Source organism: Coregonus lavaretus, assembly GCF_964263955.1.
Source record: "Coregonus lavaretus genome assembly, chromosome: 13".
NCBI classification, from domain to species: Eukaryota; Metazoa; Chordata; class Actinopteri; order Salmoniformes; family Salmonidae; genus Coregonus; species Coregonus lavaretus.
The window spans coordinates 9823315-9892946 of NC_140000.1; the positions used below are offsets into that span (position 1 = coordinate 9823315).

Sequence of the window (69632 nt, forward strand, 5' to 3'; positions counted from 1 at the left end):
CTGAAGTCGGTTACGATGCTGAACTGCAGTCAGGTCAAGACCCTGGTGAGGACTACAAGCACGCAGATGAGCTTCCCTGAGACGGTTCCTGACAGTTTGTGCAGAAATTCTTAGGTTGTGCAAACCCAGTTTCATCAGCTGTCTGGTCTCAGACCATCCCGCAGGTGAAGAAGCCAGATGTGAAGGTCCAGGGTTGGCGTGGTTACACGTGGTTGTGAGGCCGGTTGGACTTACTGATTCTCTAAAACCACTTTGGAGCTGGTTTATGGTAGAGAAATTAACATTAAATTATCTGGCAACAGCTCTGGTTGACATTCCTGCAGTCAGCATGCCAATTGCGTGCTCCCTCAAAACTTGAGTCACCTGTGGCATTGTGTTGTGTGACAAAACTGCACATTTTAGTGGCCTTTTATTGTCCCCAGCATGAGGTGCACCTGTGTAATGATCATGCTGTTTAATCAGCTTCTTGATATGCCACACCTGTCAGGTGGATGGATTATCTTGGCAAAGTAAAAATGCTCACTAACAGGGATGTAAATACATTTGTGCACAAAATTTGAGATAAATAATATTTTTGTGCATGTGGAATATTTCTGGGATATTTTATTTCAGCTCATGAAAAATGGGATCAACACTTTACATGGTGCGTTTATATTTTTGTTCAGTATATAATCGAAAAAGGTTGATTATTATCTCTGATTGTCAATGCCCCAGGGAAATAACATTAACATTATTAATTGGGACAATGCATACAACTGAAAATGACTCAAATCTGTAATATTAATTATATTCACATAGGTCTACACGAAACGGAATGAGTAAAAGTTTATTTTCAGTTAGTATATAAAAGAGACAGAATATTTCCAACCTACTTCCAGAGTTTGAAAACTGTGCTCCCTCTGCAAAGATTTGCATTTTGCCTTCGTATATCACATGCGCCGGAAACGCATGTGTGTTTCTTCCGGGAATCAACGTGTGCTAGAAAAAAAGTCACATGTGCGTAAATTTAATCTGTAAACTGGAATCAAGGATCGAATAAATACATTATACTTAAACTATTGCAAAGGTGAGTTTTGGAGAGTTGTCGTAAAGAGAAATGTCGTGATTGTTTGTGCCATACACTAGTGAATGAACAAGTCATGGTGACGGACTTGCACAGTGTATGTGGAAGCAAGTTCCAGCTAACTAGTTAGGTAACATCCTTTACAGCACATAGCAACCTCATGATATTAACGTTGTTTTGTCTCTAGAATGCAACTTGTCTGTTTTTAACTGAGAAGTCAATGTGTCGTTACCTAACGTTAGCTAATTACCGGCATATCATCATACTTGAGTGTAGGCGGATACCATTGATGGATAACGTTAGCATGCGTGGAAGTTTGTACTACTAATAATAATATGCCATTTAGCAGACGCTTTTATCCAAAGCGACTTACAGTCATGTGTGCATACATTTTTACGTATGGGTGGTCCCGGGGATCGAACCCACTACCCTGGCGTTACAAGCGCCATGCTCTACCAATTGAGCTACAGAGGACCACTAACGCTTAACAGTTGTCAACTAATTAGCTAGATAGCTACCTAACATGCTTATGAAGAGAATGCCCACTTGGCATATGAAAAGGATGTTCCACGTATTATAATAACTACATATAACACCGTGATGTTAGTGACATGTCACATTTTTAATATTTCACATTCCTTTTTATTTTTGTCCACATCAGAGTGCAGGTCAGAGTTAAGAGGTGATATATTCTCAGGAACCTGTTTTCAATAAACTTTTCAAGTTAAGCGGATTTGTCGTTATTTATAATTTTGTTATTTGCAACATTCTTGGAACAGATTCTGAAAAACATGTTCCTGAGAATATAGCTAGCAACCATCTTTCAGTTGCCATCAGTGCATAGTTAGTGACTACCTTCATCCCATTCTGATCCTATGCCTTAGTGTGTAAATCCAACATGATAATTTTACATTTAAATTTTTAGTCATTTAGCAGACGCTCTTATCCAGAGCGACTTACAGTTAGTGACAAACTCAGAACCCTGGCGTTGCAAGCGCCATGCTCTACCAACTGATCATAACTTATATGTTCTCTCCAGACTACCTGTGTAGGTGTTAGTCATGGGCAGGAAGTTGGATCCCACCACTTATGTGAAGAAGGGGCCGGGGCGGAAGTCCAGGAAGCAGAAAGGAGCAGAGACTGAGCTGGCCAAGTTCTTAACGGATGGTGAGGGGGAGGCTATTGTAACATACAGCTTCTGAAGAGCTGAAGTCTCAGTATAACCTCACTTGCTGGGAGTACAGTGGTACTAAAGCAAGGATACATGACTGGGAATGAGACATGAATATTTAAAGGTTGATGCTCACTAACTAACTATGCTTGTCATTTGCAGAGGATACTGCACCTAAACGACTGTCAAGCAGGTCCAGGAAAAGGTATGTTTGTAATCTTTTGGATGTTATGTCGTCAACTCATTTTTAAACCACTGTGTAATGTAGTGTTACACACTTTTGCTGAAGATGATGGTGATAATGATGATGACGTTTTTTAGAGCTGGGAAGCGAGCTCAGGTGACCAAAAAGCCCAAGGAAACCATTGAGAAGGAGGAGCCAAAAAAAGGTAAGTTACTGTTCATTCATTAGCATTGGGGGGTAAGTCATCTAAGTCCATGTGGATCCAGAGTCAGACAGCCCCATCCATTCACTGTGTTCTCAATACTATATCCATGAATGTCTATGGTGACTTAATTGGTTTGTTTCCCCTGTTCTCAAGGATTCACAGATGAAAACAGTGAATGGCTGAAGCCAGCAAAGAGGAAGCGTGAGGTCGGCCAATCAGATGACGAGGATGACAGTGACAGCCAATGGGAGCAGGAAGAGGACGAGGGACAAGAGGGAGGGGAGAAGAATAAAGGGAAAAAACTGCTAATTGAGGGAGATGATGATGATGATGATGAAGACCTGGTTGATGACTACGGTGCATTGGAGGACAACAGTGAAGGAGAGGGGGAAGGAGACAGTGATGGAGAGGAGGTATGTGAAATTATTGACGAAGTTATGCGTCCAGGACATGTTCTAAATAGCAAAACAATGTTCTTCCTTCAAAGTTCTTATTGTTCTTTAGCAAGGTGCTGAGTCTTAGTCTGTTGAATCATCTGTTCCTTACTCCTCTTTTCATCTCTCATTCAGCTGCTCCCCATTGAGCGAGCTGCCAGGAAGCAGAAGAAGCTGCAGGAAGCCATGGGCCAGGAGAGTGATGACGATGATGATGATGATGATGATGATAAGGGGAAGAGTGGAGATGAAGACATGGATGAAGATGACACGGTACAGGCTAATATAGATGAGATGGACAAATTCATACTACCTGGAGCAGAGGAGATAGCAAAAGAGGGTGAGTTTGAGGTTAGAGGGTGAGGTTAGATTTGTACTTTTTAGTTTTGACAGTTATGCTTTTTGTTATGCCAGTTTACACATTTCTATGTGTTCTTTATCGGTGCCTGTGGACTCCATCTGTACTAAGTGTCTTTCTCTCTCCTGTGGATGCAGGCGTTTTGCTTGTAGACCTGCAGACCATCCACCAGAGAATAAAGGACAACGTGGACGTTCTGTCTCACTTTGCCACCAAGAGGGAGGAGGGGAAAGAGAGAACAGAGTACCTCTCTCTCCTGAAAAAGGATCTTTCCACTTACTACAGCTACAACAATTTCCTCATAGACAAACTGCTGGATATCTTTCCAGTGTCAGAGGTATGTGTCATTGCTTTGTTCTCCCGAATGTTATAGTAACGCAAAATGAACAGGAAGTCTATGGAAGGTTACGTTTTGTCATCATGCTGAACTAAGGCTTCCCTCTTTTTATGTGCTTTGTAGCTGATTGATTTCCTGGAGGCCAATGAAATTCAGCGACCTGTCACCATTCGGACCAATACACTGAAGACAAGGAGGAGGGACTTGGCTCAGGTAACAAACCTCACTCTTTCAACTTGGCTCAAATAAAGGTGCCCCAACTCCACCCCTACCACCTAGGCATTTGTATAGCTCTGAAAGGATTAAGACTAGGGGTCCATTTGGAATTGACCAAAGGATAATTGGATGCTAGTAGTAATGCCTGTTCCTCTGCCAGACTGAGTGACGTGTATGTTCTTTGTCCCAGGCCCTGATCAACAGAGGGGTGAATCTGGATCCTCTGGGGAAGTGGTCTAAAGTGGGCCTGGTCATCTTCGACTCCTCAGTACCCATAGGTCAGTACTAGCACATTCTAACCTTTTATATGTGTATGAAAGATTAGAATGTTAATTTTGTAATTACAACTGTTATCCTGCTTTCTGTGTGTTATGAGTAAGTATACATGAATTGATGAGTGTGTCTTCCTGTCTGTGTCTGCCCTGTGTTAAACCTAGTATTTTTCCCTTCCCAGGTGCGACCCCGGAGTACCTGGCTGGTCACTACATGCTGCAGGGAGCCTCTAGTTTCCTGCCTGTCATGGCTCTCTCTCCCCAGGAGGGGGAGACGGTGCTCGACATGAGCTCAGCTCCAGGGGGAAAGACCACCTATATGGGTGAGGATGTTAAAAATAGAGTTGAATGGCAATGAGCACAATACTGTTTACTGCTGTTGGTCTCTACAATTAGCCTAATAATCAAGGGCAGCCTTTCTTAGGTTATGGTTTGCGACATGGGAGTTAGAATAGAAGAAAACACAAGGTGCCATTTTGAAATGTGGTTGTGCATCAGTGGTTTTTCTCTTGCTATGTCAGTCAATAACCACGTTTCCATCCACAGTTTTTATGCGCGTAAAGTCATAATGTATAAAAATATATATACAGTGGGGAGAACAAGTATTTGATACACTGCCGATTTTGCAGGTTTTCCTACTTACAAAGCATGTAGAGGTCTGTAATTTTTATCATAGGTACACTTCAACTGTGAGAGACGGTATCTAAAACAAAAATCCAGAAAATCACATTGTATGATTTTTAAGTAATTAATTTGCATTTTATTGCATGACATAAGTATTTGATCACCTACCAACCAGTAAGAATTCCAGCTCTCACAGACCTGTTAGTTTTTCTTTAAGAAGCCCTCCTGTTCTCTACTCATTACCTGTATTAACTGCACCTGTTTGAACTCGTTACCTGTATAAATGACACCTGTCCACACACTCAATCAAACAGACTCCAACCTCTCCACAATGGCCAAGACCAGAGAGCTGTGTAAGGACATCAGGGATAAAATTGTAGACCTGCACAAGGCTGGGATGGGCTACAGGACAATAGGCAAGCAGCTTGGTGAGAAGGCAACAACTGTTGGCGCAATTATTAGAAAATGGAAGAAGTTCAAGATGACGGTCAATCACCCTCGGTCTGGGGCTCCATGCAAGATCTCACCTCGTGGGGCATCAATGATCATGAGGAAGGTGAGGGATCAGCCCAGAACTACACGGCAGGACCTGGTCAATGACCTGAAGAGAGCTGGAACCACAGTCTCAAAGAAAACCATTAGTAACACACTACGCCGTCATGGATTAAAATCCTGCAGCGCACGCAAGGTCCCCCTGCTCAAGCCAGCGCATGTCCAGGCCCGTCTGAAGTTTGCCAATGACCATCTGGATGATCCAGAGGAGGAATGGGAGAAGGTCTGATGAGTGGGAGAAGGTTGTACTCATCATGTGGTCTGATGAGACAAAAATAGAGCTTTTTGGTCTAAACTCCACTCGTCGTGTTTGGAGGACGAAGAAGTATGAGTACAACCCCAAGAACACCATCCCAACCGTGAAGCATGGAGGTGGAAACATCATTCTTTGGGGATGCTTTTCTGCAAAGGGGACAGGACGACTGCACCGTATTGAGGGGAAGATGGATGGGGCCATGTATCGCGAGATCTTGGCCAACAACCTCCTTCCCTCAGTAAGAGCATTGAAGATGGGTCGTGACTGGGTCTTCCAGCATGACAACGACCCGAAACACACAGCCAGGGCAACTAAGGAGTGGCTCCGTAAGAAGCATCTCAAGGTCCTGGAGTGGCCTAGCCAGTCTCCAGACCTGAACCCAATAGAAAATCTTTTGAGGGAGCTGAAAGTCTGTATTGCCCAGCGACAGCCCTGAAACCTGAAGGATCTGGAGAAGGTCTGTATGGAGGAGTGGGCCAAAATCCCTTCTGCAGTGTGTGCAAACCTGGTCAAGACCTACAGGAAACGTATGAGCTCTGTAATTGCAAAGAAAGGTTTCTGTACCAAATATTAAGTTCTGCTTTTCTGATGTATCAAATACTTATGTCATGCAATAAAATGCAAATTAATTACTTAAATATCATACAATGTGATTTTCTACATGCTTCGTAAGTAGGAAAACCTGCAAAATCGGCAGTGTATCAAATACTTGTTCTCCCCATTGTATATTATTATAAATGGCGACATATCATTTGTTCGTTCGACATGGGGAGAAATGGCAGTGGAAACTCGACTCGGGAAACCATGCAATTTATTAGGCTATAGATTAAATAAATTATGATGAACTTCACAGGGTGGTGAAGGTGCACGGGATGAGCTTGATGATGCTCCTTTCCAATAAATATTGAGGGTCTTGTTCTGGTGACATGATGATCGATGCATGACAGCCGTTTCAAAAATAAAAATATTCTTGCTCACCCATAAAAAAATAATCATGTAGACTAGCCTACCCACACTGTATCTGCGAGCGCACGTGCCAAGACCAGAGTCGGCACATTTGCTATGTAACGCAACAGTTTTTGTGACAACTATCGGTAGAGTTGCAAATGCGATGGAAACGCATTGAACTTTAGATGTTTATTCAGTACATGAAAACTTAAGCGAAAAAGTACATTTTGTCTGCACTATGTCATCACGCACTGATTTCTATTCGCAACAAGTCAGTTTGGTGAAAACACACCACTGGTGGGAAAATGTGCATCTTTTCTTTCTGCAGATTTTAGAATATTCGTATGAAAATCTGTTGACAATTGGATGGAAACCTAGCAACTGACAGTTACTTAATTAGTGATGTCAGCGAACACTTTTTAGATTGGTAAATTAGTCTAGCCAGCTATCTAATCATGGCCGAATACCGACCGGGCACACAGGGCACGTGCCCAAGGGCCCTGAACTCCAAGGGGCACCCCATTGATTTTGTTAGTCACTCTCATTCAGATATCATATTAAAATGGCATAAGTCATGGCAAAGTGTGTAGAATTGCAGGAAATTAACTTTAAAACTAAAATGTTTTTGCCTGTGAGGTGGGGGAGCCACCCAACCATATCTCGTTTAGGGCCCCCAAAAGGGGGCATGTTTTCATGAGCTTGGGTCCCAGGAAAACACTGAATTTCTCATTTGGGTCCCATCCTGAAAAAGTTTAAGAACCCCTGATCTAGGGCTTAACAGGCAAGACTTAACTTTTATTGGATTACTTATTTATTGTGTATATGTGTGTCCCACAGCCCAGTTGATGAGGAACACAGGGGTGATTGTGGCCAATGATGCCAGTGCTGACAGACTGAAGAGTGTGGTGGGCAACATCCACCGTCTGGGAGTCACCAACTCAGTGATTTGTAACTACGATGGCAGGCAGTTCCCTAAGGTAATAAGAGAGTTTCTTGCTCTACATGCAGTTTGTACATTGTATGTTACACCCATTGATGGTATGTTAACCTGTTAGTTACTATGTTTGCAGGTCATGGGTGGGTTTGACAGAGTGCTGCTTGATGCTCCCTGCTCAGGCACAGGAGTAATCGCCAAAGACCCTGCTGTTAAGACCAGTAAGGTGAGAAAAAACCTATTATACACTACACAGGCCCTTAGATTTACAGTAGACACTGGCCTTTAATGACAACTTCCTGTTCATGTCTTCCTAATTTTACTTTCTACGTCCTGTCTCTCAGGACGAGTCTGACATCCAGCGGTCGGCCCACCTGCAGAAGGAGCTCATCCTGGCGGCCATCGACTCTGTCAACGCTGAGTCTCCCTCTGGAGGCTATCTGGTCTACTGCACATGCTCTATCATGGTGGGTACACCTGAGTGTCACACTGATGACAAATAAACAACATCTAAATTGGTGCTTTACTTAAAGTGAATTGCAATTATTTATTTTATCGCAGCTTTTTCTTGTTTTTTCGGTCCATTACAAAATGTCTGTGACGGTTAAATTCATTTGGACTAGAATAGATGAAGTTACCTTACTGACTTTATCACCAGGTGGAGGAGAACGAGTGGGTAGTGGACTATGCTCTCAAGAAAAGAAACGTCAAACTCGTCCAGACTGGACTGGACTTTGGCAAAGAAGGCTTCACCAGGTAAAGGGGTTATAAGAACACCACATTATTCACATTCATCCAGATATTTACCTGTACCCCCCTAACCGTTTTCTTGTGCAATAAGAAAAAATATATATATTTCCTCCCATTTAGATTCAAAGAGAGACGATTCCATCCCTCTCTGAAACTCTCACGCCGGTTCTACCCTCATTCCCACAACATGGACGGTTTCTTTGTGGCCAAGCTGAAAAAGTTCTCCAACACAGTCCCAACCACAGCAGTTGACAAAGGTAAAGTAGATGTCATCTTGGATCTAATAAACCACAGTGCTTTGTCCAGTGTCATGGAAACACCGCTCGTGTTTATATAAAAATAACATCCTGTTATTGTCACTATTCCAGACGGAGAAGAGGAAACCGAGCCATCTGAGGCAGTGGAGGTTACAGCTGATTCCTCTGATGAGGACGGACCATCTAAAGCAGGGTCTAAGAACAAGTCCAAGAAGCAGAAGCCAGTCCCTGGCAAGCCAGCTGTGTCACAGAAGGCAATAGCCAACGGGAAACCAGCCAAAAGCATCGTCAAGAAAACAACAAACCCAAGCACCCTGAAAAAAAGTCAAAAACCAACCGGGCCGAAGAAAGCAAAGATCGCAAAGATGGATGGTGAGACTGTGAAAGTGGACGGAGAGCTCAAGAAGTCCAACACAGTCAAAACAGAAGGGGAGACGACCAAAGAGTCAAAGGAAGGGAGCAGGTTTGAGAAAAAGGGCGATAAACAGAGGAAATCCCCCATGCAGAGCAAGAAGAGAATTGGGAAGAACAAATTCAATAAGTTGAAGAAGCTGCTGAAAAAAGAAGAGGTTGGACAATGAACATGTATAAAATGTTTATGAAAATGAAGACTGTAATTATTTTTGCAGTTGTCACTAGTCAGAGAGGTCTAATTGTCATGACAGATCAGTCATTTTCACAAGAGTTGAGCTGAGAATGTTAGGATAGATATTGCCTCCTTCTGGACTGAAAATCACTGCAGCAGGCCCTCCATCGAGGGCCCTGATCCCCAGCCCCCTTTGGAGTAGGTAGATGTTGTCCCTAACCACACAGATACTAGATCAGATATTTTTCATGGCCCTCATGGATGATTGGTTCTAGGGTAGGAGTATGGTCATCTGATCCTAGATCTGTGGTTGAGGGCAAAGTTCTACTTCTCTTGTTAAACATCACATTTTCACATTTTAATCCTTCCTTGCAATGTTATCTGTTTGGTTTAATTTCATCTTGTATGTCCTTTGATCAAGTTGATGGTATGTATTGTAAAGACCATTCCTTGAGACAATAAAATGTCTGATTGTTTGTCATACTCCCATCTTGTTTATTTTTATATTACTGCAGTATTGTTGACCGTGTATGACATCAATTATGTTATTAGATAGTTTTCATAAACAGTACATTTAATTAATTATATTCAGTCTCTGACACAGTGCAAATACAATATCCTGCATTACGATTGATATTAAAATATCGTTTATTTGATTTCGGATCAAACCGAAGAACAACTCGTCCTCCTCGCCGGAAGTTGTGTTGTTTACATTTTCCAAGATGGCGGCGGGAATGTATTTGGAACACTATTTGGACAGTTAGTTCATTTTATATTATTTAAACGATTTAGAGATAAGAATCTGCAAATGTTTTCGATAGTTTAGCTGCCTATTTGAATTTATCTGCATGTTTAGTCAATGCATTGCAAGAAGGAATGCTTTATTTGGATAATTAGGCCGCTAGCTACCTAGCTAATCAACACCAACGGTCGTTTCGCCTGTTAGGCATTACCCTAGCTAGAGTATCATCACAAATTGAAGATACATTTGTTATACCAAGAGTTGGTATTATTAGTGAATATTAATCAGTCAAAAAAGTTGTTCATGATTGTTCATTTCTCATCACAGGCATAGAGAACCTGCCATTTGAACTGCAGAGGAACTTCAATTTGATGAGGGACTTGGATCAACGTACAGAGGGTGAGAAATAACACTAACTACAACTGGTACCGACCAATTCACTAACGTTACTCTGCAGAGTATGTGTGAACCACGTTTACAATGCATAATAAAGTAGCAGCCATCCCACCCACCCACAAATTGTGCATTTGAATTGCCAATGATGAATGTATGCAAATGAAATCTGTCTCGCCTCCATAACAACCAGATTACCAGGGCTAAAGAACATTCATGCCCACGGTCCTCAACAATTTACCATTCAATGATCTGCTAATTTTCCAACACTATCAGATCATCTAGAACAAAAGCTGCACTACAATTATGTGAGGCATCTTTACATATCAGTACTTTGTTGAGCTTTTGTTGGGCACAGCCATGGGATTTCTTAAATCCATTCATACTTGTAAAAGCCCTAGATACACATACTTCATTTAAAAAGAAATGGTATGTGGAAGCAAGTGACACAGTAACACACATCACATAAGGCTGATATTCTCAGATCAGTGGCATCAATAAAAATGCTTATCCAAACTTCTCACCCAACCCATCTCTTTCTCTCAGATCTAAAGGGGCAGATAGACTCCCTGGCAAAGGATTACACATCCAATGCCAGGACCCTCTCGTCTGAACAGAAGCTTACTATTCTGAGGCAGATCCAGCAGTCGTACAGCAAAAGCAAGGAGTTTGGGGATGACAAAGTGCAACTGGCCATGCAGACTTATGAGATGGTCAGTAGTAGTACTTTGGAGCACTGTGCTTCCTTTGTATTGGAGCCTGTGTGGGTCAGTCAAATGAATCCTAAAGTGCAGTGGTTGTTCCCTAGGTGGACAAGCACATCCGGAGACTGGACACAGACCTGGCCCGCTTTGAGGCCGACCTGAAGGAGAAGCAGATAGAGAGCACAGACTATGATTCCACCTCCAGTAAGGGAAAGAAAAGTATGTATTTGAAGTGGGTGTGTGCACATACGTGTCTGTTTCTCATGAGTGTTTGCTTAGCATCTTGGCACACTTCAAAATATCAAATCATTACTAGAAAAAATTATACAGATGCAGTGAGCTCCAAAAGTATACAGATGCAGTGAGCTCCAAAAGTATACAGATGCAGTGAGCTCCAAAAGTATACAGATGCAGTGAGCTCCAAAAGTATACAGATGCAGTGAGCTCCAAAAGTATACAGATGCAGTGAGCTCCAAAATTATACAGATGCAGTGAGCTCCAAAAGTATTGGGATAGTGACAATATTTGTTGTTGTTTTGGCTCTGTACTCCAGCACTTTTGATTTTTAATTATACAATGACTATGAGGTTAAAGTGCAGCCCCCCCCCCCCCCCCCCCACACACACACACACATATTTTAGGGGACCAAAAGTCATTATCATTAAAGTAGTCAAAAGTGTACTATTTGGTCCCATATTCTTAGCACGCAATGATTACATCAAGCTTGTGACTACACAAACTTGTTCGATGCATTTGCTGTTTGTTTTGGTTGTGTTTCAGATTAGTTTGTGCCCAATAGAAATGAATGGTAATTAATGTTTCTAAACACTAACACTCTACATTAATGTGGATGCTACCATGATTACCGATAGTCCTGAATGAATCGTGAATAATGATGAGTGAGAAAGTTAGATGCATAAATATAATATCCCCCCCCAAAAAAAAGCCCCTGTTATTGTAATGGTGAGAGGTTAGCATGTCTTGGGGGTATGATATTTGTGTGTCTTAACTTTCTCACTCATCGTTATTCACAATTCATTCAGGACTATCCGCTATGTTTTGATATTTCAGGCGAGTCCAGGGGGCTGAAAGAGAAGAAGGTAGCTAAAACGCGTTCTAAAGTGAAGAGCTCAGATGAAGATGGCAGTCCGAAGATTGCGCAGAAGAAAGTCAAACTTCTCCAACCGTACGTTTATTATTGTGCACTCTATCACTTCCTTGCTTGAAGACAATCTCCTTCATTGGCCTTCATTTTGTGTGTGTGTACTCACCCACCCCTCTCTCTCATTGTCAGGGGGGAGTTCACTGCTCCAGCTGCTAACTTTGGGAACGTGCATCCCTCTGACGTGCTGGACATGCCAGTGGACCCCAACGAGCCCACCTACTGCCTGTGTCACCAGGTGTCCTATGGAGAGATGATTGGCTGTGACAACACAGATGTGAGTTTCCCCAGAAACCTCCCCTGAGTTTCCCCCAGTGTGTGCACTGACCTGACCTATATTGTTTTGTGTTGATCCTGGTTCTTGAAAACTACAGTGTGTGCGGACTTCATCAAACCCCTGTGTTGATTGTATTTGCAGTGTTCCATCGAGTGGTTCCACTTTGCCTGCGTGGGCCTGACGACCAAACCAAGAGGGAAATGGTGAGGGAATCAGTTAACCTACACAGACTAACCATACAATACTACACTCACTGGCCAGTTTATTAGGTACACCCGTCTAGTACAGGGTCGGACCCCTCTGTCTCCAGAATAGCCTGAATTCTTTGGGGCATGGCTTCTACAAGTCGGAAACGTTCCATGCTGACGCCATGGCATCACGCAGTTGCTGCATATTGGACAGCGGTATGCTGTTGACACCAGGCAGGATGGGTTCATGGACTTATGCTGCTTATACTAAATCCTGACACTGCCATCAGCATGACGCAACAGAAACCGGTATTCGTCGGACCAGGTGATGTTTTTCCACTGTCCAGTGTTGGTGATAGCGTGCCCACTGAAGCCGCTTCTTCTTGTTTTTAGCTGATGGGAGTGGAACCCTGTGTGGTCGTCTGCTGCAATAGCCCATTTGTGACAAGGATCGACAAGTTGTGCATTCCAAGATGCCGTTCTGCACAGCACTGTTGTACTGCACCGTTATTTGTCTGTTTGCGGGCCCGCCTGTTAGCTTGCACAATTCTTGCCATTCTCTTTCGACCTCTCTCATCAACAAGCTGTTTTTGCCCACAGGACTGCTGCTGACTGGATGTTTTTTGTTTGTCATGCCATTCTCTGTAAACCCTAGACACTGTTGTGCGTGAAAAGCCCAGGAGGGCAGCCGTTTCTGAGATACTGCCGGGCAACGACGATCATACCACACTCAGTCGCTTAGGTCACTGGTTTTGCCAATTTCAACGTTCAATCGAACAGTAACTGAATGCTTCGATGCCTGTTTTCTATAGCAAGCCACGGCCACGTGACTCACTGTCTGTAGGAGCGATCCATTTTTGTGAACGGGGTGGTGTACCTAATAAACTGGCCGGTGAGTATCTTACATAACGGAAATAGTGATGGGATTTTAAGGTTTACAACTGAATATTAATTTTTTCTAACTCTGCAGGTATTGTCCACGCTGCTCTCAAGACAGAAAGAAAAAGTAAGCCCCTAAGGTAGAGCGGCCAACCGATTGTAGAGTCAGGATACTACGTTAGTAGTGTAGAGAAAGGAACATGATTTTCTTTCCCTGGGATAGTATTACATTGTTTATCAGTCTTCTAGCATAGAACAATTGGTGCTTTCTTTTTTTGTTGACTTTATTTTTCTGTCTTGGTTTAATGCAGTGTGGAGGAGATATGTGGTTACAGATGTATATAAATATGTTTCAAAGGTTATGACAGTTGATAGTTAGGAGAGTTGCATTGTTTTATTTTATGTTTCTATTTTTTTGTAACTGAACAATAAACACTAAAATTCCCAGAGTGATTTGACATAATACTGTAGTATGGATTTGACTAGATGTGATTGACTGTAGTGAAATGGATTGACGTATTGTAATACAACCACCTCCTACATTTTACATTTGATAGAACTTGTTTAGAGGATACATTTCACAAGGGAAATATCATCAATACTGTAGCTGACAGAGGAACATTTTATTTTCAGTTTGAATACAGCTACTACCTCATCAGTCTTTCTTGTCCTTTTTTGTTCTTTATCATGTAGATTGGTTCTGAACAGCATAGATACAACTCTATTTTGCATGAGGTTATCAGATTTACTCTACTTGAAATTGCAATATTAGAGTTTTCAGTAATAGTATCAACAATATTGTAGCGTCCGTTATCCGCAGACAGATGGCGTAGTTTGGTCACCGAAGAGGAGGGCCAGTGGGAACGATGCCGATGACGTGATCCTTTGGCGCGCTGCTGTTAAAAATTCAAAACCCTTCGCCACAAACCGTTTAGAGTAGTGCCGTGCTGTTTGTTGCAATCTGTTCAACAGTTTCTCAATTGTGGCTAAGAGCGCTACAACAAATATTGGTAAGTGTGTTATACTTGGTTAACGTTACTTATGTCTTCACCTTTTCTTAGTTGTGAAATGTAGCCAGTTAGCTAGTTGACTAACAACAACGTTAAATACTGTAGCTATCTTAAATAAATTATTAACGTAGCTAGCTAACGCGTTAGCCAGCTAGCTAAATTATATTGTGGCTAACTAAGGTAGCTAACTAGCTAGTTCGCGAAGAAATCGAAACAAACACATAACTAAGAACTTGGTCAAAAGAAAGTAAGCTAGCTAGCTAACTTGGCTAATACATTAGCGAACACGTTTGTTAGGTTGAGTGGGTCGTTTATAGCTACATGGAATTAACTTGGCTTACTATAATTACCTAGAATGTCAACCACTCGGCTTACGACAAGTTGTTTTTTCGTGTACAGTGATGTCGTGGGACTTCTTTGTGCCTGTGTGCGTGGGTGACCTGGTGAAGACTGGGGGCATTAACCAGTACGTGGTTCAGGATGTCGTCTCCCCTAAACAACTGCCCTCCCATCTCAACAGTAAATATCCCGTAGTTTGTTAGACTTATAATTGTTAGACTATTGTCCTCCTGAAATCTGACCAAGCAACTCAACTCCTTTACTATTTTCTAGGTTTCAAGGCTGCATTGAGAAGCCAGGGTCCATTGTGTATCCTGGAACACTTCGACACGGGTTACACGGTGCTGCAGTGAGTAACTATATTTACATTTTAGTCATTTAGCAGACGCTCTTATCCAGAGAGACTTAGTTAGTGAGTGCATACGTTTTTCACAACAATACATTTACCGTCTAAGCATAACCAAAAAACCCTTCCTTATCTCAAAGTACTGTCTGTAAACCTCACCCAGCTCATTGACAGATCATTCTTGTCAATTGTAGCTCTTTGCAAGGAATTTTTGTATTGTGTTTTGAGAATATGCAGAGAGAAGAATGAGGTGGTTGTGTCATTACTGTTGTGGTCTTGATTTTATACCTATCGGTGTCCCTTGCTGGTTTCTCGAGTGGCGCAGCGGTCTAAGGCACTGCATCTCAGTGCTTGAGGCGTCACTACAGACCCCCTGGTTCGATTCCAGGCTGTATCACAACCTGCGGTGATTGGGAGTCCCATAGGGCGGTGCACAATTGGCTCAGCATCGTCCTGGTTTGGCCGGTGTAGCCCGTCATTGTAAATAAGAATTTGTTCTTAACTGACTTGCCTAGTTAAAGGTAAAAAATAAATAAAAATCTGTCCGCAAGGTGTGTCCGCTCCCTCAGGCTTGTGTACCCAAAATGCCCCCGCTTTGGGTATTTTTCAGCAGGACACTATGGAATGACCCCAGATAACTTGTATTTTTATTTATTTCTCAAACCTACCACAATTCTGTTTCTTGAGTATTGACCGACGTTGCATACTATTGTATGTCTCAGGCATTGCCATAAAGTGGACATGAGCGTGAAAGAGGACACCCTGGAGTTACTCATACAAGGTCAGTGTTTGTGATGGTGTGTATTGAAATGTCTCAACCTATTCACATGATGGCATACCTGTGCCTGCTAGTGCTCACTATACAGCCGAAGTCCTCATCCGTATTTCATTGCTTTCTCTATTAGTGGTGAGTGGCCTGTCCGTCTCCCTGCCCTCCCTCCTCCTCAACGCCTCACTCTCTGCCCCGGACCGCAAGGAGCAGCTCAATGCTGTCAAAATGAGTGTATTCCTCCTCTGCAAGCTCACAGAAACCCTGGAGAGTGACTCTTACAGGCAGAGTATCGTCACTGCACCCAGTAAGGTAGGTCCTTCTGCACCCAGTCATATTTGAATCTGTAGTCTCAGCATGCTCACTAGTCATTTAATACACTAATGCCCAGTGATGAGATCATGGCAAGTATGAGCTAATCAGGCTGAGCGACTGCGTGCTCCTTCTTCCTGATTGGTGGGTAATCTTGGCAGTGTGGTGAAGATTGGCTGCTCTGCTGTAAGGGCCCACCTAGAGTAAACTAGCAGTCCTCCTCACCCTCTGCCCATCCCAGAGATATGGGAGAAGGCAGGACGGAGGCTGCTGAAAGTGTTTGTCTGTGTGAGAGTATATGTATCAGTTGGCAAGGAGACACAAGTCTTTGTTGGTGGCCTTTGCTATAGCTATGAACATTTTCTTTGGTAATCTGAGGGCATTCAAAAACTACACCCAGATCTTTGTGACCGCTATGCATAGTGGCCTCATCAATAAGGAGTCACTCTGTAACTTCATACGGATAGTAGTGTATCCTTAGTCATTCTAGAATCTCAAACCTGAGTCCTGTACTGAGTTGACAGTTTGAAGTGAACTTTCTTTCGACACCCTCAGGGCAGTAAGAAGGGAAAGGCTGCAGGAGAAGGTCTACTACAGTGGGACTCTGAGAGGGAGACGGTGCTGCAGGCTCTAACCCAGCTCCTTCAGCTGGACATCCGCTCCCTCTGGAGCCTCTCTTTGGTCGAGGAGGAGTTCATCAGGTGAGAGGGCCAGACTGTGGATGAGTGTGTGGGGCTGGAGGAAACATGGGTTTGTGGTGTTTCACTCTCTAGGTAGAGAACATGGTGAGCAATGAGCAGCAGTCTACATAACTTACAGGATACTGTGTCCTCAGCTGTGTGACATGCTGCTGCTATAAGCTCCTGGAGAACCCAACCATCAGCCATGTGAAGAACAAGCCCACCAGAGACGCCATCATCCACCTGCTGGGGGTGCAGGTCAAGAAATACAACCACCTGCTGGGTCAGTAGCTCACCACCCCCAAACCACTTATTAGACAGCTCCATAGAACCTATGCTGATGCATTTTAATGTTATTGCTCCGCTGCCTTTTTATTAGTAGTATGGTGTTCATTCAAGTGAAGCATTGTACTGATATACTCATCATCCACAGGTGCCAGTGTGAAGGTGATCCAGCTGCTGCAGCACTTTGAGCAGCTGTCGTCAGTGTGTGCCCAGGCTGTGTCTGTGTGGAGCACTGAGTATGGAGTCAAGGCTATCGTAGGAGAGGTCATGAGGTCAGTCGAAGAGATTCCTTTTTTTCTGCAAGAATGTCTTTAAAGTCCCCATGTCCTTTTTGTCCCTGTTTATGAAGTGTTGCGAGAAACATATTAGGGACTTGTTCAGTGGGCGTGTGTGAAGTCTGTCTTTTTGTTCTGATGCCCTGTTGTCTATACTGACCCTCCTCTCAGAGAGATCGGTCAGAAGTCTAGTGAGGAGCTGGCCAGAGAGGGATCAGGGGTCAAGGCCTTCTCCAGCTTCCTGTCTGAACTCGGCACCCTGGTCCCCGACACCATGATCCCCAACATCAGTGTGTTACTCACACACCTGGAGGGAGAGGTAGCACACACACCATGATCCCTAACACCAGATTTATAGTACTACTTCTTCCTTTGAAATTGTGCTGCCTTTGATTATCAATCACAATGTCCTTACTATCTAGTCATTACTGAATGTTCGATCCTTCTCCCTGTGTCTGCAGAGCCCCAGTCTGCGTGTGGCAGTGTGTGAAGTGTTGGGAGAGGTTCTGGTCAGGGTCCTTAGTGGAGATGGGCTGGATGAGTCTGGCAAAGCTGACAGGGACCGCTTCATGGACACACTGCAGGAGCACCTCCACGACACGCACTCCTACGTCAGGGCCCGAGTGCTGCAGGTCTACACACGCATCGTCAACAGCAAGGTGCGAGTGTGTGTGCTTACGTTTGTCTAAAAGCGTATCCCAAACAACAATATTGATGTATGAAGCAATTCCGGATACTACTTGCACTGTTATGAATCTGCAGTATCTTCGTATGTTCACTAGTCATTTAATACATCCACTAATGCACAGTGATGAGATCATGGCAAGTATGAGCCAATCAGGCTGAGAGATTGTGTGCGTCTTCCTCCTGATTGGTGGGTAATCTTGGCAGTGTGGCGAAGATTGGCTGCTCAGCTGTAAGGGCCCACCTAGAGTAAACTAGCAGTCCTCCTCACCCTCTGCCCATCCCAGAGATATGGGAGAAGGCAGGACGGAGGCTGCTGAAAGTGTTTGTCTGCGTGAGAGTATATGTATCAGTTGGCAAGGAGGCACAAATCTTTGTTGGTGGCCTTTGCTATGGCTATGAAAATTTTCTTTGGTAATCTGAGGGCATTCAGAAATCTTAGTGACGGCTATGCGGTGGCCTCATCATTCAGTAAAGTCACCAACACTCCTGTGCTGGTTTGAGTTTGGAGTGAATTGTCCCTCAACATCAAATCCTCATTTGATTGTCGTTTCCTCAAGGCTGCAGAAATTATTGAGCGTTCCTCTGTCCTCTGTGTGATTTCTCCCCCAGGCTCTGCCCTTGAACAGGTACAGTGAAGTGATGGGGTTGGCAGTGGGAAGGCTGATGGACAAATCCATCAATGTGGTCAAGAGTGCCATCCAGCTACTGGCTGCCTTCATCGCACACAACCCCTACAGCTGCAAGGTGCGCACGTACACACACACGCTCAAACTACAGCAAAGTACACACACAACACCTAGTGTCTTACAATTGTGTTTGTTTCATTTGCAGTTGAGCAGTGCTGACCTGAAGAAACCCCTGGAGAAGGAGACGGCTCAACTCAGAGAGCTTAGAGAGAAACTGCAGAAAAACGCACCTGGTAAATTATACACCACCTTTTTATATTTACCTCTTAATTTAACACATCCCTAAAATTTACACCTTCAATCTTTGATATAAAGCTCAATGATGAGACCAAGGCGAATGCGAGCCAACTGAAAGAGGGTTGGGATGCGTCTCGATTGGCCGGTAATCTTGGCAGTGTAGCGGAGATTGGCTGCTCTGCTGTAAGGGCCGGCCTACAGTGACTTGGCCCCACCCACATGTTTCTCCAGCTAAAGAAACACTGTAGAGAATAGTGGGAGGGTGCTGACAGTGTGGCTGACGTGTGTTTGTTTGTCTGTGTGTCTGTATGTGTGAGGCAGGGAGAAACCCAGCTCTCCTCAATATTCAGTTGGCCATGAGCGTTCTTCTTTGTTAATCTGAGGGCTTTGTAACCATAGAAATAGCTTCCATTCATTCTGAAGTCCTCTACTTCATCTTCTACCTCTTTTGTCCAAACAATATTTATAATTAAAGGGAAACTTCACTTAAATTATGTTTTGTATTTTTTTCCCATTAATCCACTGTTGATACAGTTCCAAAATGTTTCACAGTCAAGTTTTCAAGATATTGGACATTCAGGAAGCAAAATATCACCTGCCACATCATCATGATGCAAAATGATTTTAGTGGATTTTCCCTTTGACCACATTCCTTTTGTCTCTCCGTCCAGTGGCAGTGATCAAGGCCTCAGAGCTGTGGGCCGCTATGGAGCCTGAGCTGCTCCTCACCGTCAGAGCAGAGCTGGAGCCCACCAGTGAGGGAGAGGGGGAGCAGCGGGAGGAAGAGGCTGGAGAGGAGGATGACGACAGGGCCACCGCCATACAGATCGCCCAGTTCCTCCGCGTCAACAAATACCGGTAGAGTGAAACAATATCTAAATACAGGGCCCAGTTTTTCAAAGGTCATCTATCTGGATTTCGACTAACGGATAGGATTAAATGCATAGAAATAGAATGGGGGACTCCCGTGCTATTCATTCTATTTCTATGCATTTAATCCTATCCGATAGGCGAAATCTGTGCCCAGGTGACTAGTTTTAGCTCAAGGAAAATCATGTAGTGAAAACGGTTTATAGAAGTCAGATACCAATTGGCATTCCAAGCTGAACCCTACAGGATCACATAATGATCAATTTAATAACTGATTGTTGTTTGTGTTTCAGGAATGCAGTGCGTCTGTGTGTGCGAGCCCACAGCCTGTTCCCAGAGTCTGAGATGTTCTCGTCTCTGACCACTCTCACCCCCGAGTCGCTCTTGGAAACACTGGCTCTGCTCTTTAAAGGTACAGAACACTATCCATCTGTCAATCACATCCCGATGCACGTATATTGGTTAAGTGTAGGAGATAGAAAAAAGCAATCATTCTGAAAATGTTGGGTCATTTAGCGAATGCTCTTATCTAGAACCGACTTACAATAAGTGCATGTTGAAAGAACCACATAATACAAGCCTAGTAAGTAAACTCTATTCAGAACTGACCAGCACTCTGCTAAAATAGTAAAATTCACTAAATCAAAACACTTTCAAATGGATTCAGCAAATTATTCAGTAGCGATCCTTGTAAGTAAAACTCTCTTCAAAAATAAGTGGTGAAATAAGAGTGATATAACCAATCAAAATCTAATTGATAAAGGTCAATCTAGCGATGTCGGCTTTCAGCAGTGTGGGAGGTGTAGTTTCATATGACAGCATTACTGATGGAGTGGGTGATAATGTTTTCTACTGGAGAATCACCCAAACCCAGCTCCAACACCTGATTTAAAAAAACAAATCAACAATTGGTCTTCATTTTAGACCACTATTTAGTTGAATCATGTGGACTGGAACAAATGCGTGCTCACACTGGCAGGAGTTAAGCTGTTCACATCTGCTCTCAGGAGAACATGTTCTAATTTGACCTCTCTTCTTTTCCCCTGTGTCCCTGTTCCTCCCCAGGTCCTGACCAGGACACCTCTGAGATCAGAGAGGACCTGCCTCCCACCCCCCAGAAGGAGGGAGCAGGGGATGGAGGGAAGGAAGGGGTGGAGGAGAGCGAGCTGAAGAAACAGGAGATGCTGGTGCAGTATCTGAGAGACACTGAGAGCTTCGCCCTGCAGGTGGAGAGAGCCATCGCTGTCATCAACACCATGCTCTACTGGAAGACTACCTCTGGTACAAACACACACCTCATCTTACCTACACATGCATTACCGTCATCACCTGTACAGTCAACATCTCACCCCAATGACTCCATGCATGTATTTTGAGACTATGTAATGTGTGGGGTATTGAGAAATAAATGTCCCCCCTGTGTGTGTCAGTTGTCCAGGAGGCGGTGCAGTTCTGTGTGACAGTATGTGAGTTCAGTGTGGCGAACTCTCTGACTGGCGTGAGGAGGATGCTGCCTCTGGTCTGGTCTACTGACGCTGCCATTAAAGATGCTGTGGTGCAGGCCTACAGACGTCTCTACCTCAACCCCCAGGGAGACAACACCAGGTACACACACCTTCGAACTATTGCCACAAGCACTTTCTATCAACCCAACAAGTCCCTCGATCCACCTGCCAATTTTCAGATGGTGAAGTTATTTTTAAAGTGGTAATGTCTTCCCATGTGAAATTGCGAAGCAGTGCTAGTGACATTATAATGGTATTGGGAGTAATTGGAAGTCTGTCTTGTCTGCTGAAACAGCCTTAGTGGGAAACTGCGATCTTCATTCCAGCTCCTCAGCCATTCCCCCAAGAGGTTTCAAGTCTCAGGCTGTGTTTATAGACATGCAGCCCAATTCTGATCTTATTTTCACTAATTGGTCTTTTGACCGATTTAGATCATCTCTGAAAAAGATTTGATGTGAAAAGATTTGTGATTGGTCAAAAGATCAAATATTGCAAAAAAATATATAAATCAGAATTTTGCTGCCTGTTTGAACACAGCCTGTTACATTTTCTGCTGTCAATTTGTTAATCTGTCTCCCACTGGCACATTGCTGCTGGAAAAGATGCAGACTCAAGGTAGAAGTTGAGGTGGGAAATTGCACAATGTCTTGGCGCAACTTCATCCACCTCCAATGGGCTGTGCATGGGATTTGGAGATGATCTCTCTGGTGACTGACTGTCTCTCTCGCTCCCTCAGGGCTAAAGCTCAGACTCTAGTGGACAGTCTGTCTGAGCTGATGGTGGACGCCTCTCTGGGGACCATCCAGTGTCTGGAGGAGATAGTGAGTTTCTTATTACTCTGTTTTATCTGATCAATCCTGTCTGTCATCAATACTACCCAGTAATTGAGTTAGCCCTTTCTCTCTGCTGATTACTCTCTCTATCCATCCTGTCTTTCAATTATACTAACCCCCGTTCTCTCTCTCATCTGATCCGTTCCTACCCGTTCTCTCGCGCGTCCCAGGTCCAGGAGTTCTTTGGCGGTGGCAGCAGCCTCCAGTCCACGGTGGTGCAGGTTCTGTGGGAGAGGTTCACTGGCAAACGAGAGACCTCCAGCCTGCACAGACGGGCAGCAGTACTGCTTCTGGGAATGGCTGCACGGTAAGGCCAATACACAAACACAAGTTCTTCCTCCACACCTGTGTTTTTAAGTCCCATTTGACTTCTTGCCCAATGATGAGACCAAGGCGAATGCGAGCCAACTGAACGAGAGGGTTGGGTTCTCCCTTGTCTCGATTGGCCGGTAATCTTGGCAGTGTAGCGGAGATTGGCTGCTCTGCTGTAAGGGCCGGCCTACAGTGACTTGGCCCCACCCACATGTTTCTCCAGCTAAAGAAACACAGTAGAGAATAGTGGGAGGGTGCTGACAGTGGGACTGGTGTGTTTGTTTGTGTGTGTGTGTGTGTGTCTGTGTGAGGCAGGGAGAAACTCACCTCCATATTCAGTTGGCCATGAGCGCACTTCTTTGGTAATCTGAGGGCTTCTACACCGGTATGTGTCTTTCGGAGGGGTTGGGTTAAAAGCGGAAGTCAAATTTCGGTTGGACCTTGTGTGTAATTGACCAATACATTGATCTTAATCTTTGTTTAATGAGACTGATCCAAGTTCAGTTTTGCACTTAACCTCCCAATGACAATGTTCCCTTAATGATGTAAGGTAAACTGTTCCTAGGTCTGCTCCTATTGTAAACTCCTGTCTTTGTCTTTCAACGAGAGAAGACTTGTTTTCATGCAGTTTGTCATTGAGAACTGCACCAAACATCTTAGTTAGATGTAAAATTGCGCAACTAAGATCTCCTCAGCAAAAAAATTCTAAATGCATGACCAATTTCTTGAGTTATCTTAGATTAATTCAGACTATTTTGAGGAAGTGTACTGGCTACGGCATTTTTCAAGTGAATGTCTTTTAAGGGAGTATGCGAACACACATTTGGCTAGCCAAACTGAAGCATGCTGACACCTTTAGTCTCTGAATAGGAGCACAGCAGAGCACACTGACTTCTCTGCATTGAGTCTAAGTCACGACCACAGATAAATCTGGGCTCACCGCCAGGGTTTTCAATGAAGAACAAGTGTTTTAAACACACATTCAGTCTCCTTCAAAGACTGCCACTGCTGGAGGGTGGGGGGGTGGAGAGAGAGTGGGACTATCTGCAGTCCACCCACACTGTACTGGACAATACCGTGCCTCCTCTCTCTTTCCACGCAGGCAGCATTCATAACCTGTTTAATCCTCTCCTCACGTCCTCTAACCCTCCCTCCCACACACATTATCCCTCAGACTGGGACCGTGTGTGTTCTGCGGTGGGCCGAGCACAGATGAGATTATTAATTAATCTGGAGCCTGGGCATAATTTAAATGTCATCCCTTACTACTCTGTGTGTGTAGCAGTAAATTTACATACTGCCAAGAAGCTCATTTGTGCACCACACACTAAAGTTGCCGTGTGTATTAGCATGTTTGTATGCGTGTTCTTGTATCAGATTAATGTGGCATTTTAGATTGCGTGTTCAGTGTGTAGACTAATGTAATTGTGTATTTCTCTGTGTAGAGCGGAGAGGGAAGTGGTCCTCAGTAACCTGGACACTCTGTGCTCTGTGGCTCTGGGAGAGAAGGTGACTGAAGACTTCCTACTGGCCAGAGACTCTGTTATCACCATCTGTAACATCACTGACCATGTTAGGGTAAGACCACATGTAGATTCCCAGCCTAGACTTTGTAGAGGTCTAGGGCTGTCCCAGACCCCCCAAAAAAGTTATGTTCTTTCCACCAATCGATTGGTTGAAATGTTAAGTAGTGTATTTTTCCATATATAGACACACCACACCCTATGTGTTTTGAATAAAATCAACTATACTGAACAAAAATATAACCACAACATATAAAGCGTTGGGCCCATTTTTCATGAGCTGAAATAAAGATCCCAGAAATGTTCCATGCGCAAAAAAAGCATATGAATCTCTAATTTTGTGCACAAATTTGTTTACATCCCTGTTAGTGAGCAATTCTCCTTTGCCAAGATAATCCATCCACCTGACAGGTGTGGTATATCAAGAAGCTAATTAAACAGCATGATCATTACACAGGTGCAAAAGCTGAAGAAAATATGCATATATAGGTACTTTCTGCAGCTGCTGGAATTGTAGGCAAATTCATGAAAAACTAGAAGGAAAACACAGGTGCACCTTGTGCTGGGTACAATAAAAGTCAACTTTAAAATGTGCAGTTTTGTCACAACACAATGCCACAGATGTCTCAAGTTTTGAGGAAGCGTGTAATTGGCATGCTGACTGCAGGAATGTCCAACAGAGCTGTTGCCAGATAATCGTTTTAGAGAATTTGGCAGTACATCAGACCATCCTCACAACCGCAGACCACATGTAACCACACCAGCCCAGTACCTCCACATCTGGCTTCTTGACCTGCGGGATTGTCTGAGGGGGAGGGGGGATGCTGAGGAGTATTTTTGTTTTTAATTATGGGGAAAACTCATTCTGATTGGCTGGTCCTGTCTCCCAAGTGGGTGGACCTGGCTCCCAAGTGGGTGGGCCTATGCACAGTCATGTGAAATCCATAGTGTAGGGGCCTAATGAATTTATTCAATTGACTGATATCCTTTTATGAACATGTTGCGTTTAATATTTTGGTTCAGTATACATGCACTGAGCTTGTCTGATGCTTTAAGCGCTTTTTTAAAAAATGAAATAATTAAGACACACAAATGACTCATGAGGGAGCCTGATGGCCGTGCTGTGTTAAAAAAAATAAACAGTGAGTGCCTGTGACTGGAGCATGTTGTCTCTTTCCTCCCTGCTGCAGAGAACAGGCACCACAGCAAGTGTTTATCGCACTGTCCATACTGAAGCTGCAACATAATTACAGCCATTTAGTTTCCTACTTGTTTCTGACTGAAGTTCTGTTAACGAAATACCTAATTTGTTTAGGAAAAACATTCCCTCAACCCTTGATCTCTTTATGTGAACGTATGCATTGCATGCACTTGACCAATAGGTCCTGACCTATAGCCTATCCATAATCGCATCAATAAATTGGTTATAACAAACTGAACACCGTAACACTGGCAGCTTCATTAAATAGTACCCGCAAAACACCAGTCTCAACGTCAACAGTGAAGAGGTGACTCCGGGATGCTGACCTAGGCAGAGTTGCAAAGGAAAAAGTCCAGTGTCTGTGTTCTTTTCCCCATCTTAATCATTTTATTGGCCAGTCTGGGATATGGCTTTTTCTTTTTAACTCTGCCTAAAAGGTCAGCATCCCGGAGTCGCCTCTTCACTGTTGACGTTGAGACTGGTGTTTTGCGGGTACTATTTAATGAAGTTGCCAGTTGAGGACCTGTGAGGCGTCTGTTTCTCAAACTAGACACTAATGTATTTGTCCTCTTATTCAATTGTGTACTGGGGCCTCCCACTCTTTCTATTCTGGTTAGAGCCAGTTTGCGCTGTTCTGTGAAGGGAGTAGTACACAGCGTTGTACGAGATCTTCAGTTTCTTGGCAATTTCTCGCATGGAATAGCCTTAATTTCTCAGAACAAGAATAGACTTGACGAGTTTCAGAAGAAAGTTATTTGTTTCTGGCCATTTTGATCCTGTAATCGAACCCACAATTGCTGATGCTCCAGATACTCAACTAATCTCAAGAAGGCCAGTTTTATTGCTTCTTTAGTCAGCACAACAGTTTTCAGCTGTGCTAACAACTGCAAAAGGGCAGGTAGCTTAGTGGTTAAGAGCGTTGTGCCAGTAACCGAAAGGTCGCTGATTCTAATCCCCGAGCCTACTAGGTGAAAAATCTGTCAATGTGCCCTTGAGCAAGGCACTTAACCCTAATTGCTCCTGTAAGTCGCTCTGGATAAGAGTGACTGCTAAATGACTAAAATGTATGTATTTTTATTTAAATTTATCTAATGATCAATTGGCCTTTTAAAATGATCAACTTGGATTAGCAAACACAACGTGCCATTGGAACATAGGACTGTTGGTTGCTGATAATGGGCCTCTGTACGCCTATGTAGATATTCCATAAAAAATCTGCCGTTTCCAGCTACAATAGCCATTTACAACATTAACAATGTCTACACTGTATTTCTGATCAATTTGATGTTATTTTAATGGACAGAAAATGAACTTTTGAACAGTATTGTATATACACATACTTCGAGTGTCCTCGGAAAGTATTGAGACCTCTACATCTTCACATTTTGTTACGTTACAGCCTTATTCTAAAATTGATTAAATAGTTTTTCCCTCCTCAATCTGTACACAATACCCCATAATGACAAGGCAAAAACTGATTATTTGAAATGTTTGCTAATTATTAAAAATAAAAAACAGATCACATTTACATAAGCATTCAGACCCTTTACTCAGTACATTTACATTTATGTCATTTAGCAGACGCTCTTATCCAGAGTGACTTACAAATTGGGAGTACAAAAACACTCAAACTGGCAACAAACAGGATCAGTCTTATTTCTGTAGATATGGATGATTTTATAAAGCCAGGCACGTTTTAACAGTTAGGCTATGGATTGTATACCTAATTAAGTTGGTTTCCCCTCTCCTCAATTTTCTTAGACTATTAAGGCAAGGGCTGTTTTCTCGTGTCCTCACTCCGCTTCTGCCTCCGCCACATTGTTCTCAACACCAGTATGCTGGTTAACTTCGCTATTATGCACATAGCAACATAGAGGGAAAGGCACCAATTCAACGGCACACTAAAGATGACATTTCAGAACTGCGGACAGCGACCGCTATCCATTGCGGGAGAAAGCACATTTTTTATAAAATAATATTATATTTATTAGTGTTGCACCATTATTCTTACAAAATATAACCAATTTCAGTAGCTCATGTCTTCGAGTGATGAACTGTGCCATCCCTGTGGCCTCTGCAATGGTTTAGTCCATTGAGACAGGCAGGAATCAGACAGGTGTCTTGTGCACCATGAAAAATATATATTTGCAACTAAAGAAATCTCTGTTGACAAACAGCCTATTGACTAAACAATCGACCAGCCGACTAAATGGGGTCAGCCCTATAGAGGTCAGTCTTAATGTTTGAAGTGTGTGAAGTGATTGAGTTGAATTGTGTCCCTCCCCCCCAGCAATCCAAAGGAGCTCCATTCAGACTGCCTCAGGACCACCAGCTCTTTACCTGCCTCACACAGGCCATCGCTGAAGGTACACACACACACACACACACCATCTCTTGAGTGGGAGAATGTAGTGTCTCTGTCCCTGACTATGTCTTACTGACTATCTGTCTGGTCCCGCCCCAGGTGTGGTGATGGCGGACCCTCATTGGCAGAGCTTCATGGAGCAGGCTGTCCGTCTGCTGTACTTCCTAGCCGAGTCCCCAGACCAGCTCTGCTCCCGCCTCCTCCAGCGCTGCTCTCGCCTGCTATTGGACCAGATCGCAGAGGGCGGGGAGATGTTAGCAAACAAGGATGTCAGCCAATTGCAAGGTGCATCTCAGGACCTTGAGGAGCAGGGAGAACAAGGTGAGAGACTGGGTGGATATTTATTTAGAAAGTTAGTGCACTCTGGTAAAACAACTTCAAAGTAGTATGAACAGATTACTTTCTACAGTTGTCTGGTTCTCTTTCACTGTGCCTAGTTGTTGAACCTCTGCCAGTGTTCTAGCGTATTATAATGACTAGTATTTTGTATTAGTACATTATGATCAGTACAGTGTTATAGTGATGTGTCCCTCTAGTCCCTGCAGTGAGCTGCGCGTCCCTGGCCCAGCTGCTTTCTCTGTGTGGCTGCGTGGCGTTCTGGCAGGTGTCCCACCTGGAGCGCAGCGTCAGCTCTGAGCTGCGGAGGAGGAGAGGAGAGACAGAAGAGAGGGAGGAGAAGGCCAAGGGACCCTCCCGTAAGGCAAAGGTCAGTCGGTCTGGAAACTCCCATAGAGAAACGATGTAGACCCGACCGTGAAAGCAATGGACATGGAATGAGAACACTATTTATGATGTCCAGTATTTTTAGGCAATCCAAACTAATGATGGCAATAATTCACAAAATGGTCAATCATGAGATTAGGATTCTGCAAACCTAGTGGTAATGAGACTGCTAGATTTATACAAATGTTCTGGGTTTAAGAAGCTTTTAGAAGGTGTCAAATTGATTCTCATTGCATTTCATAAACCAAATGTTATCAGAACAGGATGTTGATTAGTGAAGAGACCATGTGAGTCTCCTGGTGAGCACGATTATTATCTTGCCAATCAGTGACTTTGCTCCCTGGGAAAAGCTTGATGAGTTTAATTTTGGTCACGCAACACAGTGATTGACAGGGCTTGATGATTCTTCCCATCAGGGGGCTTAGAACAATAGCTAACTTCTTCCAAGTTGCTCCTTTTAGATTAAATCGCTCTAACTTTCCAGTAGACAAGAATACATGAACAGGGAGTTTTTAATCAACGGTCATGATCCATGTTTCCCACAGCAAGCGGCCAATGACAGTTCTGTGGAGGAGGAACTTGGGTTGATGGGTGCTTCTGCTGAGGACACAGAGGCAGAGCTGATCAGGAAGATCTGTGAGACTGAGCTGCTGGCTGGTAAGAAAGGCCTAACTTTTTCAAAACTAACTAATTTTTCCTGATGTGATTTAGTTGCCTTGACAACCACATCCCCCCTCTCTGTCAGAGGAGAACCTGTTGTGCTCGTTCCTGCCCCTGCTGGTGAGGGTGTGTAGTTCCCCAGGGAGATACTGCCACTCCCAGCTCACCACCGCTGCCTGCCTGGCCCTCTCACAGTACATGATGATCAGGTCAGACTACATTGTTTTTCTATAATTTTCCTTTGTGTGGTATGGCTGTGTTGTCTGTGTGTTGTAACTTCAGCCCTCTCCTGCTGTGTGTTAACCTCTGCCCCCTCTCCTCTGTCAGTCCGTCAGTGTGTGAGGAGCACATCCGTCTCCTATTCACGGTGCTGGAGCGTTCCTCTCTGCCCGTCGTCCGGGCCAACGCCATCATCGGCCTGGGAGATCTCACCGTCCGCTTCCCCAACATCCTGGAGCCCTGGACTCAGAACCTCTACACCAGGTAATCCAAACACCTGAACCCAGAGGCTCTATAACAGATAACACACACCTGAACCCAGAGGCTCTATAACAGGTAACACACACCTGAACCCAGAGGCTCTATAACAGATAACACACACCTGAACCCAGAGGCTCTATAACAGATAACACACACCTGAACCCAGAGGCTCTATAACAGGTAACACACACCTGAACCCAGAGGCTCTATAACAGGTAACACACACCTGAACCCAGAGGCTCTATAACAGGTAACACACACCTGAACCCAGAGGCTCTATAACAGGTAACACACACCTGAACCCAGAGGCTCTATGCCAGGTAACACACACCTGAACCCAGAGGCTCTGCCAGGTAACACACACCTGAACCCAGAGGCTCTGCCAGGTAACACACACCTGAACCCAGAGGCTCTATGCCAGGTAACACACATCTGAACCCAGAGGCTCTATGCCAGGTAACACACACCTGAACCCAGAGGCTCTATGCCAGGTAACACACACCTGAACCCAGAGGCTCTATGCCAGGTAACACACACCTGAACCCAGAGGCTCTATGCCAGGTAACACACACCTGAACCCAGAGGCTCTATGCCAGGTAACACACACCTGAACCCAGAGGCTCTATAACAGGTAAAACACACCTGAACCCAGAGGCTCTATAACAAGTAACACTCACCTGAACCCAGAGGCTCTATGCCAGGTAACACACACCTGAACCCAGAGGCTCTATAACAGGTGTGCACCCCCACAATGCACTGTCATTCATTGACTAAAGATTAACCAAGCAGCTAATATAACTCGTTTATAGTTTATAATATGGAAGTAGCAAACAAGCTGATCTTTATTTAATTGCCCAGCTGTGTGTACTATGGATTGTGTGGATTTTTAATTTAGGGAAACATGGCAATTAGATGAGGCTGGCTGAGGGCTACAAGCTCGTTCCCTGTCTGCTAATGTTGTTCCTTCAGACGCTCAAGTCCTTCTGCTGCTGCAGTCTACTGAACCAGTTGATCGAAAAAGTTATTTCCATATGTTCATAACAGGGGGAAAAACTATACGAAGCGTTGGAAAATTCTGTCACGTCCTTCTCTAGCATTCTGACCTCTGCTGATGTTGCTATAGGGACTCAGCACAGTGTACTGTGCTCTTCAGAACTCCAACCGCTCTTCTGGACTGTGGCAACCATGGTCTGCTCGTGCGCACTCACTCTCAAAAATAAAACCATTTGAACTGAACAAAAATAACTAGAATTGTCTAAGACATGTAAGGCCTAGAACAACTTGAATTACTGGCATGTCTCCTCCCTCAATGTTCTGATTGTGTCCAGAACTAGTTGATGGTGGTATAATTATACAATGTGTAGATCGGAGGGAGAAACAAGAGGATAATTTCAGGTGATGCCATAGGTTATACTCCGTAGGAAGGATGGGGACTTAATTGAAGAAAGCTTAATGATGATTGGTGGTTGTTCCTCCCACATTGAGATGCACTGAAGCCATACCCCCTCTCTCCCATTGAAAGTATAATTACAATTTGTTATCTCTCTTCATTCCACTAGTTCAGTTTTTGTCTTTGTATAGTGCTAATTATTTTGATGCTTGGTTATTGTTTTCAGATGAATAGTCCTTTTCACTATGAACACTAATCCGCAGGTTTTTCCTAATGGTAAGTGTTGCATAGCGTTCAGTAATTGTCTCCCACACACCTCCATTGTGTTGGGTTTCCTCAAAGACACAGCCCTCCCTGGGAGAGGCCTGATAAGGGTATTACACATACTTTACTCTAATTGTAATGCACTGTTTTACAGGCCTAGTTACTTATACTGAAGCTGTGGCTTATGAACGTCTACTGTATAGCAGACCACACACACGAGTCTTCCGCTGCAAAACGTCCTAATCCACTACTGGAGGAGAAGTTGCATATCGTTTTTTTCCCCCTGGCCTCACATCACTTCCTAATGTATGCGGTTAATTAATTCCCCTGGTTAGAACAATGGAGGCCAGGGAGACACTGCAGCCATTTTGTGTCAGAGCTTCCTCAGGGTAGAGGCCCTCTGTACCTCCCACACATACGGTACATCTGAAATGACTGCATAGCAGAGGATTATGGTCTATGCCAGTCAGGGGAATTGGCTTTTAAGCCTCCAGGTCCAATGTATTGCTGGTTGTATTTTCACCCTGGTAGGTGATTGCTGAATCTAACATGTCATTGATTGGTTAGTCTCTATTACATGGTATCCCAGCTGATCCTGATTAGAGCGTAAACCTGCATTCCATTTAAATAATATTGTTTCGTCATCGAGTGGCGCAGTGGTCTAAGGCACTGCATCGCAGTGCTAGCTGTGCCACTAGAGATCCTGGTTCGAATCCAGGCTCTGTCGTAGCCGGCCGTGACCGGGAGACCCATGGGGCGGCGCACAATTGGCCCAGCGTCGTCCAGGGTAGGGGAGGGAATGGCAGGCAGGGATGTTGGTAAAGCATGGCGTTTGCAACGCCAGGGTTGTGGGTTCGATGAAAAAAAAAACTCGCTCTGGATAAGAGCGTCTGCTAAATGACTTAAATGTAAATAGAACGTCCTCGTCTCGTCCTATAATATGTCCCCGTCTCCCCTGCCCAGGCTGAGTGATGAGAACCCGGCGGTTAGGCAGACGGCGGTGACTGTTCTGACCCAGCTAGTGCTGAAGGATGTGCTGAAGGTCAAAGGTCAGGTCAGCGAGGTGGCCGTGCTGCTCATCGATCCCCAGACACACATCGCCAGCCTCGCACTCAACTTCTTCAACGAGCTCGCCTCCAAGGTACACACAACAGCATTAATTTCAAACACAGGCCATTTCTATTTGATTGGAAGATAAATCTGAGTTGGTGTATTTGGGGACCTTTTACGTAGACTGAGGGAATGGATCCTCCAATGTTCTAAACTAGACAGTGGCGTCTCCTTTGTCTTGTCTCCTCCCAGGACAATGCTATCTACAACCTGCTCCCAGACATCATCAGCAGACTGTCAGACCCAGAGAGAGGCATGAACGAGGAAGACTTCCACACCATCATGAAGTGAGTGAAGTGTGTCCAAACTGTGTGCTGTGTGCCTCTTCTGCTCTCACTGTGTATGTTGAGTGTTGTGATCAGTATAGTGTGTGTCTGGCAGGGAGTCATTGTTCTGTTATTCAAATACCCGTAAGCGCGGCTTTAATAATCTGAGGGCTACTTAACCTGTGTGTCTGTCGCCCACTGTGTTCTCTCCCAGGCTTTACACACACTGTTGTTGACTTGGCAGGCAGGGGTCACATCGTGACTCTGGTTTGAAACCTGTTGCGCTGAGAGCTGAATAACATGGAAATGGGATGCTAATATGTGAGTGGTGTTTTAATGCCTTATTTTAATGGTTCCCTCTTTTGTCTCTGTTTTCAGGCAGCTATTTTCCTACATCACTAAGGAGAGACAGACTGAGTCTCTGGTGGAGAAGCTGTGTCAGCGCTTCAGGACAGCAAAGTGAGCAGCACGTCTTCCCCTCGCTCTTCCTTCCTATCTCCTCATTTCTATTCTCCCACTCCGTGTCATAACTGCTGGCATTAGTTCCTGTCTCAGGAGTATTCGAGGCCTGGGTCGTCTGTTCAGCGAACTCAGGGCCAACTGTCTTTCTGGCTCGTCATTCAAAGCACAGACCTCCACAGAAAGGGCATTTTAGATTAAGCCACAGACACACAGTGAATCAGCGAGACCATGGGCGGAGAATATGATTTTTCCAAATGCCAGGTCAGACTTCCTCTGTTCTTGAAAGACTATTTGTTCTAAGTAAATAATCAAATTTCCTCTCTCACTCCGCCCCCACCTCTCTCCTCCTCTCCCCCCAATTCTCTCTCCAGGACTGAGCGTCAGTGGTGTGACCTGGCCGTGTCTCTTTCTCTGCTGTCTATGTGTGAGCGAGGGCTGAAGAGGCTCCAGGAGTGTTGGGAGTGTTACAGCGACAAGCTGACTGAGACAGGAGTCTACCAGCCTCTCCTCTCCATCACCGCTAAGCTACGCCGAGGAGCCAAGCCACAGCTCAAGGTACTGATGATGATGGTGGTCATATGTATTGACCAGCAGAATAATTTTTCAAGGCTGTTCAAACCACATAAGAAAGCCCTTAGCCCTCCCCCCATTCAGATATACATAACACTGAACTTGGGACAAGTGAGAGACTATGCATTATCTTGACTCTTTCTGACTATCCAGACTTATTTCTGATTTCTTGACTTTGCGTCTAAATTAATGCAGGGTATTGTTCTGACAGTCATTCTGATTCTGCTGTCTCTTCTTTGTCCCCAGGCCCAGGTGGAGGAGTTTGAGAAGCGTCTGACGGCGGTCCACACCCGGGGACTGGAGAACGTAGAGTGCTCTGAGATGGAGGAGAAGAACCGGTCCGAGGGAGCAGGGCCCAGCCAAAACACCACCACACACACACCGCTACCCAACAAGGGACGGGGTGGCAGGCCCAAGAGAGGTCAGCGCGCACACTTGTAGTTCCTTTTCTGGTAGACAGTGAATGGTTCCCTCTTGATTTTTTTTTTTTGTTGCCAGTTACATATACTTTAGCTAATGTTCCATGATTCTCTTTCTGTCCCTCATTCTTAATTTCTCTCCCCTCAAAGGTCAAGCCAAGCCCTCTGTATCCAGTCGCCATGACGATAGCTTTGTGACCCCCAAACCTACCCGGAAGTCCTCTAAGAAAGCTGTTATCACCTTCAGCAGTGACGAAGAGGAGGAAGAAGGTGTCTGCACTTTCTAACAGTACAAGCTGTTTTAGTCTGAGTGTTGGCAGTGCTTTTCAGTTAAATTGATGGAAAGCATATAAACTGATTCATGCTTTCAGTAGATTTTTGGTGCTGGCTTCTCAGGATGTCATGGAATACACTTGGGCCCAGTGAATGAAATGGCATATTTGTCTTAATCCTTGCAATTTCATAGCATTTACTGTTGGGAACAAATCTGGTTAGTTGTTCCTGCTCAAATGAACACGTCACTGATATTTATTGTTTTTCACCCAATCAGACGCTGTCATGGTAGAGAGCGAGACGCCCAAGGTGACCACACCCATCGCCCGCACCTCTCGACGAGCTCGTCTCCGACACTGATCCCTCTCTCTTCCTCTGCTTTTAGTTTCTGTCTGTATGTCACATGTTCTATTGTTTTGTCGTCTTTTAAAGTTTCAAATGTTTTTACTTATTTTAAATTACTTTTTTATAAATGTTTTGTGATGTTGCTCTTGTCAGCACTAAGTACTTTGACTCAGTCTTTTTGTAACTGATGTAGCTGAATCAAGACTTTTAATAAACCTTTGGTGTGAACCACACAACCTCTGTCATCCGTGTGTGTGTTTGCAAGTGGAGTCAGATTTATGCCCTCATTACAAGGAGTATTGAATGCCCCTCTTGCATTGTGTGTTTGGTCAGTGAAATGGTGTGTGTTCAGGTTGGTGGACTGTCACAGCTTGGCTAGACAGTGTTGATACCGTTCTTACTCCTTCACACTCTTCCATGCTCTCCTATTTCTGCCATTTTGAAATATTCTGTAATCCCACCTGTTATTAAACCTGTTAAACCGTTTTAACCTAAATCCTCCTGAGACCCAGCAATTCATTTGTCATCTCTAGTGGACATCAGTTCTTGGTCTGTATCTAAGCCACTAAATCCTGTTTGAGAGGACATTGGGTTTTTCAATTCTATCACGTGTGACCTCGACTTTATCTTTCTGTTTCTTAAAAAAATGACTGCTTTTAAAATGTACACATTTTATGAAAATAAGTGTAATCATCTGAGTTTATTCAAATTGTTTCTAGTAAGTGAATAACTCAGGAATAGCTAAGTGAGTTGTCAGGTTTGATTTTTTTCACATTAAATAATAGCTAAATAAGCTTTCCCAGAAATGTCCTCTGTAGTGGACACCTGGATGCCAAAACTTTTTCACCTACTGTACCCATTGACTAATGTTACTTTTTCATATTTACATATTGACTACTACAGAGGACAATTTTGCACTTAGAAAATAATTTGTTGAACTTTTCTTGGAAACATGTTATACACTATATATATATATATATATATATATATATATATATATATATATATATATATATATATATATATATATATATCACCAGTCAAAAGTTTGGACACACCTACTCATTCAAGGGTTTTTCTTTATTTTTACTTTTTTCTACATTGTAGAATAATAGTGAAGACATCAAAACTATGAAATAACACATATGGAATCATGTTGTAACCAAGAAAGTGTTAAACACTTTTTGGTTACTACATGATTCCGTATGTGTTATTTCATAGTTTTGATGTCTTCACTATTATTCTACAATGTAGAAATAGTAAAAAATAAAGAACCCTGGAATGAGTATGTGTTCAAACTTTTGACTGGTACTGTATATAAGAAAAAAATATATATCCCCCCAAAAAATTTCCCGGGTCTCACCTGGTATATGATGAGCCTGACAACTGAACAGAATGGTAGCATGTTAAATTAACACACAAGACTTCACTCCCTATTTCTCCCTCTGACACGTGCTCCATCTCTGCCTCTCTATACCTCCTGTAATCAATCTCTCCAAGTTCTTCCCCTCTCCCACACACCTCACCTTCCCTCCTGTTCCATGCTCTTTCTCTGCCTATGTTCCGTTCCTCGGTTGCTCTCCTCTCTCCTCACTGACATCTCCATGCGTTGTAGCTTCACCCCCTCCCCCCTCTTTTGTAGATAATCTCTTCCCTCTCCTCTCACCCACTCTGCCTCCCACTCACTCCCTCTCTCCTTTTAAATGACAGAGGAGTGCACTTCTGTCTTTGTGAGTTATGTAAAGGGTAAAAAAAACACCTTTGCTGACTTCAGACTAAAAATGTAAAGTTTGGTTCCAGTTTGGGTGTATAAGCTCTGCTTTGGCAGTCTGATGACAGACATTTTGTGTTGGACTCATGAGTATATTGTTAGAAACTAAAGATGCATGAAAATAAACTACTTCCATTTCAGAGACTGGTGAGTGATGTTGGTGGCCGGTTTCTGTAGGGCGTGTCCAATCCAACTCCACTTCATTTTATTAGTATTTCAATGGATTCATGTCCAGTTTTTCCCTAGAGGTTCACGATTTCCTGAAATGGAACCCCCAGGGGAAACGAAACAGGTCAACCCAGGAACACTTGGAGGAGAGATGTCCATGCAGAGATGACCGAGAGCGGCCTCAACTTGTGTGACCTAGACAAACTTGCCTGCACCAAGTGACATGGAGGACATTTTTAGGAGACAAGGGCTTGTCATACAAGTCAAACTGCTTCATGATTTATTGTGTTGATTATACTGTAAAAGAGATATTACTGGAGAATGTTGCTGAATTCACAAATCCATCCACAGCCAGACCTTACTGTCTTGTCTGTAGGCCAGTGTTGTGTTCGAGACCACCTAAAGCGAGACCGAGTCAAGACTGAGACAGGGAGGGGGACAAGAGGTCCTAGACCTAGTCCAATTCAAGACCATGATTGTAATTTTGTCAAGTCACCACCATAAGAGTTCAAAATGTCCAGTATTTCTGTGTTCATATTTCATAACAACATATGGCTTCTTTAGACATTCAGAATTGTGAAAAACATGCATGCTGAGGGAAAACAAAGCCACTCTACATATTATTACAAACCCAAAAACAGTGGGGAACAATGGCCCTTCTACGCCTTCAGAGACGGGTTAAGGAATTATAAAATGATTATAATGATAATTATATTATTTTCCATGATGTTCTGATTTAATCTCTTCAGTTTTTGTTGAAAAGGAAAGGGTTAACACTGAAGATAAAAAAATATCCAATCAGGATTTTTCTTTGCTGGTCTCTGGGGAGATAAATCTAGCTAGCTAAATCAGCCATTGGCTAGGCCATTAGAAGCTAGATAAAGGCATCTGCCATTCAACTGTATTAGGGCAACATTTTGGAGTGACAGTGGAATCAACCAATCACATGTTGACTTAATGAGTGTGACAGTTTTTACAAAAGTATGGAAACTTCTGCCTTCTTGAAGGCCAACAGGTCACTGCACAATAGCGAGCAGTAGTTTTTGCACTGTCTAGCTTTAGCTTTTGATGTTGGCTAGTTTGCAGCGGCTGCAGCAGGTGTTATCAAAGAGAATGTTGATAATTTATTAGCTTCTCCCTTTTCAAGAATACATTTCAACAAGAAGTTAAGTTTTAACTGATCATCATCTGGTGAGTGGAACTGTGTTTTTTATTGCAGCGCTTGCTTGTTGTTAGCCATCTCTTTGAAAATAATGTATGTGTGTGAAACATTGTTGCATTTAAGTGGAACTGACAGCATTTTAGCAACATGAAATCTTATTAAAATCTTTTCATATACAGTGAGGGAAAAAAGTATTTGATCCCCTGCTGATTTTGTACGTTTGCCCACTGACAAAGAAATGATCAGTCTATAATTTTAATGGTAGGTTTATTTGAACAGTGAGAGATAGAATAACAACAAAAAAATCCAGAAAAACGCATGTCATAAATGTTATAAATTGATTTGCATTTTAATGAGGGAAATAAGTATTTGACCCCCTCTCAATTAGAAGGATTTCTGGCTCCCAGGTGTCTTTTATACAGGTAACGAGCTGAGATTAGGAGCACACTCTTAAAGGGAGTGCTCCTAATCTCAGTTTGTTACCTGTATAAAAGACACCTGTCCACAGAAGCAATCAATCAGATTCCAAACTCTCCACCATGGCCAAGACCAAAGAGCTCTCCAAGGATGTCAGGGAAAAGATTGTAGACCTACACAAGGCTGGAATGGGCTACAAGACCATCGCCAAGCAGCTTGGTGAGAAGGTGACAACAGTTGGTGCGATTATTCGCAAATGGAAGAAACACAAAAGTCCTGTCAATCTCCCTCGGCCTGGGGCTCCATGCAAGATCTCACCTTGTGGAGTTGCAATGATCATGAGAACGGTGAGGAATCTGCCCAGAACTACACGGGAGGATCTTATCAATGATCTCAAGGCAGCTGGGACCATAGTCACCAAGAAAACTATTGGTAACGCACTACGCCGTGAAGGACTGAAATCCTGCAGCGCCTGCAAGGTCCCCCTGCTCAAGAAAGCACATATACATGCCCGTCTGAAGTTTGCCAATGAACATCTGAATGATTCAGAGGAGAACTGGGTGAAAATGTTGTGGTCATATGAGACCAAAATGGAGCTCTTTGGCATCAACTTAACTCGCCGTGTTTGGAGGAGGAGGAATGCTGCCTATGACCCCAAGAACACCATCCCCACCGTCAAACATGGAGGTGGAAACATTATGCTTTAGGGGTGTTTTTCTGCTAAGGGGACAGGACAACTTCACCGCATCAAAGGGACGATGGACGGGGCCATGTACCGTCAAATCTTGGGTAAGAACCTCCTTCCCTCAGCCAGGGCATTGAAAATGGGTCGTAGATGGGTATTCCAGCATGACAATGACCCAAAACACACGGCCAAGGCAACAAAGGAGTGGCTCAAGAAGAAGCACATTAAGGTCCTGGAGTGGCCTACCCAGTCTCCAGACCATAATCCCATAGAAAATCTGTGGAGGGAGCTGAAGGTTCGAGTTGCCAAACGTCAGCCTCAACCTTAATGACTTGGAGAAGATCTGCAAAGAGGAGAGGGGCAAAATCCCTCCTGAGATGTGTGCAAACTTGGTGGCCAACTACAAGAAACGTCTGACCTCTGTGATTGCCAACAAGGGTTTTGTACTAAGTCATGTTTTGCAGAGGGGTCAAATACTTATTTCCCTCATTAAAATGCAAATCAATTTATAACATTTTTGAAATGCGTTTTTCTGGATTTTTTTATTGTTATTCTGTCTCTCACTGTTCAAATAAATCTACCATTAAAATTATAGACTGATCATTTCTTTGTCAGTGGGCAAACGTACAAAATCAGCAGGGGATCAAATACTTTTTTCCCTCACTGTACACCCCAGGAAGAAAGTGAGACTTTTGTTAAAAGAAAATTGGGAATGAAGTATACTAAGGCATTTGTGAAAATTCTATAGCAATATGTGGGAAAAGCGGCCGTGCGTTTGGCCAATTAATAGACACTGCAGCAAATAAAAACATCTGTCTTGTCCAGGACCGGAGTCTACACAGACCAGTGGGCTATAGTCAATCAGAGCTACAGTAGACCAATCAGAGCTACAGTATACAAACAAGCCATTTGCCACACGGGCCTGCCATCATTCACGTTGAACTGGACTGTGTGTTCACAGGCAGTTGCAACAGCGCAACTTTAGATCATTAGAACGCATTCGCCAAAAACCACAAAATACACCTGAATGGATTTCTGCAAATATGTAAACACCACGGGAGTCCTCTTACATTTGGAAACTTTACAGTCCTATTGATCAAACAACCATGAAAAGGTAGGCTCTCTCTCCCTCAGTTATGCACATCAACAACATCAAGATCAACAACTAATGCTAGCCAGAGCAAGATGAGCTAAAATCTAACGAAGGAACATTAGATAAACCCTCACAAACTTTTTCAGCTAGTTGGCTGTCAAAATTGCACTGATAAACGATGGGGAATTGTAGCTTCCTCGTCCTTCTGCAGCTTGCCTGCCAATGCATGCTTGTCCCAACCAAACACCCAAGCTAACTGGCTAAAGTTGGCTAGCTTGCTAGCTAGCTACTTCCAGACACAAATGAGAGAACACCTCACTCTGACTATTTTACTCGCTGTAGCAGAGATGGTTAGGATGTTTACATGTTATCTAGAGCGTTCATGACTATTACTTTTTTTGCCTACGTTTACTGACACCGGTCATATTCAGCGGGTGTTGTGCGTTTGTAAATTCATCAGTTGTTCTGTGTTCTGGCACACTCAGATGAGAGTGCTCTGAAATTGGAGTAGATAGCCAGAGTGAATTTGCGAACGCAAGAGATATGCTAACTGTATAACAGTCGTTCAAGTTCTTGCTAGCTAGCTAACCAACCAAATGTTATATTGTTGACTGATATTATGATTGTTGTTAAAGTAGTTAAAACGCTGTCAGTTCCACTTTAAACTTTAGGTCACCAGTTACTTTGTGTGCTAAACGTGAAATGTTTTTTTCAATGGGAAGTAATAGTTGTACATTTCAATTGGGAAATGCTTAATGGTTGTGTTTTTGTATTCTATGATTGGGACCTACTGGCTTATTATGTCTGAGTTTATGGACTGCTTATCCTTTAACATCATGCTGTGTGTGACTGTTGTCTTTCCATCGGACCTATGCAGTGGTGTAGTGGCACCTGGAGATGTGGGTATACTCTAATTTTGCCAAAAAGTTCCCATACAGCCCGCCCAGCAAAGGAAAGACACCCTGTGTGGAATATTCTATGTTTCCCTATGGTTTTTTAAGTTTTCCTATAGATTTTTCAGATTTTCACTCTCAAAATCACACTTTTTTAAATATAAAAAAGACACAAATGTGAGGGTCTAAGTCTACAACAATGCTTAAACCACATCAATCTGATTGGGTGGGCCTGTCAGGGCCTGGCTCCCCAGTGGGTGGGCCTCTGTCCACCCAGGCCCATCCATGTCTACGCCCCTGATGCAAACAGCTCATGATGACATTTGCACATCACAAATAGCCTACTAACCAACACTTCGGACTAAACTTTTTCAATACCTGGTTTGCATATCCATTGTTGCCTTGATTAGCATTTACTGGTAGATATAAGTTGAAATGTCTTTCCTACCCTACCGATGTCATTTGTCTGTGAGCTGCTCCATGCCAAAACCAGTTGAGGGCTGCACACTTCGTGCCTGCAGATGATATTCCGTTGAAACTAGGCTATGTGTGCGGCGCGCATGTGAATGTATTTCACGTGTGTGCTTTAAGATAGTGTAGTCTACTTTGTGCATGATTTCTCTATTGTAGTACATCATTGATACATCGTATACCTCCACTACACTACTTTGATACGCATCAGTAGGGTTGAAGAAGTGCGTATAAGCAATGCCCACTGAAAAAAAGGTGGTATAGGGCTAATAGCTGCGTATACCCTCCACTACACCACTGGCCCTTTGTGTTTTACAAAAAGTGCACACCTACATGAGTGCGCTGGTATTAGGGTTGCTGTCCTTTCGGAATCACGAACCTGTCACACGCTGAAGGCCTATAGGTTTGCCACTGCGCAAACATGTCTATCAGTGGAGGCTGCTGAGGGGAGGACGGTTCATAATAATTGCTGGAACGTAGCGAATGGAATGGCATCAAACACATAGAAACCATGTGTTTGATGCCATTCCACCCACTCTGCTCCAGCCATAGTGGTCCTCTGTAGCTCAGCTGGTAGAGCACGGCGCTTGTAACGCCAAGGTAGTGGGTTCAATCCCCGGGACCACCCATACACAAAAATGTATGCACGCATGACTGTAAGTCGCTTTGGATAAAAGCGTCTGCTAAATGGCATATTATTATTATTATTATTATTATTATTATTATTATTATTATTATTATTATTAGTAGTATTAGTATTACCTCGAGCCCGTCCTCCCCAATTAAGGTGCCACCAACCTCCTGTGATGTCTATAATAGATATAAAGACTGTTAAGATATTCAGGTTTTCAAGTAAGGAGTGTATGTATTTGGCCTGGCGAAGCGGTTTTATGCGCTGAATGAATGGAAGCTGAAAATTATGAGTGTTTTACTCCGCTGGTCTCGGGAAGAAATTACGAGTCCTCACTGTCCGAGACCAAGTGAAGACTGAGTACAAATGTATCCGACACCGAGACAGGACCGAGACACTCAATATGTGGTCTCGAGACTCGTTGACTACAACACGGCTGTAGGCTATAGCCAATCAGGTCAATGCTCATGCGGTGGCCTGTGTATGAGAGATTTGGTTCTGGGTGCTGAGATTAGTCTGCTGGTGATCAGAGCATGTGTTGAACTTTTGTGTGTCATACCTGCTGGTGTTATGGCAGAGAGGCTGCAGGGGGCTGAGAGCAGATGGTACTGACAGACTGTAACTCACTGTGAAGTAGAGCGAGGCTATAAACACACAGGATGGAAAGTGATGCTTTGCAATGACCACTGTTACACAGCAGAGATGCTATGACACAAATGCAGTGCTGGGATAGATGCACACCTACTGATGGGGTGATGGGGTTACCAGACCGATGGAGGAGGACCTCCACTGTAGGTCCAGTTACAGTTACAGTTCAGTTCTGTGGGTGTGAGACCTGATATCAATTGTGATCATATTTAGCACATTAAAGCACATTAGCAATTGGCGTCTTAACACAATTTAGCTAACTGTACCCCTTTGGCGCTATTGTCAAGTTTCTGTTTGCCCTTTGACCCTGGCGGGTGTCCTCCCGTTACATCATTGTGTTCCGAGCAGCGGAGATGTTTGGCCACCGGCAACCTCTAGTCACCTTGGTGATGACAAACACTCCTACTGCCATGACATCATCCCGGTGATAAAGTAGGGGAGGGGAGATGGAGGGGGCCGTTGGCAGTATAAACCCACCGCATCATCCCAGCTGATACACTAACATTAAACTGCTGCCAAGCGAACACAAACGCAAGAGACAACCTCATCCCTTCAATACCATCACTGAGAGAGAGGGAAGAGGAGAAAAGGAGGGTCAAAGCGTGAGATAGTGATGCTTTCAGCAGGTGCCAAACAGTGAGAGGTAGCTGATAGAGGAGAGGGAGAGACTGCGTGAGAGAGATGGAGCGCAGCCTGTGAGAGCACACAGTGACCCACAGCATCGGAGACAAGAGAAGAAGACAAGAAGGTGTGAGTTATTTCATGCATTGTTTATTTGTTTGTTTAGCCAAAAGGTGAGCGGTTATGCACCTGTGCTTTCAGGTTGATTAGACACAGAGGATTTGTTCCAAAAAGTAGGTATTGCTGCTTGTTTCATCATATACAATGAAGAAAAATGTGTATTTAGTATGTTATTATCATGTAATAATTATTATTCCTGAGTAAATACTTAGACGCAGCCATGTCTAGTTGATCATGAAGAAGCAGAAAGTATAATGTACTGATGTGTTATAGAGGAATCAGGGGCTCATTTGTAGATATGATGTTTTATAAGATATTAAATGAAAATGACTAATCATCTCACAGACATCATTTCACAATTTCTACCTCGTCTCAGATTTTCATACAGCAGTATATTGTGTATACAAGGCAATTTCTCCCTTGGGGAAAATGAAGTTTTTCTCATGTATTTTATTATTAACATCGGGGTATTAAAAGTAATCATAAAGCATCAACACTAATTTCTCTGTATGGTCAGTAGCATCGTGGTAGTGGTCATTGCTCTGTGATGTGTAGTCATAATACTTTTTCTGTATAGTTTTAGAGATGTATTATAGTTGTATCAATAGTCACTGTATTATCTATAGTGGCGTATTAATATTAATTTCTCTCTGTTTTTACATAATCCTGTTGTCATTGCAGTATCTGTGTAGTTGTGTGCATTAGTGCTCCCACCCTCCCTCTACTCACTGCTGCCATGCTGTACCCAGCACTGCTCTGTGCTGCTCTGCTCCTGATAGCACCCCTGGAGCACACAGAGGGGCGCACCCTGCACCCCTCACCTGATGCCATCCAGGTACGGAGGGTGAAGGGAGAGGGGGAGTGGGAGTAGAATGGGAAGAAGAGGGGATCTGGAGATGGAGAAGGAGGGGGGGAGTGTGAAGTTATGGAGGGGGAGCTGGGGAGAGTGGGACAGAGCGGAGGGTAGGGAAGAGTGGAGTAGAGGGTATATTTGGATTGAGTGCAGAGATGGATCATCAATAACTTTTTTACGGAGCTCTCATTGGATTTTTCTGCGTAGTAATAATAACAGCATATTTGTTGTTCCTGCCTAGTTTGTTGAGCAGTTTCTGGAACGCTACAACGACCTGACCCTGGATGACCTGGAGAACCTGGTGAGCAGCCAACCAGAGGAGCCCTCCTCGGCTTTCACTTCCGGGGTTAAAGTCTCTGAGTACCCCAAATGGGCTGACATACCAGCACAGGGCGACAGCACCTGGCTCCACCTCCTGAAGGGGACCCTGGCCAATCAGAAAAGAGCTGTGATGGACCGGTCGAGGAGGGGGTGGAACCGAGGATGCTTCGGACTCAAACTGGACAGGATCGGGTCAATGAGTGGACTGGGCTGCTAGTGGAGAGAGAGAGAGGAAGAGACTGACGTCCCTCAGGGGATATGAGGACACACACACACAGTAGGCTGCTACATGGCACACAGTCATTTACACACATGTAGTGAAAACAAGGATGTTAATGTAAGTACAAAGGATGTCTACATGTAGTGTAACTGTAGTGTACTTGTTGTATTGCTAATGTGGTTCCATCGAGCTTAGTGAAAGTTACTCTGTATGTCTCCTGGCTGTTGGAAGGGGTTAGCTGTACTTATATTGTACATGTATTCATTTGAATCTTGAAAGTATCCGAGTTATGTTTACATCAAGCTGTTATTCTATTTTAAGTCTTTGAGTGTTGTTTTGACAGTAAACCTGCACTTTATTTAAAACTAAGTATTTAAAAGTTTTGTCTTTCTTTTCTAATATTGTCCTTGTTAATCCTGCAGGAGTAGTTGTGTTATGGCATGTTTTAATGGAAATAAATATTTGAAAAAAGATTATAATATAATATAATTCTAATAAAATGTTTCTTCTCTCTGCTATTGATTTTACATACATTTGGCATGAATAAATGTACACTGAAACCATGTTGTATTGAGTGTTGTGTTCTATTTAAGTCCTGACATCTTCCAGTGTCAGATTCATCTTCAAATCCTCTACTCCTTCATTTGTTAATTTCACATTGGCATGCGACATCTACATATTCATGCATTTCCATTCAATTTGAAGGTTCAATTTCTCACAGTAGATATTTATACCTCTGTTTCCATGGTTGTTTTTATTAAATCTGCCACAGGCAGCTGAGAGAGAGAGAGAAGGTAAATGAAATGCCTGCATCACATGGTGGGCTTGTGTGGGCAGACCAATTAGGGCTTGGATCTACACTAATACCTACCACTGATGCTTCCAAACTGATTTTACTATGTAGTTAGTATCTTACTTATAGAAGGGAGTTAACTCTTGTGTATATAACAAGTACTGCCAAAACAGAACATAATCTTCTCTCTTGAAACACAGTTCTCCTTTGTCAGCTGGGTTGGGGAAAGATGGCATTTCACCAGGGGTTGGGAGTTGGATACTGAGAGTCTCTAGAGTCAGTAGGGTGTTCATCACAGAAGAGGTTAACTCAGGTTAAAAGACTGGATGCAGTCCCTAAAGTAAACCACAAGAGGTCAGTCTCAAATAGTCTATCATGTTGCCAGGTCCCAACCGAAGTACTGGACTCTGCTAATGGACATTATGAGACTGATGATAATTTAGCAGCAGATGAAACCAGGTGTAGGCCTTTCTGATGCATGTTTGACCAGAGGTGTACCAGCTGTCAAATCTAAAGACATTTTCAGATACCTCAAGTTAGTTGGAGCTGTCAAATCTAAAGACATTTTCAGATACCTCAAGTTAGTTGGAGCATAGACAGTGCTGGCAACTCCAGGGTTGTAGGATTGCTGTATTAAAGTAGTAAAAAGTGAAGTATTTGGTCCCATATTCATAGCATGTAATGATTGCATCAAGCTTGTGAGTCTACACATTTGTTGGATGCATTTGATGTTTGTTTTGGTTGTGTTTCCGATTATTTTGTGCCCAATAGAAATTAATGATAAATAATGTATTGTGTCACTTTTATTGTAAATAAGAATATAATATGTTTCTAAACACTTCTATATGAATGTGGATGCTACCATGATTACTGATAGTCCTGAATGAATAGTGAATAATGATGAGTGAGAAAGTTACAGACACACAATTATCTTGTTACTACTTTAATACACATATAAGTGATTCTGTCCCATTACTTTTGTCCCAAAGCACTACACAAATATAAATGCATGAACTGAACATAACTAACCAACTCAACAGTGAATTATCACACAAATGAATCCTTTTCTTACAGAAATATGTAGGCCTACATGAAAAACCTCAAGGGAGAAGTTGGCCTTTATATTAGCCTACCATGGACTATAATATGACCTATGATGACTGTGTGACCATGTGGTGTGATATGAGGTAGGGTCAAATACAGTACACAGTATCACCAGTATATACCATCCACCAAGGAGTAGACCGTCTGCTTCTATTTATAGAACAACCTTTACTTCACCTCTCTGACCTTAAGCTGTGCAGCGGAGGCCAAGAGCAGTGCATGTTCACATCGGGTCGTGGTAGTTCAACTATGCCCAGGTCATTGGCTCGTCACCACCCTAAATCACAAGACCTGTGACAAAGATATTAGCGCAGGGTGGCATGACTGCAATTGTGCTGTTGAACATAATAATAATAATATAATATGCCATTTAGCAGACGCTTTTATCCAAAGTGACTTACAGTCATGCGTGCATACATTTTTGTGTATGGGTGGTCCCGTTGTTCAGTATGAAAAATGTATGCACTCACTAACTGTAAGTCGCTCTGGATAAGAGCGTCTGCTAAATGACTAAAATGTAAAATGTTCATATGTCGTGCTATGTTGGAGAACATGTTACGCTAGTTCTGTGTTACTGTGATATTTAGGTACAGGTTGTTGTGTGCTTTGCTTATAGAGGCATATGGGCCAAAGGCCTAAGGGTTCAGACTCTACTAATTCGTAGTTTTATATTCCTATTGACCTAATGGGTCATTTATGAGCATAAGAAATTATTTAAAAACTGTTTACATTTTTCAGTAATAATAATTACTTCACACATGTACAAGTGTGTTTTATACACGTGTGAATTAGATAATCGTTGTTTTTTTTGGACAACCCTCGGAGAGTGAGGTCACAGCCAGGGATCAGACATTATTGACGGCGACCATGGAGCAATTAGAGTTAAGTGCCTTACTCAAGGCCACATCGACTGATTTTTCACCTAGTCGACTTGGGGATTCAAACCAGCCACCTTTCAGTTACTGGTTTTAACTGGTGCCACTGAGTCTAAAGTAGCCTCATTGAAACTTGGAAATCATCGGTGTGATGACAAATAACAGGATCAGTAGTAGAGGATCAAAAAGCATTCGTAAATGTACTTACTAGGAGTTGTGGAGATAATGATGTGAGAGCAAGTGTTTGCAAGTGGGGGCAAACACATATTTAGGAGGAGGAGGAGAAACATTTTTAAAACAACACTGAGATGGTCAGAGACACAGACATCAATAGTTTCCAAGTGATCAATATTCAGACCATAGGACAGCACGAGATCAACAGTATGGCCTTGGTTGTGTGTAGGCCCTGTGGCATGTAGCACAAAGTTAAAGGATTCTAACGGGTTAAAAACTCCCTAGCTAGTGCATTATTTGGGCAACACACATGAATGTTTAGATCTCCAAGAATAACCCTGACATAACCAAAGACAGCAGGTCAGAGAATTCTGCAATGAACAAACTATTAGGTTTAGGTTTAGGCTTAGGAGGGTGGTACACTAGAATATACAAGGTGGGCTGTTTCTTGTTAAAGCAAAAGATAAGGTTCTCAAATTAGGAACATTCGCCACATGACACAGGGATACATATATAATTGCCCCTACAATGGCCAGACAGCCTGGATTTATGTACATAAGAAAAGGCTGGAGGGGTAGTTTCATTTAGAGAACTAAAATCCTTGGGTGTTCTTGTTCAGAATGTTCTTTTGAGACACCAAGTGAACAAAACCAGATACATGGACCCAGTCTTGCATTAAAACCAGACTTGCCATTCGGTTACTCTGACATAAATAGAACTCAACTCCTTAGACACAGAAGTCACTTGAGTAGACAGACAAAAAAACACCCACACAAGTTATTTCAATGGGAACTGTGTCTAGGCCTAAGGCATGCAAACGCGCACAATGTGATGTGTTCAGACTCTATTGACTGACCAGGGCATGGCCATAGGTCCACACAGCTCTCCTCACACCCCAGGCAGGAGAAGGAGAGGCGAGAGAGAGAGAGGTTGAAAGTGAAGGGTCATGGTCTTTGGACTGTAAATGTCACACTGTGGAGGAAAGTGATTTGATCCGCCGTTTGCTCTCTCTGTCTGGCTCTCCCTATCTAGTGAGAAGGTCACACAGGAACGGACCCTCTACTTTTTCATTTCGCCATCTAAGGACTTATTATATCTGTATAGTGTCTCCTCATCTGTTCCTATGCTTCAGACGTAAAGTTATGGGAAGGTTTAAAAAGTTATTTTTTAAAAAACATTCAGTGTTAATGAAATCTATAGTTTGAATGTGGCGGCCTTGAGTGAAAAAAGAGGGCCATATATTCAGACAGATACAGAGAGTCTGATGAACTTCCTTGAGAACAAAATAAATCAAAGTGGAAGCACTTAAATCAATATTCAGGCCTACACTATTCACTATCACCCACGAAATCAATGCTACTTTAGGCCAGCTTTAGTTTAAATATCAGGCAAGGGGGTGAACACAGCAAGACCCATTTGAATAATTAAGTATTTCAATTAATGTTTCATACTATTGCTAATGCAGATTTACTGTTAGGCTACATAAACGACATTTCTAATACGCTGACTCGTCACAACTTCCTTATGACTTTCACATTCTGAAAGGGGCGGGGTTTAGAGCCCGTAGCACACAAAGGGGCGTGTCCATACAGGGTGGAAATAAATAGGAAGCCCAGCTCTGCCTGTCCCCACTCACACCCAAAAGTCGTAAGACAGGATTGAGGCATCTCACAAACGGTAAATGACCAAGCAACGGCTACATTAGGATATCTAACTAAGTTAATGGATGGGGATAATATGGGCCTAGATAGCAAGAAGATTAGGGAGATTGTCCGTTTTTGGCTTGACGACCTTGCGATTGTTTGGTCTATTCTAAGACTTGTTGCATGTATGGCCATTTATTTCATTTCATAGGTGTTGAGATGCAGTTCGAATTACTTGATATCTATAGCTTTTTCTTTCTTCCAGAAGAGGATATTCAAACCTCTTGTTAAAGTGACTTCAATCTGCCATGATTGAACTCTGAATCCCTGACTCAAAGTTGAATTAGACTTTCAAAGTTCATAACTGTTGCTTACAACATGTTGGTGCAATTTGCTTGAATAGACTATCACACATTTACTCCAGTTTAAAACATTTTGCTGTGCTTCAAAATGCATTCTCTCTCTCTCTCTCTCTCTCTCTCTCTCATGCTATGTTCTCTATGCCTCTGCTTATCTTAAAGCTATAACTCAGTTGCAAAGTTCTATGCCATAAAGTATGGAAATCTCCAGAAATCATAACAGATGGTCAATATGTGTTTAATAGCTAATGTCTCTCGTTCTCCCTCCCCCCTGCAGAGGACTAGACCAACTCAGGCAAAATGGTGAAAGTAGGTGTCAATGGGTAAGATACATTTTCATTTAACCCCTTAACTAACACAACAAAACCCAAAATCTAACAATTTATCACCACCACACAGACACAGTGTTAGAATCTCCTACTCTAGCTTTGACCTAGTGCAGAGCTTAAGCATTAAAACCAGACATCTATTTGAAATGGCAATCTGGCTAATATAAATGAATAATAACTAAAATATAGGAATTAATACAATCAAGATTTCAGTACATCATTCCTTACTAATGGATGTACCCTGGTAACCTCACACAGGGTGTACTGAACCCCCTTTGAAAGGACCCGCCCTCTGTTTGCAAGATACACAAGTTGCATATGAGTCATCCCCGGTGACATGTAGTATTCAGACAAGCCCTGAGAGGAGCTTGGCTTTCATGACCCTCCTCTCTGTACCCTTCTCTCTTGCGCCATTCTTTTTTTAGCCAGGCAACCTTTGGAGAGAAGGTCAGGGGTACAGTACAGGGTCTTGTTGACATTCTGAACCATCAGAACATTCAATGGCTATACATTTAATAGCTGTCTTACTCTGAAATAGCTCAGCAACTAAAGAGCATGAACTGTGTAAAGACTTGTGTTTTGCAGAAGGCACACTCTGACTAGCAGAACACAGACACACACAAACCCAGGGACAGTCACCCTGGTGGTCTCTTGTTGTTCTCTGTGATGTTTTGTGCTTTTCACTAGTAGGCAAGTGATCACCTTGTGCTTAGTTGAATATAACATTTTTATTGTCCAGTCTACAAACAGTTGAAAATGTGTCTTTGGCCTCACTCATCACATCTGTAAGGGGATCTGCATCCCCCCTCTCCTATCCTCCTCCCCCCCCCCCCCCCCCCCCCTTCCATTCTCCTATCTTCCTCTATCTCCTCCTCTCCTCCCCTCCCCCTATCCTCCCCTCCACCTCTCTGAGGACAGTGTGTATCAGAGCCTGTCTGTCTGTGAACCTGATTAGCTAGTTAAAAAGTAACTCTCTACTAATCAAACAGGTGGAGGATTACCACATGAGGGGTAGACAGTTAGACTTTACACCCCAGAGAGTACAGCCTCAGTCCGGTTCCCTCTGCTGGCTACGATACACACCTCCCTCTACCCCTCCCCTGAACCCTGTCCTCTTTCTCTGGAAATACATTCTTTTGAGGTCGCCACATGTTCCTTTGAGATTTATTTGAAAGCTCTTTATATCCGGTCTTTAGTCTTTTGCTTCAGGTGCTACACAAGTCAGATGTTGTAGAACAGAAATGTGTCAGTTCAGTTGTATACATGACATTTCTATCTGCAACCTTTGAAACATGGCTCCCTACTGAGCAAGGCTCCTGTGTTACATTAAAATACAGGTACACAGACAGGAGAGAAATATGGGGGAATAGCACAACCTAGTGGCCTGACTTTGGAGTTAACATTGCATACAAGTATTTTCTTCATTAGTTTTTCAATAGCGAGAGGTTTATGAAATTCCATGGTATTGATGAGGACTGGGTGTGACTTGTGACATCAAGGATTAATGGAATGAATCGTCTTGTCCCCCAGATTCGGCCGTATCGGGCGTCTGGTGACCCGTGCTGCATTCCACTCCAAGAAGGGAGTTGAGATTGTGGCCATCAACGACCCCTTTATCGACCTGGACTACATGGTGAGTAGCCTAAAGCCTACAATGGACCAGGGACTTCTAGCCCACTCAAACTCACACCCCTAATTATTATTGATTCCTAACATGCATAAAGAAGTAAGGCTTAGATAGTGAAATATTTAGCTTATGTATATATTAGTTATTCACCCTAACTTATTAAGTTTCAAGAAGTTAAGACCTTTGAATGTTGCTGTCACCATGACGCCCTCAATGAACAAACCAAGGCCTCTAACCAAGACCATGTCATAACTTAGGATCAGTTAACAATAGGCCAAGTGACTCACCTCCTTTCCCTCTTCAGGTCTACATGTTCAAGTATGACTCCACCCACGGACGTTTCCACGGTGAGGTCAAGGCTGAGGGTGGCAAGCTGGTCATCGATGGACACAAAATCACTGTGTTCCACGAGTGAGTTCATTAATTTAGGAAAAAATAAAACAAATAATTCACATTTATTTCCACATCTAAAGAAATTCATAAAATCAGGTCAGCATCAGTAGAATATGCAGGAGATACCTAAATTCCCCTGTGGCCTTATGGAATGGCGCCCCCTTGTGGAATCTAAAACAACATCAATGATAGTCAAGTAATCTATGGTGCTCTGCTTCCTTATAACGTAACCCTGAACCTCTCTCTCTCTCTCTCTCTCTCTCTCTCCGTCTGTCTCTCTGCCGCAGGAGAGACCCAGCTAACATCAAGTGGGGAGATGCTGGTGCCACCTATGTGGTTGAGTCAACAGGTGTTTTCACCACCATTGAGAAGGCCTCCGTAAGTATCCACATCAGTCGACCGTGCATCCAGAACTGTATGATATAGGAATAGCATTAGAACAGAAATAACTAGTTACTTTATAACATTACTTTACCCATCTGGCTTAACCTGCATTTGGTGCATAATGTTGAATACATACAATGACTAGGCCACAAGATATTTAACCAGGCCACAAAAAAATGAAATAAGGGACTCCTAACATCTTTCCCCCCTCCTCCTCCTCCTCCTACAGACCCATCTGAAGGGCGGTGCTAAGAGGGTTGTCATCTCCGCTCCCAGCGCTGATGCACCCATGTTCGTCATGGGCGTCAACCACGAGAAGTACGAGAACTCCCTCAAGGTTGTCAGGTGAGACCCTCTTCCCTCCGACTCAACACACACTCCCTCCACTTAACAGATACTGCATGCAGCACCCTGGCTATTCTGTTGTGGTTCAGACTATAATTTAACACCTCTCTCTCCACAGCAATGCTTCATGCACAACCAACTGCCTGGCTCCCCTGGCCAAGGTCATCCACGACAACTACCACATCATTGAGGGTCTGATGGTACGGATTAAAACACAACACCGGGGAACAATCACCTAGAGAGGGCTTAACAGATTTCACACGGAACACTAACAGTACAGTACAGGGGATGGACTGCTTTTAAGATCACCAACACACCGTCTCTGTTTTTCTTATCCAGTCCTCCCCTACTACCACCACTTCTGTACCCCTTAATATGGATCACTCCTCCTCTCTCATCTCCCTTTCCCCTAATACCTCTCTCTCTCTCCCTCAGAGCACCGTTCACGCCGTCACCGCCACCCAGAAAACCGTTGATGGTCCCTCTGGAAAGCTGTGGAGGGATGGACGTGGCGCCAGCCAGAACATCATCCCTGCCTCCACCGGAGCAGCCAAGGCTGTTGGCAAGGTCATCCCCGATCTGAACGGGTCAGTACCACAACCTCTAAATAACCAATAACAACCAGTAAAACAAGACACTCAATTATAATATCACAAGTTCACAACCTCCAACAAACGCCAGTAAACACTATTACAATACAGCTGTACATTCACTTGTAACACAACCTCTATCTAGACACCAGTAAAACACTATTACAATACATTCACTTGTAACACTAGTATCACAACTTCCTACTAACCACCAGTAACCCATTTATAACACTAGTAGCCAGCCACTACTACACAGTTTTCAGTCAACAGTCAAATGTATAGCAATGAAACACAGACATTTGTCTAAGAACCAGTCACTTATTATGTCTGTATATCAAACTATAGAGGAGTAAGTTGAACTTTGACCTTACACTGCGGTCACCCGCTCTTCTTTCTCACAGCAAGATCACTGGCATGGCCTTCCGTGTCCCCACCCCCAACGTCTCAGTGGTTGACCTGACCGTCCGTCTGGAGAAGGCTGTGAGTAGCCCCACCCCCGCCTTACCAATCTGCCAATACACATCATGTCTGAGTGTCTCTATAGTGTACCTTACCTGCTGATACAAGCAGAAAGATAACACTGTCCTAGGACCAGTTGTTAGACACAAAGTGACCACCTAGTTAAATAAAGATAGCAGTAAAGCCCATTGTTGACAAGACAATACATTCATTGATACATGATTAGTTAGCAATGGAAATGTAGCAACAATTTGACAACCCACCTCTTGTTTCCTTGAACCACAGGCAAGCTACGAAGACATCAAGAAGGTTGTCAAGGCTGCCGCCGATGGACCCATGAAGGGAATTCTTGGATACACAGAGCACCAGGTTGTGTCTTCAGACTTCAACGGCGACACCCGCTCCTCCATCTTTGATGCCGGCGCTGGCATTGCTCTGAATGACCACTTCGTCAAGCTGGTTACATGGTACGCATTTATCCTCTCCAAATATACACATGCACACACATATACACACACATTCTTGGTGAGTGATGAAGAATCCTGACAGTGTCTCTCTCCTCTCTCCCCAGGTATGACAATGAGTTTGGCTACAGCAACCGCGTCATTGACCTGATGGCTCACATGGCCACCAAGGAGTAAAGCAACCAACCAGACGCTACCGCACTATGTCATGTGACCCACATATTCCCCATTTGATTGGACTATCGCTCTTAACTTGCCTGAGAAAGTTACCCGCATAAAAAAAAACTAACAATCACAACTATATATCTATATTTTTTTGTATTGTAAAGACCCTGTTCTGGTCTTGTGAAAGGTGAGATGGAATTTGGGTGTGAAGAGATTTTCTCTGTTTGTTGCACTGAACCTGCTTCATTCAGAAGCGGAATAAAAGTCCTCTGTTTGTGAGTAAATATGGCATCTTCTGTTGTTTTTCACTTGATGGGATAAAATGATCATTATTTAGTATTGACATGATGATAATGGGAAAGGACAAACTCAGAAATAATTCCTTTGTTATTTTTATCAAGCTAAGGAACCTGAAGTGATAGATCACTCATACACAATGGAAACACTATACAACCCAAATAGTAAACCAACCCAAACACAATTATTCCTGACCCTGGATACATAGGAGTAGTTTAGGTACAGTATCTATACAATGAGGTTGATCTGTAAACTACAATATATCTTTATCTGAATGCTTTGCTCTCTGGTGCTTGCATATATCTGATCAGTTTACTCCTGTAAGAATCCATGCATTTGACAGAGATCATAACCATGATTTCAAACACAACCCAGACAGTTTCATTTCAATTCTATGATTGCGTCACTTCCTCTGCCAGTTCTCTCTTTTCAAATCAAAATAAAGTTTATTGGTCACGCACACAGATTTGCAGATGTTATTGAAGGAGCAGTGAAATGCTTGTTTCTAGCTCCAACAGTACGGTAATACCTAGCAATACAAAACAATACACACAGAATCCAAAAAGTGAAAATAAATCCATTTCTTTTGTCTCATCACTTTCCAAACCATCAGTCTTAAATTCTGGTATTTCTCTCTTTCTCCCCCCTTCCTGAGTTGAATCATTATTTCTCTCTATATTCCCTCTTCCTCAGTTCAGTTCAATACCTGCTCCATTTGTTAAGCAAAGGGTGTTGTGGCATGACTAACTAGAGTTGACAGTGGCTGACCATTATGATTACGCAATTGGCCGTCATAAAATATTCCCAATCGATGGTATTGACAAGAGAATCAAAAGGGTAGAGTGAAGAGAGGTAAGCCAACTCTACTGGGCTTTACAGTTCTGACTCGCTCACAGACAAGCAACCACTAGGGTTTTCACAGCATAGTGGTCCTATGGTGGCTGCAGGAGGCTTAATTAACAGCGTGATTGCAGTAGACTTGACAGTATGTGTGTATCGGGTGTTTTAAGTGGACGTGTGGTGCCTATAGAGAATGTAGGGAGGTTCTCACACTTTCACTGGACTTCACTATAGTTGACTTCTTAGTGCTTACAGTGGACAGAAGGGCTTAGAGAATACTGGGTTTCCATCATACTAATGGATAATCATAAGTCATAATTAGATCATCAAACATTCAACTCACTGAGTTCTTCAAATTGAACACTTAATCAAGTACTGTATAAGTAATTAATTAGTGTCTATTAGCTGTAATGAGTGAAAATACTCCACTTGTGATTGGTTGACATTTTTATGTCACATTAGGTTTTATATTTTAGTGACAGTAACACAGCAGGACTTCCTGGACTAAGATGTGAGTCAACAGGAGAGAAGGGATAACAACAGGTTGAAGGCTGAACACTACTGCTACACTCCAAGGCATCCTCTGGTCGTAAAACAGACAGTTTAATATAACCTTTCAAGTTAGTGTGTGCGTTAGGTGTGTGTGTGCACGCACTCAGGGTCAGGTCAAGTCGGACTTGTGTGTGTAGGTTTAAGCCCCATAATAAGAGCAGGATTGAAGATCGGGTTAATGTAGTTGTTCAGTTTGCAGCCAGTAGGCTATGTATTTATTTTAATATCCCTGTGTCTAATATCTCTCACGTCATGCTCTGACATGGCAGTCAGTTAGAGAAGGCTTAATCTCCTGTAGTCAGATCATCATCCATCCATAATCTTACTGAACGACAAGACGTGTGTCTCCAGGGTGTTATTGCTCTCATTGTTAGACACACACACACACACAAACACAAACACACAAATACACACATACAAATTAAGAGTCAGTTACACGTGTGCTCTTGTTACTATATCACAAGTGGTGATATTTCTTCTTCTACGGTATTCATTTTAAACAATGGATAGAGAGATTAAGAGTGATAGATGTACAGAGAGAGAAAGAGGGCGAGAGCATGGAAGAGAGAGAAAGACTGGTGAGAATAAGGGATGGGGGAGAGAGAGAGAGGGGGGGTGAGAGAGGGAGAGAGAGAGGGGGGGTGAGAGAGGGAGAGAGAGAGAGGGAGGTGAGAGAGAGAGAGAGAGAGAGAGGGGGGATGAGAGAGGGAGGGTGAGAGAGGGAGGTCAAAAAGGCTCAGATCCTTCCATTTATTTTCCATCTCTGTGCCATTTCGGACCACGCACTGATCATTTCTCCGCCAGATTGTCGACAGCAAGTTGATTTACTCTTCTCAGAAATAGAGCACAAAAATTGACAGAGGCTTAAGATTTTTTTTTAAGAGCTTAACTCACAGCACAGACAGACTGAACAAAAGAGTGAGATACGAAGTAAAAAAGAGAGGAAGGTGAGTACGGATGCTCCTCTTGGTGTGTGTGTCACCTGTTTGATTTCTCATTAGATGTGTGTGTGTGTGATCTCATTTCAGCTTTGAACTGAATAGTGAGTTTGATTCTGTGATAATATTTTTTTGTGTTTCAATTGGCTGTCTTTCTTTTTCTCTTCCTGCATTTCCAATTCTCCACTTGTGCACTTCTTACTTTCACACATTCCTTTCCTTTTAAATCCATGAAGGGAAGTCTTACTTTCCTCTCCATCAGTGCCCCATTGGAAGTTTAAGCCTTTCTCACTGTCTCTGCTTTCTGTCATTTGAGAGACACTGGCTGTAAGACTCTCCTCTCCTCTCCTCTCCTCTCCTCTCCTCTCCTCTCCTCTCCTCTCCTCTCCTCTCCTCTCCTCTCCTCTCCTCTCCTCTCCTCTCCTCTCCTCTCCTCTCCTCTCCTCTCCTCTCCTCTCCTCTCCTCTCCTCTCCTCTCCTCTCCTCTCCTCTCCTCTCCTCTCCTCTCTCCATCAATGTATATCTACCTCACCATTGCTGTCTCTCTCTTTTCTCTCTCTCCATATCCGCGTTAGTTAATACTAGAGGGAATTTAACATCTCACTCTCACTCTGTTTTTCTGTGCATGTCTAGGGGGTTAAAACCTCTTACCTTCCACTTTCTAGCATGTTCTCTCTCAGTACGTTACTTTACATCCTCTCTCTTTTTTACCTCTCGTGTCTACTGTACCTCTCGTGTCTACAGTAACATCTCTCTCTCTCTCTCTCTCTCTCTCTCTCTCTCTCTCTCTCTCTCTCTCTCTCTCTCTCTCTCTCTCTCTCTCTCTCTCTCTCTCTCTCTCTCTCTCTCTCTCTCTCTCTTATTTTCTCCACCAGTTGATGTCTCTGGGAGTGAATGGCTCGTGGAGGGGCTCTGTCCCATCCTCCATCCCTCCTGCCTTCCTTTCTCACCTCTCCCCCAGCACTGATCTGGGAGTCACCATCTTCCTCATCCTCACAGGTGAGTCAAATCTACCTTCTGCCTATAACACATTCACCCCTAGCCACTATACCCCTATACCCTCTAACCACTGATAGAGATTTGAAAGGATTGGATTTTACAGTATGTGTACTATAAGCAATATGGTGACAAATCCTCAAAGCCTAGAGGGCAAGTTTGAGAAATTGCCATATTACATCAAATAATTTCAGATCTATACAAGTGTCTAGAGACTTGGGTGTAGAGGCTCAGGGTTGTGGATTGATTTGGAATTAGGCATCTCTCCTCATCACAGATGAGTGATTCAATGTTGGTGTCAGTTAGCATCAGAGTTTGGTTGGTATTCCTCCTGAGTAACTCACTGGTAAAATAATCAGAACATAATATGTACAGTGTAGAAGTATTAGGCTTGGCTTGAGGTATATCTATGGGGGTGAAATTCTGTTCAGATAAATCAAGACTTAAAAACAACATCAACAAAATCTAATTTGATCCCAGAGGACTGAAAGGTTTTCATATATAAGATGGACAACAGCTTTTCACATCTTAATCATCGGAATACAGAGCCCACACAGATGGCTGAATGGGTTTACTTTGTTTCAACACAGGTCTGTCATCCATCAGGATCAACCTTTCTGATCAAGTCAGTCAGTGATCTAACTCCCTGTGACTGTTTCCATTATGGAGCTGTGTAGGCAGACTGAATACAACAGTAATTAGCATAGCAACCCCAGGGTCACACCAGAGAAGAGAGGATACACAGAGAGAAGAGAGGACAGAGGACAGAGGAGAGATGAAAGGAGAGAAGATACATAGAGAGAGGAGAGAGGAGAGGAGAGAGGAGAGGAGAGAGGAGAGAGGAGAGTGGAGAGGAGAGAGGAGAGGATACACATGAGGAATCACAGCGTGGAACATTCCATACCTGTTGCTCCCAATAATAACCTACACAACAAATCAAATCAGGCTATAAACAGCACCCCGCACCCCACTGGCCAGCCAGCCAGCAAGCAACCATGTCGATTCAGCTATAGCATGATTCCGACTTTGGATTGGTTCCCCGATGCGTTCAAAGCCGGATAGCGGGTTGAGGGGTCAGGAAGGTAGCAGCGGTTGAAATATTAAATGAATGACGGTGTACTGACCCTTGTTATACCTCAGAGCGTACAGTGAGCTGGTCCACATGCCAATAATGCTGAAACAATCTTTTCAGTCTGTGTTTAATGACTACCCACTGTGATAAATATAATACTTCTGTGCCATAAGAAAGTATAGCATATAGCATACTAAAGCTATCTCTCTCTCCCTCCTCCTCTCCCCTGTTTCTGCCACATCTATCCATCTCTCTCTTTATCACTCTGTTGTCTCTTCTTTCTCTGTTTTCTCTCTTCCCCTTCATCCTCAACTCTATCTCTATACTTCCATCTTTCTCTCTCTCCCCGTCGCTTCAAACCTCTTTTATCTCCCCGCTCTTCTCTTCCTTCTCTCCTCTCCTCCCTCCTTCTCCAGGTGTAGTATCAGTGGTTGGGAATGGCATAGTGCTGTTGGTTTACTGTAGAAAGAAGAAGAAACTCAGACCACCAGAACTCATGACTATCAACCTGGCCATCTGTGATTTTGGATACAGCATCTTGGGGGCGCCATTCCCCATAATTTCCAGGTGAGCAAGCCATATCGACCAATCTTCAATCCCCCTTACTGATAGTATGAATATCAAATTAGAGAGAATGATATGGTGCAGATGTCTTTTATCCTAAATAACTTACAGTTAACACTCACATACCATGAATCAGACAAAGTGCTTAGTGTTCCAACGACCAATGATCATTATCAGGGTCATAAACCCCTCCTCTGGTCCCCCAGTGTGTCCCATGGCTGGATGTTTGGGGAAGCAGGGTGCCTGTGGTACGGGTTTCAGGGCTTTGTTTTTGGGATCGGCTCCCTCATCACCACCTGTCTCATCTCTCTGGACCGCTGCCTCAAGATCTGTAACTTCAGATACGGTCAGCGGGATTCCCTTCATTTCTTTTTCAATGTTTTTTTGAGTCATGTTTGTATGTGCATACTTATTCTATATATATATATATCAGAGCATCATATATATATATATATTTTTTTACATACTTTCCCTTGGATAAAGTGTTGTTGAATCCAAAAAACAGTTAGCTTACCTAGGCTACTTCATCCTTATTTGATATTTTTCCAAACATTTCATAACATGAAAGACATGTCTAATATTCAATTGAGAGAACAAAAGGGGTGACACAACAGGATGGGTTGACCCCTGACCCCTTTTAGTGGCCTCATTGACTTTCTGTTTTCCCTGAGGCTTTAGTCAGTGGGTCAGAGCATCAACAAGGCTCTTGCTTTGAATATGCCCTTTATACTGAGCACCTCAGATATTGATTTTGAACAGAATATTGAACAGAACCTCTGCATTCAATGATCTAATCTAAACGTACACTATATATACAAAAGTATGTGGACACCCTTCAAATGATTGGATTCGGCTATTTCAGCCACACGGTTGCTGACAGGTGTATAAAATTGAGCACACAGCCATGCAATCTCCATAGACAAACATTGGCAGTAGAATGGCCTTACTGAAGAGCTCAGTGACTTTCAACGTGGCACCGTCATAGGATGCCACCTTTCCAGCAAGTCAGTTTGTCAAATTTCTGCCCTGCTAGAGCTGCCCAGGTCAACTGTAAATGCTGTTATTGTGAAGTGGAAATGTTTAGGAGCAACAACGGCTCAGGCGTGAAGTGGTAGGCCACACAAGCTCACAGAACAGGACCGCCGAGTGCTGAAGCGCGTAGCGTGTAAAAATCTTCTGTCCTCGGTTGCAACACTCACTACTGAGTTCCAAACTGCCTCTGGAAGCAATCTCAGCACAAGAACTGTTCGTCGGGAGCTTCATGAAATGGGTTTCCATGGCCAAGCAGCTGCTCACAAGCGTAAGATCACCATGCGCAATGCCAAGCATCAGCTGGAGTGGTTTAAAGCTTGCCGTCATTGGACTCTGGAGCAGTGGAAATGCATTCTCTGGAGTCATGAATCACGCTTCACAATCTGACAGTCCGACGGACTGGGTTTGGTACCTGCCCGAATGCATAGTGCCAACTGTAAAGTTTGGTGGAGGAGGAATAATGGTCTAGGGCTGTTTTTCATGGTTCAGGCTAGGCCCCTTAGTTCCAGTGAAGGGAAATCTTAACGCTACAGCATTCAATGACATTCTAGACGATTCTGTGCTTCCAACTTTGTGGCAACAGTTTGGGGAAGGACCTTTCCTGTTTCAGCATGGCAACGCCTCAGTGCACAAAGCGAGGTCCACATAGAAATGGTTTGTCGAGATCGGTGTGGAAGAACTTGACTGGCCTGCACATAGCCCTGACCTCAACCCCATCGAACACCTTTGGAATGAATTGGAATGCCGACTGTGAGCCAGGCCTAATCGCCCAACATCAGTGCCCGACCTCACTAATGCTCTTGTGGCTGAATGGAAGCAAGTCCCCGCAGCAATGTTCCAACATCTAGTGGAAAGCCTTCCCAGAAGAATGGAGGCTGTTATAGAAGCAAAGGGAGGACCAACTGCATATTAATGCCCCAGATTTTGGAATGATATGATCGACGAGCAGGTGTCCACATACGTTTTGTCATGTAGTGTAATTTATAATTTGTTTGCCTATATGTGCGACTCTTTCTTCAAGCCCAGGTTGTAGAGATAATTGGGGTCACTATTGTAAGAGCAGCTTTTGTCCTTTTTGAGTGGTCCAGACTCCAGCTTGATATTGTTGCTCTCTTGACCTGGAGATTACTTTTCGGTTACATAGACACTTCCAATTACCTGATTGCTTAGGTAACACCGGGACAAACTTAGAATAATTCTAAGGGGGAGGCAGCAATGATGTTATGGCAATGCTGGTTAGGGGTAATCATGCAGGTAGCTATAGGAAGGGGAAGGAAGGGGAGGGCTAGTTGTCAGGCAGGGTTCATGTCTGGGCTACCAACATGCAACACTACATAAAGAAATTGAAAACAGTAAATATCACACACAACCATTTAAACTACTAGCAACCATTTGCAGGGGCTCACTTGCAAAAGATGCCTTGGTCTCAATGAGACTCCCTGCTGAAATAAAGGTAAAATAAATGTATTCATTACACGCTTCATACATCTGGAGCATTTGAATCAATCCTATTTCTTATTTACTAATTGGTGGTCAATCAAACAAAGTGCTTCACTTTATTCATATATTCATATCCCTTTACTATGTGTCTATTTATAATATAGTACATGCTGGACAATCAGGTGTCTCTCAAAAAATAGATCTTACCCAATGAGAAGAAATAATGGTGAAATAAAAGAATAACATTCCTCCATCTCTCTCTACCAGGTCAGTGGATAGAGAGACATCACTTGTCCAAGTCCATAGGGCTGGTGTGGTTCTACACTCTGTTCTGGGCCTCCCTGCCTGTCTTCGGCTTCGGCAGCTACGGACCAGAACCCTTTGGGACCAGCTGCACCATCAACTGGTACTCCTTACTCTCTCTTATGACTCTGTTTTGATGTGTGTGTGTGTGTGTGTGTGTGTGTGTGTGTGTGTGTGTGTGTGTGTGTGTGTGTGTGTGTGCGTGCATGCGCACATGTGTGTGAATGTATGCAGTTATAAAAGCATTAATGTCATCCACCAGTAGCAATTGAGCCTGGGTACGAGGTTATAAAAGTTTTCTCTCTGAATATACATCTTCTTCTTCCGCTTTTCTTTGAGGTGGGGGATAAGGTCATCTCTGAGCGACAGGGTCTACATCTTCCTGATCCTGATCATGTGCTTTGTTCTCCCCACACTGACCATCGTCACCTCCTACATGGCTATTCTGCTGACGGTGAGGGAAACTGCACCCAGCTGGCACAAAATGGCTGATTCAGTAGGGGAGAGTCCAGGGAACACAACTCAGACTCTATCCAAAACAGCATGCCATGTAACTCATTGATTTAATGGAATCAATTGGCCTGGCATCTTCTGAGTGGGACACACTATAACGTATGGAATGCATGCTGAATACAGTCCAGCAAGCATGATATATTACCGTGATGGTGGATTCAATAGCTGTAGTTGACTGGTGGTCCAGCTAGCATGGCCCTTGTGTATTTGTTTGTGGTCAGTGACGGTTGAAGTTTGTGTTTACTGACATTCTCTCTGTGTAGGTTTACCGTTCTAGTCGCGCTCTGGCATCTATTCCCTCCTCAACTGTCACTCACACCAGCAAAGACCTGAGACTCACAAAGGTATGTGGAAAACAGACTATGTTAGAAGAAGCTTAGTTACTGGCTTGAAACGGAAGATGTCATAACATCTGCTTTATTCCAGGCAGAGTAACTACTAGGGAATTACCTTTGTATTAACATTGTAATAAGTATGTAAGTACAGACAGCACAGTAAATATTTATGTTGTTTAATCTATTGTCTGTCCGTCCCAGATAGCAGCTGTGGTGTGCTCCACTTTCCTCTTATCCTGGACTCCCTATGCCATCGTCTCCCTCTACTCTGCCCTGGCCCCCAAGGAGGAGCAGGGGTCCGGGGAGGCCATGCAGGGTGGAAGCCCCTCCATGGGGACTGGAGGATCCACCGGGATGGGCTCAGCCTTCCCAAACATCCCTAACATCATGGGTCTCCTCAATTGGACCTCCACGGAAAACTACGGAAGCAACTACGGAAGTGTCTACTACGACCCTGGAGAATCCTTGCGGGACGTGACCAACCCAGATCCCTACTCCTATTCTGGCTCAGGCCTCAGTCTGTCTGCTGCTTCCACCCGCAGTTCAGCCCCAGGCCAGGAGGGGGAGGCAGAGACAGGGAGCAACCAGCCGGTGTCCTGCCTGCCACCTATTGTGTCTCTGATCCCAGCAATGTTCGCCAAGTCTCACTGCATGATTAACCCCTTCATCTACCAGATCATGAACAAGGAGTTCAGAGAGGACGTGTACGACATACTGTTTGGGAGACAGAACGGGGAGAGGAGGAGAATGCGGGGAGGAGCAGTGAGCTACTCTGACAGTAAGGAATATTTTATAGCTACAGGTGTGGACTGGACAGGTGCAGAATGACCGATAACTCTCTCCCTCTCTCTCACGCTCTCTCATTCTCTCTCTCTCTCTCTCTCTCTCTCTCTCTCTCTCTCTCTCTCTCTCTCTCTCTCTCTCTCTCTCTCTCTCTCTCTCTCTCTCTCTCTCTCTCTCTCTCTCTCTCTCTCTCTCTCCTCCTCTTTCTCTCCTCAGCACACAAAGGCAGCCTCTCCTACTGCCACAGCTGGCGACAGAGTCGCAACCCCAAGGCCATGCCCATGGTGGAGTTGGGGAAGAAAAAGAGGGATGGAGACACCATCTCGGTGGGGTGGGACGCCCTGGGCGTGGCCTCGCTGGACACACAGGTCAACATGGACGGGCAGAGACTGAGCGAGGGAGAGAGAGAGACAGAGAGAGAGCTGGGGGGTTCCACCTCTAGTAGTCTGTTGACCGAGTGATAGAGGGAGAGATGGATAAGAGAGAGGTTGAGAGGATGTTTAGGAGCAGAGACATAAAACATTGTATCATAGTGTTTTGAGCTGTCTCTTTTAAAATGTAGCCAAAACATTAGTATTATTATATAACCAACAAATATGATATGTAAAATATAAACTATGTTTTTATTTGTACATATTGTTTGTATATTTTACCTCTATATCTAAGCACCAACACAGATGTCTGCTGCAGTTTTGAAAATGGTATTCCATCTTTTTTAGTTAGTCTAGTTTGTAGTTTGTTTTAGTCTTTGTCAACACTGTGCTAATAGGCCTGTGGGTTATGGTTCACATTATAGTTTCACACAATAGAATAGTGTGTAAAATTGTATGTATTTTGTAACAAAATAAAATCGAGCCAAGTGGGAAAATATTGTTGCCTATGGTGTGACCATAAAAATAAAATAAAATTCACAAGTGTAAATGTTCCTGATAAAACTTCCCCAAGTTGTGAACTAGGAGTGTAAGAGGTCTTACGGAACTGTTCGTAGCCTAATGGGCACAGAAAAGGTTAACAGAAAACCAGCTACTTGGGTATTTACGGTAGCTTCCCTGCTCTCCAAATCCCGCAGCACTTGTTGTGTCTTCTTGTGGTCGCGTTGGAGCCAGATAAGCGTTGACGGACGACACTGGATTTATTTTTAATATATGTATCGATTTGCAGCATTTAAAAGTACTTTCTTTCATATAGCCTGTATACCAAAACATTACTTTTCTTAAATACATTTGAGGAGTGTTGTCGCCTGCGCATAGCCGTCGGACTGGCCTATTCGCATTGTTTTTTTGGGCGACAGTTATCCAGCAACAGAGCGAGTCAGGAAGAGAGAGGGCCACTTATTCCACCAGCCTCTTTAGACCGACCGGAGATAAATCGAGGATAACATTCGTAATTAGAAACAGTTACGTAACCAGGTAAAAGTGGACAGTCACGGATACGTCTGGTATCCAACAACAAGTCAACCTTCAGCCTGTCATTATTTTATTTTGGTGATCTTATACCGAGAAAATTACCGTCCGTGTTCATGCCAGATCTGCAGCGCTTTAGTTTTCCATATCATAGCATGAATCCTTTGTTAGGGGCGAACTCACTTCTCCAACATCAACAGCAGCAGAATCAAGGAGGACAGAGTCATCCTGATTCCCCCTCAGGCCTTCTGCCCGAAGCCGTCTTCGGCTCGCCCGACCCGACGTCTTTCTTCCTAGGCGACCATCCCGGACTGGGCACGGAGACTCTGCCAGGGTTCGATTTCACCACACCCTCACAAGCTTACCTGCATCTGAACCATAATAACCACTCTTATCATCGGTCTGTGCCCCAACCCCCTGCAGCGATGGCCCTGAGGAACGACCTGGGCTCCAATATCAGTGTCCTAAAGACTCTGAACTTACGGTTCCGATGCTTTCTGGCCAAAGTGCATGAACTGGAGCGAAGGAATAAGATTTTGGAGAAACAACTACAACAGGCGTTGGATGCGAAGAACAGCTGTGATGGAGGTTGTTCTGAAAGCGCTAGAAGGGCCCATACCCAAGAGATAGGTGTACAGACCGGGTTTGTGGGAACTATTCCGCTCAGGCCTGGGTCACTCCCGTTCCAAAACACCAACAACTCCGCAAGACGACCCACTACCCTCTTCACACCTCCCCTCAACACTGTCCTCACGCTTGAGTCCAACAACAAAGCTGAAACAAACCCCAGCGAACCGAATCAGAATCCGACCATCACAATAAGCCTATCAACCCCGACAATCAACTCTCCAGCTGGGTCCAATTCGATCACCAACGGGAAAACGGTTTTCAGTACTGGAACTGGAACCCCCACCAACCCGCCTCCCCGGTTCCTCCCCGGTACTATCTGGTCCTACAACCATACCCGCAAGCTCGGTTCTGGCGTGGAGACGCGCGTCACCAGCCCCGGTGTGTCCTGGGTCCAGCCGGATGGGGTCGGGGTCCAGATTGATACCATCACCCCGGAGATCAGAGCCCTGTACAACGTCCTGGCCAAAGTCAAGAGGGAGCGGGACGAGTACAAACGCAGGTAAATAGGATCAACCTGTTTGTTGATTTATTCACCAACGTAAGGCCTAATAAATGTGTGTGCCTGACGCGTGTAAAGGCGCACAGTGACCTAGAGTTGTGATTATACGTCTCTTGGCAAAAGTCAGTTGATGTAACTTAGTGAAACTATAATAGGCCTACATGTATCATTTTGCTCATGCTACATGGGTGGAGTGGAAGGCCCTATTACAACAGATGGCCTTTGAGAGCAGCTGTGTCCAACCTGTGTTCTGTCTATTTCTGCCACAGCCCACACCATTCTTATTGCTAGAGAGGCAGAGGGCCTTCAGTCAAACGGCAGCTGGGTGAAATACCAAACATTATCAGACCATAACTGACTCAGAATGAAGTCATCTAATTGAGATCCAACACAGGAAGGCTCTGTTTCAACAATCACACCAATGCTTTTGAAGTTCAAAGACCTTTGAACTCTTGAGTTTGCCACTAGCAAGTGGACTCCAGACCTAGGTCAAATATATATGAGGTATGCTTGATTTAGCTGTTTGTACTTTTGGGATTACTCCATTGATTTTGTACTTTTGGGACTATTCAATTGGAACCAGGCAAACTATATAAATCAAGCACAGCTCAAGTATTTGAAGATTTGATTTATGGTTTGGCTTGGGGAAGGAATATTTGCTTAGCGCCCATTTAGAAAAAAAGGGGAACGGGCCATGTCTTGCAAACACAGTCACAGGAATTCGTGCACCTCTGCAATTATGAAATGGCTGCAGTTTGTATTCTGTGACAGAACTAGGCCCCGGGCCGCTGATTTGTGGCGCTAGCAACAGCAGGGCTGTGGCTTCGATTCACGTTGTACAGGTCACATAGACATGGTCTATACTGAAGGTATGACCATATGTTGATTTGGATAAACATATTTCAGAGAAAATGCCATACCCAATGAATGTAAGGTGATAGACAAGCATGTGTGTCCCATTAGAAAGGATGGGTAGGGTCAGGGATTGGTTTGGGATCGGGAGGACCTGGGACAAGTGTGTGTTTGTGTCTGTTTTGTTTGTTTGTGACCTTACTGCCATCTCCAAGTGAATCAAGTCCAGGCTTGTCTCACCTTCAGACATCCATATATCTGATAGCATCCATAATGTACAGTCATTGATGTGATTTAGGCCTCCAGTGTAGTGAAATAATGTTATCGCTGTCATTGGGACCACCCATATGTAAAAATGTATGCAAACATGACTGTAAGTCGCTTTGGATAAAAGCGTCTGCTAAATGGCATATTATTAGTCTGTTGTTGTAGCAATGCAGTTAAATCTACCTGCAGGCAAAACGTAGAGAGAGGGAAACCCACTGGTGTATTCATTCACTTCAAAGAGGTAGTTTCAGTATAAGATCCACCCCCTTCCTTCCCTCTCCTCCACTCTTCTCCTCCACTTCTCTTCCCCTGCCCTGTCCCTTGTTCTCTCCATCTGTCCATTCATGTTGCTATTCATTGTTCCCTCTTTCTCATTGGATAGTTCTCTCATACCCCTCTTACTGTCTCCCTTCTTTCCCTGACCTGCTGTTTGGGATTATCACCTCTCTCTCTCTGTCTCTCTCTATATATGTCTCTCTCTGTCTCTCTCTGTCTCTCTCTCTGTCTCTCTCGCTGTCGCTCTCTCTCTCTGTCTCTCTCTCGCTGTCGCTCTCCGCTCGCTCGCTCGCTCTCTGAAATCAAATCAAATGAGGCTTCATTGGCATGGGAAACATGTTTACATTGCCAAAGCAAGTGAGATAAACAGTAAACAAAAGTGAGAAGAGACAATATCAACAAAAAACGATTAGAAATGAACAGTAAACATTGCACTCACAAAGGTTTGAAAAATATATACATTTTATTTCATGTGTTATACTGTATTATCAGCTATGTACAGTGTTGTATCAATGCGCAATTGGTTGTAGTACGAATAGTAGGGGAAGATAAATCAATGTTTGATTAGTTTTCAAATTCTTTGTGGGTCCGTGTGATCTGTGGGAAATATGTGTCTCTAATATGGTGATACCTTTGGCAGGAGGTTAGGAAGTTTAGCTCAGTTTCCACCTCATTTTGTGGGCAGTGTGCACATAGCCAGGTCTGCCTATGGCGGCCTCTGTCAATAGCAAGGCAATGCTCACTGAGTCTGTACATTTTGGGTCAGTCACAGTGGTCAGATATTCTGCCACTGTGTACTCTCTGTTTAGGGCCAGATAGCATTCCAATTTTCTCCGTTTTTTGGTTGATTCTTTCCAGTGTGTCAAATAGTTTTCTTTTTGCTTTCTCATAATTTGGTTGGGTCTAATTGTGTTTCTGTCCTGGGGCTCTGTGGGGTCAGTTTGTGTTTGTGAACAGAGACCCAGAAACAGCTGGCTGAGGTGACTCTTCTCTAGGTTAATCTCTCTGTAGGTGAGGGCTTTGTGGTGGAATGTGTGGGCATCGCTTCCTTTTAGGTGGTTGTAGAATTTAACAGGTATTTTCTGCATTTTGCTAACTAGCGGGTATAGTCATAATTCTGCTATGCATGCATTGTTTGGGGTTTTGCGTTGCACACAAAGTATATTTTTGCAGAATTCTGCGTGCAGTGTCTCAATTGGGTGTTTGTCCCATTTTTGAGAATTCTTGGTTGGTGAGTGGATCCCAGACCTCACAACCATAGAGAACAATGGGTTCTATTACTGATTGGGATGTTGAGTTTTATGTTCCTTTTGATGGGGTAGAAGGCCCATCTTGCTTTGTCTCTCAGATTGTTCACAGCCTTGTGGAAGTTACCTGTGGTGTTGATGTTTAGGCCGAGGTAGGTATAATTCGTTGTGTGCTCTAGGGCAACGGTGTCTAGATATCATTTTCTATTTGTTGTCATGGCTTCTGGACCGTTTTTGGAACACCATTATTTTTGTCTTACTGAGATTCACTTTCAGGGCCCAAGTCTGACAGAATCTGTGCAGAATATCTAGGTGCTGCTGTAGGC

The 69632-nt window shown here is 43.6% G+C and overlaps 7 protein-coding genes across 9 annotated transcripts in view; all 7 read left to right on the forward strand.

Annotated features, from left to right (window-relative positions):
• Positions 1 to 952: 952 nt before the first annotated feature.
• LOC311139387 (28S rRNA (cytosine(4447)-C(5))-methyltransferase-like) lies at positions 953 to 9623 on the forward strand. The gene is made up of 16 exons (XM_084174256.1): positions 953 to 1066; positions 2103 to 2230; positions 2397 to 2439; positions 2556 to 2623; positions 2777 to 3036; positions 3193 to 3397; positions 3553 to 3752; positions 3876 to 3965; positions 4159 to 4246; positions 4423 to 4563; positions 7458 to 7597; positions 7691 to 7780; positions 7899 to 8021; positions 8213 to 8310; positions 8425 to 8561; positions 8673 to 9623. Exons 2-16 carry the CDS (start codon positions 2125 to 2127, stop codon positions 9140 to 9142), a joined length of 2259 nt encoding a protein of 752 aa, XP_084030382.1. The 5' UTR covers positions 953 to 1066; positions 2103 to 2124; the 3' UTR covers positions 9143 to 9623.
• Positions 9624 to 9841: 218 nt separating this feature from the next.
• On the forward strand, positions 9842 to 14153 carry LOC311140737 (inhibitor of growth protein 4-like). Its single transcript, XM_084175945.1, has 8 exons — positions 9842 to 9906; positions 10217 to 10288; positions 10829 to 10995; positions 11091 to 11205; positions 12058 to 12172; positions 12281 to 12425; positions 12567 to 12628; positions 13584 to 14153. Exons 1-8 carry the CDS (start codon positions 9870 to 9872, stop codon positions 13621 to 13623), a joined length of 753 nt encoding a protein of 250 aa, XP_084032071.1. The 5' UTR covers positions 9842 to 9869; the 3' UTR covers positions 13624 to 14153.
• Positions 14154 to 14387: 234 nt separating this feature from the next.
• LOC311139086 (condensin complex subunit 1-like) lies at positions 14388 to 35182 on the forward strand. Its single transcript, XM_084173968.1, has 32 exons — positions 14388 to 14502; positions 14902 to 15021; positions 15115 to 15190; positions 15910 to 15968; positions 16093 to 16268; positions 16824 to 16969; positions 17104 to 17231; positions 17382 to 17505; positions 17680 to 17827; positions 17970 to 18167; positions 18805 to 18939; positions 19027 to 19114; positions 19790 to 19976; positions 20282 to 20400; positions 21054 to 21269; positions 21419 to 21593; positions 22230 to 22314; positions 22497 to 22633; positions 24084 to 24216; positions 27653 to 27728; positions 27827 to 28048; positions 28264 to 28433; positions 28996 to 29107; positions 29196 to 29319; positions 29438 to 29593; positions 32208 to 32385; positions 32547 to 32641; positions 32999 to 33079; positions 33454 to 33637; positions 33899 to 34073; positions 34222 to 34341; positions 34622 to 35182. Exons 2-32 carry the CDS (start codon positions 14904 to 14906, stop codon positions 34702 to 34704), a joined length of 4224 nt encoding a protein of 1407 aa, XP_084030094.1. The 5' UTR covers positions 14388 to 14502; positions 14902 to 14903; the 3' UTR covers positions 34705 to 35182.
• Positions 35183 to 43123: 7941 nt separating this feature from the next.
• On the forward strand, positions 43124 to 45325 carry LOC311139511 (C-type natriuretic peptide 1-like). The gene is made up of 3 exons (XM_084174395.1): positions 43124 to 43376; positions 44051 to 44204; positions 44464 to 45325. The coding sequence occupies exons 2-3, from the start codon at positions 44106 to 44108 to the stop codon at positions 44758 to 44760; spliced, it is 396 nt and encodes a 131-aa protein (XP_084030521.1). The 5' UTR covers positions 43124 to 43376; positions 44051 to 44105; the 3' UTR covers positions 44761 to 45325.
• Positions 45326 to 49320: 3995 nt separating this feature from the next.
• On the forward strand, positions 49321 to 54751 carry LOC311140408 (glyceraldehyde-3-phosphate dehydrogenase). The gene is made up of 11 exons (XM_084175449.1): positions 49321 to 49386; positions 49989 to 50034; positions 51571 to 51673; positions 51972 to 52078; positions 52348 to 52438; positions 52674 to 52789; positions 52908 to 52989; positions 53225 to 53376; positions 53781 to 53859; positions 54124 to 54305; positions 54410 to 54751. Exons 2-11 carry the CDS (start codon positions 50012 to 50014, stop codon positions 54477 to 54479), a joined length of 1005 nt encoding a protein of 334 aa, XP_084031575.1. The 5' UTR covers positions 49321 to 49386; positions 49989 to 50011; the 3' UTR covers positions 54480 to 54751.
• Positions 54752 to 57972: 3221 nt separating this feature from the next.
• On the forward strand, positions 57973 to 64593 carry LOC311139352 (opsin Rh1-like; the record flags this gene model as incomplete). The annotated part of the gene is made up of 8 exons (XM_084174224.1): positions 57973 to 58093; positions 59579 to 59729; positions 59933 to 60072; positions 62466 to 62604; positions 62841 to 62955; positions 63278 to 63358; positions 63551 to 64127; positions 64349 to 64593. The coding sequence occupies 8 exons, from the start codon at positions 57973 to 57975 to the stop codon at positions 64591 to 64593; spliced, it is 1569 nt and encodes a 522-aa protein (XP_084030350.1).
• Positions 64594 to 65234: 641 nt separating this feature from the next.
• The window catches only part of LOC311140789 (non-homologous end joining factor IFFO1-like), a 19923-nt gene continuing 15525 nt past the window's right edge, over positions 65235 to 69632 (forward strand). For all 3 annotated transcript variants that reach the window (XM_084176010.1, XM_084176011.1, XM_084176012.1), the window contains exon 1: positions 65235 to 66664. In XM_084176010.1, coding sequence (XP_084032136.1) covers positions 65652 to 66664 — 1013 coding nt within the window. In that variant the 5' untranslated portion in view covers positions 65235 to 65651. The remainder of the gene's footprint in view (positions 66665 to 69632) is intronic.

What these genes read in the sequence shown, in the direction of transcription:
- LOC311139387 (XM_084174256.1), top strand. Translation starts at nt 2,125, where the DNA reads ATGGGCAGGAAGTTGGATCCCACCACTTATGTGAAGAAGGGGCCGGGG. An exon ending in ATGGCAGGCAGTTCCCTAAG is followed by an intron (nt 7,598 to 7,690) that starts GTAATAAGAGAG and finishes CTATGTTTGCAG; the next exon opens with GTCATGGGTGGGTTTGACAG. An exon ending in ACTGCACATGCTCTATCATG is followed by an intron (nt 8,022 to 8,212) that starts GTGGGTACACCT and finishes CTTTATCACCAG; the next exon opens with GTGGAGGAGAACGAGTGGGT.
- LOC311140737 (XM_084175945.1), top strand. Translation starts at nt 9,870, where the DNA reads ATGGCGGCGGGAATGTATTTGGAACACTATTTGGACA. An exon ending in TTTGGAACACTATTTGGACA is followed by an intron (nt 9,907 to 10,216) that starts GTTAGTTCATTT and finishes TTCTCATCACAG; the next exon opens with GCATAGAGAACCTGCCATTT. An exon ending in TTGGCTGTGACAACACAGAT is followed by an intron (nt 12,426 to 12,566) that starts GTGAGTTTCCCC and finishes TTGTATTTGCAG; the next exon opens with TGTTCCATCGAGTGGTTCCA.
- LOC311139086 (XM_084173968.1), top strand. Translation starts at nt 14,904, where the DNA reads ATGTCGTGGGACTTCTTTGTGCCTGTGTGCGTGGGTGACCTGGTGAAG. An exon ending in ACAACCCCTACAGCTGCAAG is followed by an intron (nt 18,940 to 19,026) that starts GTGCGCACGTAC and finishes TTTCATTTGCAG; the next exon opens with TTGAGCAGTGCTGACCTGAA. An exon ending in ACTGCAGAAAAACGCACCTG is followed by an intron (nt 19,115 to 19,789) that starts GTAAATTATACA and finishes CTCTCCGTCCAG; the next exon opens with TGGCAGTGATCAAGGCCTCA.
- LOC311139511 (XM_084174395.1), top strand. Translation starts at nt 44,106, where the DNA reads ATGCTGTACCCAGCACTGCTCTGTGCTGCTCTGCTCCTGATAGCACCC. An exon ending in CCTCACCTGATGCCATCCAG is followed by an intron (nt 44,205 to 44,463) that starts GTACGGAGGGTG and finishes GTTCCTGCCTAG; the next exon opens with TTTGTTGAGCAGTTTCTGGA.
- LOC311140408 (XM_084175449.1), top strand. Translation starts at nt 50,012, where the DNA reads ATGGTGAAAGTAGGTGTCAATGG. An exon ending in GTGAAAGTAGGTGTCAATGG is followed by an intron (nt 50,035 to 51,570) that starts GTAAGATACATT and finishes CTTGTCCCCCAG; the next exon opens with ATTCGGCCGTATCGGGCGTC. An exon ending in CCACCATTGAGAAGGCCTCC is followed by an intron (nt 52,439 to 52,673) that starts GTAAGTATCCAC and finishes CTCCTCCTACAG; the next exon opens with ACCCATCTGAAGGGCGGTGC.